The sequence below is a fragment of the Dendrobates tinctorius genome, unplaced genomic scaffold, assembly GCF_039654945.1.
Source record: "Dendrobates tinctorius isolate UK_male_01 unplaced genomic scaffold, ASM3965494v1 ptg000149l, whole genome shotgun sequence".
In the NCBI taxonomy this organism is placed as follows: Eukaryota; Metazoa; Chordata; class Amphibia; order Anura; family Dendrobatidae; genus Dendrobates; species Dendrobates tinctorius.
The window spans coordinates 2090477-2162565 of NW_027361816.1; the positions used below are offsets into that span (position 1 = coordinate 2090477).

At 44.1% G+C, this 72089-nt stretch overlaps 1 protein-coding gene across 2 annotated transcripts; it reads right to left on the reverse strand.

Annotated features, from left to right (window-relative positions):
* Positions 1–3296: 3296 nt before the first annotated feature.
* HTRA1 (HtrA serine peptidase 1) lies at positions 3297–45617 on the reverse strand. Of its 2 annotated transcripts, XM_073546586.1 has the most exons (10): positions 45453–45617; positions 40135–40594; positions 35301–35400; positions 29910–30117; positions 17191–17385; positions 12871–12903; positions 8088–8202; positions 5358–5415; positions 5106–5201; positions 3297–3737 (listed from the first exon to the last, which is right to left on the reverse strand). In XM_073546586.1, the coding sequence occupies exons 2-10, from the start codon at positions 40535–40537 to the stop codon at positions 3569–3571; spliced, it is 1377 nt and encodes a 458-aa protein (XP_073402687.1). In that variant the 5' UTR covers positions 40538–40594; positions 45453–45617; the 3' UTR covers positions 3297–3568. The 2 variants fall into 2 exon arrangements, with proteins under 2 accessions (XP_073402687.1, XP_073402688.1); XM_073546587.1 differs by lacking the exons at positions 40135–40594; positions 45453–45617 and adding an exon at positions 39846–39859.
* Positions 45618–72089: the final 26472 nt, after the last annotated feature.

Below are 72089 nucleotides of genomic sequence, written 5' to 3' on the forward strand. Positions count from 1 at the left end.
GGAATAGGGGTTCTCAGGGGCACCATGGGGAAACCACAACGCTTGGCAACGTCAAGATCCATCAGATTCAAAGCTGCTCCTGAATCAACAAAGGCCTTAGCAGAAAAAGTAGACAAGGAGCAGATCAAGGTAACTGCCAACAGGAACTTATGCTGTACACTGCCCACCGCAAATGCGTGAGCAAAACGTTTTTCTCATTTAGGGCAGACAGAAATAACATGAGAGGCGTCCCCACAAAAGAAGCATAACTTATTACGCCTTCTGAACTTCTGACGTTGCGCCCTAGACAATACCCTATCACATTGCATGGGTTCAGAAGTTTGTTCAAAAGGCAGCACCGCCTCTCGCGTACTTTTACGTTCACGTAAACGTCGATCAATTTGAATGGCTAATGACATGGAGTCGTTAAGACCAGAGGGGACAGGAAATCCCACCATAACATCTTTTACGGATTCTGCCAGACCTTTCCGAAAGAGAGCTGCTAGGGCATCATCATTCTATTTAGTAAGGACCGCCCACTTTCGGAACTTCTGGCAGTATAACTCCGCAGCATCCTGACCCTGGTTCAATGCAAATAAGGTTTTCTCAGCTTGATCAATAGCATTAGGTTCATCATACAACAACCCCAGAGCCTGAAAAAACGCATCTACATTAGCCAGAATAGGATCTCCAGGTGTCAGAGAAAAAGCCCAATCCTGGGGATCACCGCACAGCAGGGAGATGACATATTTAACCTGCTGCACTGAGCTCCCCGATGAATTAGGATCAAAGCAAGAAATAGTTCACAGTTATTCTTGAAATTCAAAAATTTTGACCGATCCCCCGAAAACACATCAGGAGTAGGGATCTTTGGTTCTACAGCAGTTGATTGAGCGAGATAGGCAGAAATTCCCCGCAATTCAGCAGCGAGCTGCTCAACACGATTGGACAATTGCTTAGTCTCCATTAAAGAAAAAATCCTCCTACGGCCCCAGAGAAAAAGAGGAAAAAATATATAAAAAAATTCTGACACCCTTTTTTTTTTAATTTACAATTCTTTTCTTCTTTTGAGTACCCTAGAGTCTGCAGTTAGGCTGGTGATTCTGTTATGAATGGGTCACCGAGGAGGATGGCAGGAACAGGCTAAGCCACCAGAAGACCAGGGAGGTTGGTAACTAAGCGGATCGCAGACCGATAATCCTATCAACACAACTAGCAGTAGCCGTGGAGAGTTCCCACGATGCCCTAGATGCTTCGTCACAGCTGGAGAACAAACTAAGCCTAAAGATAGAAAGTTGAAATCTAAACTGCCCCAAAGGAATAGAAAGCCCCCAAACATATATTGTCGGTGAGACAAGATGAGACACAAACACAGGCAGAGAACAGACTGAGCAAACGGTGGGACCCAAGCTGTCTAGACAGGACAGGACAGAAAACATACTGTCTGCAATCACACACATAAAAAAGTCCAACACTTCTGATATACAAAAAACCTGAGGTCACACGACCTCACCCCCACTAGATCAGCACTCTGGTATAAACTGGCAGCAAAGCAAAAAGATACTAACATAACAGGGGACTGAACAAGCTGCAACATATGAAGCAGGTCCCAGCGCTGCCCCCAGCAGGGAGCATGCTGATCCCTAGCAGCAAAACAGAAAGCAAAAAAAGACATAACCAGATTAGATGCAAAGGATTAGCAAAAGAATCACTTAGCTAAACCATGCAGATCAGGCAGGGGACAAAAGAACTCCAAATGCACAAGGAGGAAATCAGGTTCCCAATTATCGTCATCAGGTGGGGAACCTCCATCAACCTGGCCAGCACCACTACTCTCAGTAACCACCAAAAGGAGCAGAGGGAGCTTCGGCTCAGAACTCTGAGCAAGGGAATTCACAACAGTTTCCTCTATGTAAGAACTGCTGCCAGACTTTTCTGAAGGTAGTTTATCTCCATTAAAACAAAATAATCAACCTCAGGAATTCCAACATGCCGTTACTTCTGTTCCCAAACATCACCTGTCAAGGGAGAGTTGGGAGGGCCCCATACACATTAACCTGGTAAACTTGAAAAAAGGAAGAACGCAACTGCATGCTGTAGAGACCAATATACAGTATATGCGAACACAAAATCTATCATAATTGCTGAGTAAACTGTAATAAAAAGTAAAATTTTTCTAAAAAATTACTTACAAAAGTGAAGGTTCTTAGCGCATAAATTGGCCAATTCATGTGAGCCCGTCAACCGCGACAAGGTGACACTTCTCTGATGGGTCCTATCATCTAAAACATGCTCCCTATAATCTGTCTCGGCTTCACTGCTGCTACAGACGGATTACTCTGGACAACAGGCAAGGGACAACACATTGGGCAGAAAGGCTGACACCTGGGAGAGATTTTTCAGGGTTAAGGCAATATAATTTTTTAACTAAGTGATTTGCTGATTGTCTATATATCACAGTATCCTATGAGATCATGTTTTCTGAAAGTACAGTAACTACTTAAAGGGAATCTGTCAGCAGGTTTTTGCTATATAATCTGAGGACAACATGAAGTAGGGGGTAAAAATACTGCATTCAGCAATGTGTCACTCATCAGGCTGCGTGCTGTTGTTTAGATACAATGAAGGATTTATCACTAGGACATTATCATTGCTGTGAGTAGCTGTTTCATGTCAAGTTGTCTGACCACGCCCCTCCTGTGATTAGCAGCTCAATGTCAATAGACTAGGTACACAGAAAACTATGGTGGGGACGGGGTTAGCTTTCTCAGCTCTGCTTCATGCTGCATCTAAGAACTTGGATTGTGTCACAACTGCTGCACCCAGTAATCTATGTGATACATCGTTAGAATCAGGGTCTCTTTTTATATATTATGTTGCTCTCAGATGAGGTAGCAAAAACCTGATGACGGATTTCCTTTAAGAAATTAAAGCTGTAATGATGTACAAGTTATGGACAGTTCTTTTTCATTATCTTTAAATAGGTGGAACTTTGTAGCAGTTTATAATAAATATTTTACTGTACTTGTCAGATCACTTTCCCTTCTGGAAAGAAATCAATGCCCGACCCCATTTTTCCTATGACAAGTGCTATGTGTCAGTGGCCAAAAGCAATATTGATGCTTCACTATCAAGACCCAAATATTGCTGTCTTCCATGTCATGTTTGCCAGGTGAAGGTGTGACTTTTCAACACCGGCCGCTAAAAACTTGATTCATTTTCCAGTTTTATAACAAATCAAAAAACTTACAGAACAAAAGGAATTCAGACAGAAAACACTGTATAAAAAACACGTCAGAAAATACATGCAAAACATATTTGTTGGACTGATTGGGTCTTTATTATTGTACCACTCCTCCAGTTATGACACATAAACCAGCATGTTATTTCAGAAGGGCGCACACCAGTGGCGGGATTGTGAAGAGGCACAGGCTGAGGGTTCTGTAATCGGAAGCTAAAGGGGTCTCCTGGGTGGGTGGGGTGGGGGGGTCATTTATATTCAGTGCTTATACACAGTGTCCTCACAAGTGCATTGTCTTTGTTTGGATCTATGTCTTGGAAGACCTAAGATACCAGATCATTTCTTCCGTTATAAATCAATCTCTTTTGGTGTCACTGTGATGGCAATATCTTCATTTCCGCGGCGTACCACCAAACGTAGAGGTCCTTCCTGCTTAATGGCTTCACTGACGTCATTGCTGGAAGTCACGGTCTGACTGCCAATACTGATTATCACGTCGCTTTCCTTCAGTCCAGCCCTGGGATAAAAAGACACAAAGGTCATGATGAAATCGTATCGGTGCTGACAACGTAAGGGGCTAAAAAACGAACTATGCTTCATAGAAAATTGACACTTTCCCTAAATACTGCAAACTACGGCACAGACAAACAATCACAAGTTCAAGTCCCAAAGGGGGACTAAAAAAAATGTAAAAAGTGGTAAACAAAAACACATAACACTTTAGATCACTCCTCTTTTCCCAAACCAAAAATAAATTTAAAAAAAGCATATTTGGTATCAGCGCATCCATAAAAGTCCTTTAACTATAAAATTAATCAACCCATAAACGCTGCAAATAAAAAAAAACAAAACACCACAACTGGTTTTTTTTTCAGTCCCCACGTTCCCAAAAAATGTATTAAAAGGTGATTAAAACATTGTATACATACCAAAATGGTGTTAATAAAAGATACATTTCACCATGCAAAAAACAAGCTCCATCAACGATAAAAGAAAAGATTATGAGTTAATAAAAAGTCAACATTTAAAAAAAAAAAAGAAGTTTTTAAAAAGTTCTGAAATTTTTTAAAGAAGTGAAATAATAAAATTAAAATAATAATAATATATTAATATTATTTTTTAAAAAAGGGATTGCTGTAATCCTACTGACCTGCAGATTCGTGCCAGGTCATATTTACCGGCCAGTGAACCCCATAAAAAAGAAACCAAATGAACAATGGCAGAATTGCATTTTTTTTCACCATGGAACTTTCTTATTACTGATTTTCAGCAAATTAATTGGTAAAGTGAATGGAACCAGTCAAAACTACAACTCGCCCTGCAAAAATACATAAAAAATACATGCCTTCATAAGACTATGTAGATAAGGCGTTAGGAATCTTTTTTCTGCCAAGGGCCATTTGAATATTTATACCATCCTTCGGGGGCCGTACAAACTCCGCCCACAAAGTACATCCTGACTCCGGCACTGGTGTCAGGTCGTAATCTTTCATTGCATGCCTTTCAGTGTTCAGTAGTGTGCCAACAGAACAAGAAGAAATTAATGAGCTGGTGGCAGTCAAAATACAACTTCCTGCCAAAGCACTGCAGTCCCTGAGAATCTACCCGGGGGCCGGATAAAAGGTCAATAAGGGCCGTAAATGGCCCTGGGGCCTGAGGTTCCCAACCCCTGATGTAGATAAAAAAATTTAAAAAAATGATGGCACTTGGAAGAAGAAGAGGAAAAAACTAAAGGGCAAGAATGAAAAATCGCACAGCAGTGAAGGGGTTAGGAAAGCCATATTTATTGGACTGAACTGTATCTCATCTACAAATTAGCGCTCATAAAGGAAAAAGCTAAGGTGAGATAAGTATAGGATTGACAGCAGATTTCAGCACCACTTACTCTTCTGCTGGGGTATCGGGAAGCACCTCTACAATATAAGCTCCAGACGTCACATCAGGGAAATCCTTTAATTGCTCCCTCAGTTCCTTCACTTTGCTGCAATCACACAAGACACCATTATTTGCACTAGTCGGTGCCTTGATAAGATTTTACATTACATATACAGTATACGGATTGCAGAGTAGAATCGGAAAACATTATCCTAAATATCAAAGCATTAAAATCATCCATGGAATAAAAGGAGGTTCTCACCTTGCAGTGAGTGACAGCATCCTTATTCCTAAGTATCTTTTCTTCTTCATTCCCTGGCCTATAAGAAATATAAGATAAACTTGTAATGCAAAACTGAGCAGTCATAATGCCGTACGCTAGTCTGTTTTCCCCAGCTTAATGGAAAGCTTCTGACATAACACAGAGATATATCACAAGTTTGATTGAACGTTAAAAGGTTAATCCTGAAATGCAATGTTATCGCCTGTGTATAAGATGGGTGATAACTGTGAGATCGCTGAGACCACCGCCAATCAAAAGAACAGAGCTGAGATTCCCTGAAGGAATGATGCACCGCCACTCCATTTCATTCTCTACTGGACTGCAGTAAAAAGACAAGTGGTCCCATAGTCAATGAATGCAGTGGTGGGGTGCATACGCGGCAATACCTAAAGGGCATTCCATTCTCGGAATCAATGGGCTCCAGGCATCTGGACTCCCACCAATCATCCCTGTAAATAGGTGCTAAATTTAATGTGAGGAATAACCATTTAAGACACCCACCAAAGGGACAGTGACAGTGACATTTTACAGACCTCTATGGACCTTTGGCTCTAATCAGCCCTTAGACTGTAATGAAAGTCAAATGAACTGGCCTGTATTTCAATTTGTCATTGTAACCTTCTAAAAAGTCATTCAGTGTCCGTGCCGATCTATAGCTCGCAGTCAGCGAACATAAACGTCAACTGGAGCCGCTGGTGACAAAGCTACAAAAGTCAATACAACCTAAAACGAATCCATGTTTCAGAGTAATGAATGTGCACGACCTCCAGCAGCGTTCAATTCCAATTTTCCAACAAATATAACAGAAGTGAATGCAGACATTACTCTGGCCACTTCTGTTTGCTTTGGAATAATATGTTGGTTTACTATGAACCTTTGAAAGCCACCACTATGATAGGTGCAGTCTGGAGGAACGGGCTGAACGCAGTCCTAATCTCTGCCCCATCAAACATCTTTGGGAAGAATTGGCCAATTGAGAGTAGTGATGAGCGAGCATGCTCGTTACTCAAGAATTCCGAGCATGCGCGGGTGTTCTCCGACTAGTTTGGGCCTGCTCGGAGATTTATTTTTAAGTGTTGCCACAGCTGCATGATTTGCGGCTGCTAAACAGCCTGAACACATGTGGGGATTGCCTGTTTGTTCAGGCTGCGGAGACACACAAATAAATCTCCAAGCACGCCCAAACTGCTCGAAGAACATCTGAGCATGCTCGGAATTCTCGAGAAACGAGCATACTCGCTCATCACTAATTGGGATCTCATCCAACGTCAATGTCTGAATTCACTAATGCTCTTTTGGATGAATGGGTAAAATTCTCAAATACCTCCAAAGTCTTGTAGAAAGTCTTCCCAGAAGATTGCAGGTTATTGCAGCTGCAAACAGGGGCCAAATTGCATATTAACTTCCATGGTTCTAAAATGTGATGTCCAAAAAGCTCACATAGATGTGTTGGTCAGGTGTCTACATACATTTGGAATATTCTCTGATCTCAGCTGGAGGACAGGATGAGTGAGATCTGCGAAACCGCTGAATGAGTGTAAAGCCTCATTCAGACATCTATTTTCGGATGTTCGTCCTATCTGTGTTTTTTCGCAAACAGAACAGGTAAATGCAACAAAAAGAACAATCAGCTCGCCTGTCCAGAGCTCGGCAGAATTACCACAAGTGATAAAACCTAGTGAAAAAGCCGGGACTTGCGTCTTAATAAAAAACGTCTTTATTTAGTCCAGATTTAAAAGTAGCAAAGGTAGAGGCACAGAAAAAACGAAATGGCTGGAGGGTAACGCATACATGCCTCCATTGCGGCTTTTAAATCTGGGCCAAATAAAGAAGTTTTTTATGAAGGTAATCAATATAGTCTACAGACCTTTTTACATGTCTGTTTTTTTCTGGGAGGATCAAATATAAATAATGCAGACCGGTCCATTTATATCCATTTGAAGTGACGGAATCTATGAAAAAAATGGATACGACTCGCTCTGATTTTTACTATTCAATGTCTGGGAAAGGCTTGAAAAATGTATTTATTTATTTTGCATATGAGAAAAATGCATGCCAATGATGGTAAAGATGGACACATGGATAAAAAAGGCCGAAAATTAGATCCAGGTCATGGATAAAAAGGGTCCATTTTATTTTTTCCATATGCCCAAAAAACATGGTAGTTTTTATAAGTCCGACCATTGTTCTGCTATAACGGTTCTGTAGTTTAAAGGGAGTTCTAATTGTTCCATCACCATTTCAGAAGAATTGGGAACCTACCTAAAATTCCCATACCCGGCACGCACTGAAACAGAGAAAGGAAATTACAAGTGCTTTGGGTTGGTGAAATGATCCACCATTAGTGAGGGGCCCATTTTTTCATTTTTGCTATAGACCTCTTTTACACTAAAGAATCCGCAATTTTTTTGGTACTGGGGTCAAAGAACTATATCCATACCCCGGACCACACACTTCTATCCAAGTTGGTTAGACCCTAATAAGCAGCTGGTTTCGAACGTGTTCATGTGTGGGCCTTCACAACTTCGCCATATGTCATTACCTCCTCTTTCATCTGAAATACCATTTTATTTTCTATTTATTTGCCCTCAAACTTCAGCCTGTGACTGCGTAGGTTGGCCTCGACTGCAAGTAGTTGTTATCAGTGGTAATAAATGGTGACTATTCATTGCATGTTTGCCCACGAAAGGACAGAGGTTGCAAAATCACCTGCGGACTGTCTGCTGTGTGACTCGGCAAGAAACTTGCGGATTTTATCTGATGGAATAGCAAAGGAGATGCCAGCAGTAACCTTTAGAGTGTTTATCCCGATCACTTCTCCGTCCTGTGGTTCGAAAAAGAAAACACTGGTTAAAAGAGCGTGGTCCAACAGAAATACTATACTGCATGGCGGAAACAACATTTAGGTTTTGTAAGTGAAAATTGCAAGCCTTCGAGTTCTGGGAAACAAGCTATAAAGGGTTTGAGTGTTGAGTGTGGTTTTTCTTATGATGGTCACTTTTGGTTTATGAAGCGTTTTACTTATTTGTTACGCTTTCTATATTAATAGGTTTCTAAGAAGAGTTATAATTTGTATATATTTACTACCAAGTTATTGAACACAGCTACAATCAAATTGTTACCCAAAAAGTTAACCAGTGCTCTTACACAAGGCCAGATTGCAATATAAATGGAGAATATTTTGGGAGAAGAGAAAGCAAGAGGTGGTAGGTGATAAATGTATGATCGCTAGGGATCAACCCATGATCATGAGTACGGGGCTTCCAAAGTCCTCTGTGTATGGAGCAGTAGTGAGCGACCATCATCCAGTCACTGTCTATACGAGCGGTGGTCGCGCATGCACAGGACATTGAATTCAGGATTGCTGAAGGTCTCAGTAGCTGGATCCCAATTATACATGTCTAGTCTAACAGGTGACAAAAAGACTCGTTCTACCTGACATCAGCATGGTCCTATAACATGATGTCACCGGTGTAACAAGTCGGTTCAGAAATATCTTTCTAACAAAATATTCTACAATAAACTGTGAGTGATATTATTGAAAAGTTAAAATGTTAGGAACCGCACCATCTCATCCATGAAGTGGAGACCACGTAAAGTTACAGAGCTGGGTCACTGAATGCTGAGGAGCAGAGGGAAGAAAAGTCAGCAACGCTCTACTGACTCCATAACTGCAGAGTCCAAACTTGGTATTAACATCAGCACAAAAACTGTGCCCTCCTAGGGTATTTGTGGCAAAGGACTTCCATGGCCAAGAAGCTGCAAGTAAGTCCTACATCACCACAATGGCGTCAGCTGGCGTGGTGTAAAGCCACCACTACTAGACTCCGGAGAGCAGTGGAAACATGTTCTGTGGAGTGACGGATCACACTTATCTGGCAAAATTATGGACAAGTCAATGTTTGGCGAATGCCACGAAAACCTTATCTCCCTGACTGCACTGTGCCAACAATATTGTTTTTCTCGGTCCAGTGAAGAGAAATCTTTATACTTCAAGATACATGACATTTTGGAAAATTGTAGCTTCCTACTTTGTGGGGACAGTTTTGAGAAGGCCCTTTTCTTTTCCAGCATGTCTGTGCCTCAGTGCACAAAGCAAGGTCCATAAAGACTTGGTTGGGCATGGAAATACTTGACCGGCCACAGTGTATGAACCTTAACCCCATCCAACACCTTTGGGATGAACTATAAGGCTAAGTGCACACGTACCGGAACTCTCGCGGAAATTACCGCGAGAATTCCGGAATTCCAGTCCGCGGGAAAATCGCATTTTAAATTCCCGCGGAAAAACTAGCATTTTGCAAGCGTATTTAGCTTGCAAAGTGCTAGCGTTTTCCAAGCGATCTGTAGCATCGCTTGGAGAACTGATTGACAGGTTGGTCACACTCGTCAAACATAGTGTTTGACGAGTGTGACCAACTTTTTACTACTGAGGCTGCCTATGCAGCATCAGTAGTAAAAGATAGAATGTAAAAAAAAATAAAAAATGGTGTTATTCTCACCCTCCGACGTCCCGCGCATCCGTTCCCAGTAATCCTTTGCGAAAATGCCCGCGATGACGTCAGTTCTCGCGGGATCGCGACGTCTCGCGGTAATTCGCGATGACGTCGCGCGAATGACCGCGAGACTTCGCGATCCCGCGAGAAGGGACGTCATCGCGAGCATTTTCGCAAAGGACTACTGGGAACGAGAGCGTGAAGAGAAGCGGGAAGGCTGCGCGGGACGCCGGAGGGTGAGAATAACAATATTTTTTATTTTTAAATTCTATTTTTTACAGGGATATGGTACCCAAAGCCCAGAGGACAGTCTCCTCTCCTCCGGACCATGGGTACCATCCGCAATTGTTCTGCTTACTTTCCGCATGGTGTGCACAGCCACATGCGGGAAATAAGCGGAACAATGCATTCCTATGGGTGCGGGATCGCCGCGATTCCGCAAATTAATGAGCATGCTGCGGTTTTTACCGCGAAGCGATTCCGCCGCGGTAAAAACCACAGCATTAGCACAGCATTGCGGAATCCCATAGGAATGCATGGGATGCTTATTTTTCGCGGCAAAATCGCGCGGTTAAAACCGCCGCGGAAACGCGAAAAAAACGCCACGTGTGAACTCAGCCTAACAGACATTATGAGCCAAGGCCTCTAATTCAATATAAATGTCTGATGTCACAAATTCTCTTCTGGATGAACAGGTAAAATTCCTACAGACACCTCCAACATCTTGAAGAAATCCTTCTCAGGAGAATGAAAGTTCCTAAGTTGCATAGCAGGGACTAACTCCATATTAACGCCTATGGATTTAGAACGGGAAGCCATAAAACCTTCTGTAAGTGTAATGTGGAGAGGGCACAACATTTTTGTTCATAGAGTACGAGAAAATTGTGGGATTTTCAACAGAAACTCCTGCTACACAAAAGTACAGTTGTGCTCAAAAGGTTACATACCCCGGCAGAATCTTTGCTTTCTTGGCCTTTTTTCAGAGAATATGAATGATAACACCAAACCTTTTTCTCCACCCAAGGTTAGTGGTTGGGTGAAGCCATTTAATGTCAAACTACTGGGTTCCAAATGACCCTGATCAAAAGTTTACATACCCTGGTGATTTTGGCCTGACAACATGAACAGAAGTTGACACAAATGGGTTTGAACGGCTACTAAAGGTAACATCCTCACCTGTGACCTGTTTGCTTGTAATCATTTGTGTGTGCATAAAAGCTGAGTGAGTTTTTGGGATCCAGAGAGACGCTTGCATCTTTCATCCAGCCACTGACGTTTCTGGATTGTGAGTCATGGGGAAAGCAAAAGAATTGTCAACAGATCTACGGGAAAAGGTAGTTGAACTGTATAAAACAGGTAAGGGATGCAAAGAGATATCCAAGGAATTGATAATAGCAGTCAGCAGCATTCAAACTGTGATTAACAAATGGAAAATCAGGGACTCTGTAAAAACAAAACCACGGTCACGTAGACCAACAAATATTTCATCCATGACTGCCAGGAAAATTCTTCGGGATGCAAAGAAAAAACCCAGAAATAACATCATCTGAAATGCTGTACTCTCTGAAAACTAGCAGTGTGGCTGTTTCAAGATGCACAATAAGGAGGCACTTGAAGAAAAATGGGCTGCATAGTTGAGTCGCCAGAAGAAATCCATTACTACACAAATACCACAAAGTATCTTGCGTACAATACATAAAACAGCACAGAGACAAGCCTCACAACTTCTGGAACAAGGTAATTTAGAGTGATGAGACCAAAATTGAACTTTTTGGCCATATCCATAAACTTTACATTTGGAGAGAGGTCAACAAGGCCTGTGATGAAAGGAACACCATTCCTACTGTAAAGCACGGAGGTGGATCGCTGATGATTTGGGGATGTGTGCGCTACAAAGGCACAGGAAACTTGGTCAAAGTTGAAGGAAAGATGAATGCAGCACGTTATCAGAAAATACTGGAGGCAAATTTGCAATCATCAGCCGGAAGCTGCATATGGGACGTACTTGAACATACCAATATGACAACAATCCAAACACAAGGCCAAGGCGACCTGTCATTGGCTATAGTAGAACAAAGTGAAGGTTCTGGAGTGGCCATCTCAGTCTCCTGACCTCAATATCATTGAGCCACTCTGGGGAGATCTCAAGCGCGCATTTCATGCTAGACAGCCCAGGAATTTACAGGAACTGGAGGTTTTTTGCCAAGAAGAGTGGGCAGCTTTACTATCTGAGAAAAGAAAGAACCTAATCCACAGCTACAACAAAAGACTTCAAGTTGTCATTGATGTTAGAGGGGGCAATACATGGTATTAAGAAATAGGGCATGGGAACTTTTGATTATTTGGATGGCTTGGGTTGTCATTATGATTTAAAAAGAGAAAACACAGCAGTGTGACAATAAATGTCTTCACCCAATCACTAACTATGAATAGAGAAAAATTTTTGGTGTTCTTATTCATATTCTCTGAAAAAAGGCCAAGAAAGCAAAGATTCTGCCGGGGTATGTAAACTTTGGAGCACAGCTGTATCTGTAGTCCACCACAAAGAAACACGGGGAACATAAGCACAATATGAATGAAAACAGGACATTGACAGTAACAAGTGAAACTTCAGGAAGTTAGTAGTAATTTTCTATTTTGAAAGTTATTTGTTTTTTTGTGGCTTTTCCTTTTATAATGTTTTTATTTTTTTTACACTCTAGCTTACCTAATATATTACTGTTTTCAATCACGTCTACAAAACTTTTTCTTTCTTTCAGATGCTAGAAACGTAAAGTTTTTGTAGATCGTAAGCAAAGTCTGTAGAGGGTTAGTCAGCCACTAACAGCAACCACCTTGTGTTTGTCTTGCCAACCATACATATTTGAGACATGTAGTAATGCGATGCCAATCCACAAAGCTCTTGCCAGGATGTATTAGGTAAAAAGTTCTGACAACACCTTATGATCTCACATACATAACCAACAACTGAGGGCATAAAGGGCAGGGTCTCTTACCAAATTCACAAGAGGTCCTCCAGAGTTCCCGTACTGAAAAGAAAGCAAATGCATCATTACTAATTTCTTATTCTAAGCTTGTATTTCAAAGGTTTCTTTTCATGCTATGGCCCATTTGGTCAATAAAATATCTGTCATCAAAAACTACACTGGGCATAATAAAGTATTTTTTAATCAACCAATCATCTAAGTTATCTCAAGATTCTTTAGGATTAGCAGTGCAGAACCCACCATAGAATTGTCTGGTGACTTCATATTTGGGTGGTTCCTGGGAGCCATCATCAGGTGTTAGGTCACCTACGATGGCAAGAATAGTGCTGCATGCAGTGGTGTTCACGCTGAAAAAATAATGTCAAACATAACAAAACCCTGATTCTATTGGGGTTGAAGTTCGTATCCATCAACAAATTATGCATAATGTCATGGCTTTCTTATAAATAAGAGCCATGATAAAAGTGTGTACACAGTCTTAAAGGTGATACGTATTCTTTCATAGCCCCCAAACATCGGAGCGGGCATGTGTTCTCATTAGGGAGTGGGGGGTGAACTGCAGACAGACTGTACTGGTTGTCTACTGTATCTCCAAAAGGATCTGGAAAATTGAAATTCGACATGCAGAATCCTTTTTGCACCTGGTCAAGAAGAGTTGGTACATCTCCATGCACATTAGAAGATTCTCGTGCTTCAATTTGGAGTGTCCAGTGTTAGTTATCTAAAGAGTATGGCCACAATGTGGTCTGGGAGAACTTAAAAAAAAAAAAAACTTTACAAATACTTGATCAGCAAGTGGAGACCCCACAACTCTGGCAATGCCAGACCATTTGAAATACTCAAGAAAAACTACACGAAAGGAACAAACGACTGAAATATTTCATCTACATCATGTCACGTCTGGATTTTATCCTCACAACTCACATCTGCCCAATTCATAATTGACAAACTCAACATACTCGTGTCTGTCTTGATCCAACCCAACACTAAATAAATATCTGTATTCTGACTTAGAATTCACGCACATCTGCGTATAAAATCGGTAAGTGCAATGTGAGAAAAAAAATCGAATTTCACTGGCACCAATGTTATTCAATTAGGCAGTGTTCATCTGCTAGTTTTTCCTTGCCTGGAATTGGGGTGAGGAGAAAAAAATTGCAGCATTTCTTTTACTCATTTATATAGCGCCATTAATTCCACAGCACTTTACAGACATTATTGGCACTGTCCCTGATGGGGCTCACAATCTAAATTCCCTAACAGTATGTCTGTAGAAGGAAACCCATGCAAACACAGGGAGAACATACCAGCTCCTTGCAGATGTTGTCCTTAATGGGATTTGAACCCAGGACTACAAGGTTGCAGTGCTAACCACTGAGCCACAGTGCCGCTCTAGCATTCTGTGTATGACCGTGTAAAATGACCAAGACTCACTAAAGAAAATCAATGGGTGAGAGAAAAAACTCACATGGCAAAGGACCATGTGTGTGTCATGCGACTTTTACACACAACATTTCATCAGCCGAGTACAGTAAATTCACTGTTAGAATAAAGTAGATATATAGATAGAATAGGAAAATAAAAATATGTCATTGAGATATATAATTAGTGCAGTGCATGTGTAGATTTCTGTACATGTATTTAGCAAATAAATAAATAAAAGAAAAAAATGAGGTCTTCCTTATTTTTATTAACCAGCTGAGGGAAAGTAGACAGCTGAGAGCTGCTCTTAATAGTCTGGGAATAGGGCAATAAACATGGAGCTTAACAGGCTATTACTATCAGCTCACAGCTTTTTACTTAGCCTTTACTGGTTATTAAAAAGGGGGACCCCCAAAATAATGATGTAGGGCCCCTCTATTTTTAATAACCAGCATGAGCTAAACAGACAGCTGCAGGCTGATAATAATAGCCTGGGAAGGGGCCATGGATACTGGCCCCCTTCCACACTAATAACACCAGCCCTCAACGTCCCCAGAAATGGCTCAGCCATTACATGCACCAGTTCTGAAGCTTAGCCTTGGATCATTCCGCTTACCCTGGTGCGTTGGCAACCGGGGTAATGGTTTTGGGATTGATGTCAGCTTTGTAATGTCAGCTGACACCAAGCCTAGAGGTTAGTGATGAAGAGGCATCTTTAAGACACCTACCATTACTAGCCCGTAAGTTTAAAGCAAAAAACACACAAAAAAAGTCCTTTATTTGTACAATTCACTCTATGACCCTCTTTTACTTATTTATTACCTTAAAAAACAAATATTCCAAAGTGGTCTGCCGTAAATCCATCCCACGACGATCCTCAACTCTGCTACATACTGATAGTAGAATGAAAAGGCACCTGCAGTAATGAGCGATGACATAAGTATGATAATAGGAGTTCATCCGGTCACCTGGGAGTGGTGATATCAGCAAGGTTACCATTGATCATAGTTGATGAACTCCAGTTACTGATGTCACCGCTCAGCACTGCAGGTGCGTTCTCATGCTCCTGTCAGTCTGTTTCAGCTGGCGCGCTGAGTAGTCGCATTACTCATGTCACCACTTAACGCACCATGCGGATGTAGCAGAGTTGGGGATCATCATGGGACGAGGGATGGATTTAAAGCGGATCACTTTAGGATATTTGGTTTTTTAAAGGTAATAAATGGGTAAAAGAGGCTTGGGGAATGTTTTGTACACATAAAAGACTTTGCTCTGTGTGTTTTTTGCCTTAAAACTACGAGGTTAGTAGTGGGGGTGTCGTATAAACGCCTCTCCATTACTAACCCCTGGGCTTGCTGTCAGTTGACATTACAAAGCTTACATCAACCCCAAAATCATTACCCCATTGGCCAGCACACCAGGGGAATCGGGAAGAGTCAAACCTAAGAGCCAGATTTTGTGAATTTAATGGATGCGCCATTTATGGGGCGACTGAGGGCTGATGTTATTAGTCTGGGAGGGGGTCAATATCCATGGCCCCTTCCCAGGCTATCAAACTGTCTGCCTAGCATTTGCTGGTTATTAAAAATAGAGGGGACCCTACGTCATTTTTAAATAACCAGTAAAGGATAAGTAGACAGCTGGGAGAAGATATTAACTGGCCCCTTCCAAAGCTAATAAGACCAGCTCTCAGCTGTCTGCTTTCCCTCAGCTGGTTAATAAAAATAAGGGGGAACCCACGCCATTTTTTTCTTTTACTTTTTTATTTACTAGCTAAAAACAAATACAGAAAACTACACATGCAAAACACTGATTACATATCTCACTGACATTTCTTTCTATATCTGTATATAAGATTGTTTTATTAGTTAGAAAACTAGCTTGAAATGACATATGGATGCTAGGTGAGAAAAAAAAGCATAATACTTGCTTGACACTCTCCAACTTTTCTGGCTGAGAATCTGAGATATTTTATATACCCTGATGTGCGTGTACCCTAAAAGGGAGTCTGTCAGCCTCAAAACGCAATTTAAGCCATTTATACAAAGCCACTAAGACTAAGTGGACTAAGCCACTATGAGAATCATATATGCAGTACAGAGATGGCTTCTTTAATATTTCAGAAAAAAAAAGTTTCAATTCATATGTAAATGAGGGCTCCTTGGTGCACCCTTTGGCATAGCTTAGCTTGATTGACAGCGCTCACTAAAGGTAAGCTGCATCCCTGATCCCTGCTGATCCACACTGACATTGAAGGAACAAAGGGAATACTTTCACACACAGTGTCAGTGCAGTCACTCTCTCATACTTCTCTCCTGTCTGCAGCACTTGCACGCTGCTCACAGGATCACAGAGCTGCAAGTGACCACTGTACACAGGAAAGAGGGAAGAGAGCGTGCCTGTACTGACACTGTGTGTTCACTCGCTGTGTCTCTGCATTGTCTGAATGGATATGCAGAGCCCAAGGATTGAATTCAGGCAGTTTTTGCTTTGGGCAAGCAAGTGCTGTCAATCAAGCTAAGGGTGCGTAGTGTCCTGATTGAGAGTTCGAAATGGTGACCAAGCCATTGGCCAAGCCAAGAGTACTCTAAGGAGCCTCACTTACATATGAAATTTTTTTTTTTTATATACTGAAAACATGAGTTATAGTAGCCAAGTCCTCCATAGACTGTATAATTGGTTTAAATCGAGTTTTGGGGGTGCCCATGTCCCTTTAATATTGTCTTGTTATTTTTAGGCAATTGTAAGGGGCGAAAGCAACTCAAATTAACAAAACTTTTAGAAAAGGGGTCACTTTCTTCACCCTGTGGAATCTGATCAAATCTTGTCACAAGACAGTCTCCTACATAGAACTACATTACAGCCATTTGTAAACCAGAGCTGGCAGATGATTAATTAGTGACTTACATTAATGATGGCATCAGTCTGAATGTATTCCATATCAGAGTTTTTCAGGCCCAGCTCCTTCCCACCACGTTGTGCGGTGCTCACGATACCGGTGGTGACCGTATTTTGAAGAGAGAACGGACTCCCAATGGCAACGACGAACTCTCCTGGACGCAGGTCTTCAGACCGGCCCAAGAGCAGAACAGGCAACTTCCCCTGCAAAAACATACAAAGATGGAGTTTTATATATTAAGCCATTATGTAGTAGCGTTTTATTATTTAATTCATTACTTGTCCTTAAAATGCATTAAAGGAACCCTCTAGGCAAAACATATACAGGGTCAGATTGTAGGCAGGGCAAAAAGGAGAAAATATCCTAGCCCTAAGGTCCCAAGTTGCCAATTTGATGAGGGACTGTCGTCAATCCTGTTCGTATCATCTATCGGCTTCCACCGCAAGACACAGAGTGATCCCCAGCAGAATTGGGCTTAAGCAGAGTAATCTGAGTGTTTTGTAGGACTGTTACTTATGCATTGTATGGTGGTTTTATTAGCGCTCCATTTTTAGTTATATGTTGGCGCTATATTAGGAATATGTTGGCGCTATATAAATAAAGATTATTATTATTATTATTATTAGTTATGCACAAAACAGTTCTATTGTTTGGGCATTACAGTAGAGGTGTAATTTTCATATACAGTTATTGGCACCCTTGAAAATGTTTCAGAAGATTAAGTATTTCTCCCAGAAAATTATTGCATGCTTTGCTGTACACATGTTTTGTTATAGACATCTTTATTTCCTTTGTGTGTATTGGAACGTCACAAAAAAAAATGAGGAAAAAAGACATTGGAAATAATTTCACACAAAACCCCCCAAAATGAGCAGGACAAAATTGTTGGCACCCTCAACTTAATATTTGGTTGCAAACCTTTTGGAATAAATAACTGCAATCAATTGCTTCTGTTGAGACACAGGGGTCAGTGAGTGCTCTCATTCGCTTGCCCCGGCTGTCTTTAGAAAGACTGCATGCAGCAGGGCTCATATCACTGAACGCCCACGGTCTCTCCCCGTGGGCAGATCACTACTCAGACAACACAGTGTGAGGGTAAAACAGTGTGGCAATGCTTTATTAAACCACAAAACAGGCGAATCACACATAGAACAGACCCAGCAAAATACCCCAAGATCGTGCACATCACAGAGTCTCACCCTTCCGCTGACTTGCCAGGATAATGGCAGATGTTACATCAGAGTTTCCAGGGTCGCTACCTAACCTGTGGCACGCACACAGAAAGGAGTTAATGACAAGCGTAGAAAGATGACAGTCCATCAAGGTACAAGGCCAGATGATCCAAGGATCACAACCTGGCTTCTCCAAACATCTCCAAGGAGCCAAGTGACCGGCGGGTCCCAATCCTGGCTTTCTCCAAACGTATCCATGGTTCAGCGATGGTCAATGGAGCAGATCTGTATTCTTCCAACCAGGACCGAAAACCCCTAGGTTGTTTCCTGTACAATGAAAGATCCATGTTCCTCCTGATGGAGCCATGATATAAAATGGCTACTGTCCTGTTTATGGTCCTTTGGATGTATGCTTGTCTTGGCAGAATCTCTGTCTGTCGCTCTCTCTCTGTCTATGAGTCTCTCTATACAGAGGCATGTTGCCTATTTTTAGATTTAAGTGTCCTTCAGTCCAGCATCACAGATAAGGAGAAGAATGCTGATGAGATCAAGTACCTTTACTTGATTATTTAAACTATTTGCAGTCAAGGAAAATGCATCTAAGTAACATATCAACAAACATCCTTTTTCAGTGACCATCCATTACTGTTTTGCAAAGATAACAGAAGATAAACTATAGGAGATAATATAAATATTCATTCTACAAGAATACAAGTCAATACTTTAGACAACAGTTTATGATTCTGGGCAATTTACGTCTGTCTAATTAAGATACAAGGCTGTGTCTTCATAGGTTCATATAACCATCAACAAGCTTCTTATACCTCTCAACTGGAATTTTGGACCACTCTTCTTTTGCAAACTGCTCCAGGTCTCTCGTATTTGACAGGTGCCATGACTGTATGTAGTTTTTTTTAGCTAGTTTCCTTTCCCTTCCTTCCAAAAGCAGGAAGGTAACTCCATATAAAGTTCTGCACAGAGTCCTCAATAAATCTTGAATCAACCCTGGTGCTATGGCTTTAGGTCCTGCCTGGTGGGAGCACACAAGGCACAGAAACTTAAGACCCCCATCACATTAGACAGCAGTCAGAACAGTTATTCAGCTGACAGCTCTCCGACTCCCAAATACAGAGGAACACTCAACTGAGTGCCACTGTGTCCTCTACGAGAGAGCCGCTATCAGAGGAGTCTGGCAGTGACTTATCTGTTCACCAAAGGGTTCAGTTGTTGAAATTCCAAAATCCAGATCCTTCTCTCCCTTAATATGATTGTTTGGGGAAGAAATTATTTCAGCTGCGGATCTTCATCCTCCCTGAAGATGAGCCGCCATTAGAGTAGTCTCATAGACTCAAGCACTCCTTGAATATGGAGATCTTGGGAGAGATAGCTACAGTCCAAACCTCGATTTACCGACATTTATCTAATGTCTAGGAGACCCAAATTCCTTGCACTAGGCGTAACATTGGAGGGTTCCTTTAAATTAGCGTGGCACTACCGTGAGGTGCTCAAGTGGGTTACCAAAACCAATGTGCAATAAAATAAAGTACTTGGCATTCAACTTAGTATGTCAGTTAGGTGACCAAATACTTATTTTCCACCATAATTTGCAAAATAAATCTTGCCAAATCAGACAAGGTGATTTTCTGGATTTGTTTTCTCATTTTGACTCTCATAGTTGTGTTCTATGATGTCAATTACAGGCCTCTCTCATCTTTTTAAGTGGGAGAACTTGCACAATTGGTGGCTGACTAAATACTTTTTTTCCCCACTGTATATCTGACATAACGGTAGACATGTTTCAGCCATCGCCTGTGTATGATGTCTTCTATGATGTGCAGTTAGATCCGGGAACCTTCAGCTGTTTTTACGTTAGGTTTATGTCTGTATTTCTTAATTGCCGCAGAAAACAGTGATCAGTTTCCTTCCACCGTCACCATCATTTTATGTCTGACTAAATCCTTTTTTTCCCCACTGTATGAGGGGGGCTGCATTATGTTAGGAGTCGGATTTCTGAGTTTACTCCGCAGGGATCCAGATCCTCACATTCTGAAGTCTCCTGCTGTTTATCTACTGCAGAGGAGATTGCAGAGGAGATTGCCTTGCAGCAAATCTCTCCTGAGGCTGTCCTTCTGTCCTCCTACTGAGCATGCTCATGGGACGATCTCCCATTGGAGATCGGGAGTCATGTGCTCAGGTCCCGCTCCAGATCTCATTGGTCCATCTCTGAGATCTGGAGGCTTGCAGAAGGGCCCGGCTGCTATAAAAGGCGCGCATACATACATATCTTTGTCGTTCAGCGGCAGTGTCCACGCCGTGCTGCAGTAGCAGCTCTCCTTAGCGTCCGCAGCTGCGACGCCGAGCACACGGTAGATCTAGACGGACGTAGTGCTGCCGTCTTGGGCTACTCCTGTGACAGGATACAGTGTGTGTATTTAAACTGAGTACTGTGTCCTCAACAGGCTCAGTCTTTGTATTTGTGTTTATTTTGCATCTCTGTGACTTAACTGAGATTGCTCTGCGCACCTGGGTGAAGTTTAACCCTGTGCGCATTATACCGCCATATTGCTCCTGCCACACACTTTATTATTATTTTTATTTAGTGCGTTCCGCCGTTCCTAACAGCATTATACCCTATGAGGGGGCTGCATTATACTGTATGAGAGGGGCTGCATTATGCCCTATGAGGGGGCTACATTATATTCTGTGAGGGAGCTGCATTATATTCTGTGGGGGGCTGCATTATACTCTATGAAGGTCTACATTATATTTTGTGAGGGAGCTGCATTATATTCTGTGGGGGCTGCATTATACTCTATGAAGGTCTACATTATATTCTGTGGGGGGCTGCATTGTACCCTATGAGGGGGCTGCATTATACTCTGAGGGGGCTACATTATATTCTGTGGGGTGCTGCATTATATTCTATGGGTGGGTTGCATTATACTCTGAGGGCGCTACACTATATTTTATGGGGCCTGCATCATACTGTATGAGGGGGGTTGCATTGTATTCTATGAAGGGCTACATTATATTTTACGAGGGGATACATTATACCCCATGAGGGGGCTGCATTATACTCTGAGGGGGCTCCATTATATTCTGTGGGAGGGGCTGCAATATACTGTATGAGAGGGGCTGCATTATACTCCATGAGGGGGCTACATTATACCCTATGAGTGGGCTGCATTATACTTTGAGGGGGGCTGCATTATATTCTATGGGTGGGCTGCATTATACTCTGAGGGCAGGGATGGACCTACTGCCCGTGCTGCCCGTTCATTGCATGGGGGCCCTTCCAGCACCGCATGGCTAATTCATGGCTCCCGCAGGACAGTCCAGTTTTTGACACGCCCGGGACGCTATTTTTCCTGTATTGCACTGAGCCACCACACCCCCCCATCCGACACCATCCTCGCTCTCCCAGTTAGAACCATTGCAGCCTGCCCTGCAATGATGCGGCTGGGCTGTGTGTTTTGTGCGCACAGGACCTGTTAGAGGGGAGGAGTCAGGGGTCACATGATCAGGGGCCTCAGGCTCCATGTCTGTCTGCTCTCTGCAGGACTCTGCTGCGCTGGTTGTCATGGGGCTGGATGAGGTAACGTTTCTGTGTGGGGTCAGGAAGGTTTTACAGTGTGGATGTAGCAGAGCCGTGTGTGTTCGAGGTGTACGGAGCAGAGCCGCATGTGTACAAGGTGTATGGAGCGGAGCCGCATGTGTACGAGGTGTATGGAGCGGAGCCGTGTGTGTATGAGGTGTACGGAGCACAGCCGCGTGTGTATGAGTTGTACGGAGCGCAGCCGCGTTTGTATGAGGTGTACGGAGCGCAGCCGCGTGAGTATGAGGTGTACGGAGAGCAGCCGCGTGTGTATGAGGTGTACGGAGCGGAGCCGCGTGTGTATGAGGTGTATGGAGCGGAGCCGCGTGTATGAGGTGTACGGAGAGGAGCCGCGTGTGTACGAAGTGTACAGAGCGGAATTGCATGTGTACGAGGTGTGGGGTGCGGAGCTGCGTGTGTACGAGGTCTACGGAGCGGAGCCGCATGTGTACGAAGTGGAGCCGCGTGTGTACGAGGTGTACGGAGCGGAGCCACGTGTGTACGAGGTGTACGGAGCGGAGCCGCACGTGTACGGAGCGGAGCCGCGTGTGTACGAGGTGTACGGAGCGGAGCCACGTGTGTACGAGGTGTACGGAGTGGAGCCGCGTGTGTACGAGGTGTACGGAGCGGAGCCGCGTGTGTACGAGGTGTGGGGAGCGGAGTTGTGTGTGTACTTGGTGTACGGAGCGGAGCCGCGTGTGTATGGGGTATGCGGAGCCGTGTGTGTACGGAGTGGAGGAATATGTGTACTGGATGTATGGAGCCGGAGCCAAGTGTGTACGAGGCATACAAAGTGGGCTTTTCCCACGGACACAGGAGTACATGGCGGAGCCCCGAGGAGCACTTTAAAATTCGCACATGATGTTCCACCAGAAGTGATGTGCTGGAAGCTGACCAGAAAAGAGGTAATTTCATGAGGCGATTGTGACGGAACCAGGAATGCTTCAGATCCATCACCATGTCCTCCTCCGACAGCGCGGACAGCAGGATCGCCTTGGAATCAGGGATGTCGGCCATGTGTGCGGATCATGATATGTCCTGCACCGGAAGGCTCAGGTGGGCATTACAATGGGAGCCGGGCTGCTATAATATCTTTATAGAATCTTTCTTTCTTTCTCTGTTCTTTCTTTCTGTTCTTTCTTTCTCTCTGTTTCTTTCTCAGTCTCTGTTCTGTCTTTCCCTCTCTTTTTCTTTCTCTCTCTCTCTGTTCTTTCTCTCTCTCTAATCTTTCTTTTTTTTCTCTCTCTCTCTCTGTTCTTTCTTTCCCCTCTATTTCTTTCTTTCCTATTTTTCTTTCTCTCTGTTCTTTCTTTACTTATTTCTTTCTTTCTCTGTCTCTCTCTGTTCTTTATTTCCCCTCTTTCTTTCTCTCTGTTCTTTCTTTCATTTTTTTCTCTCTTTCTTTCTTTTTCTTTCTTTCCCCTTTCTTTCTCTCTCTGTTCTTTCTTCCTCTGTTCTTTCTCTCTCTCTCGCTCTCCTTTCTTTCTTTCTTTCTCTCTCTATTTTCTTTTTTCTTTTTGTTTTTTTTCTTTTCCTTAGTACCAGTCAGTGTGTCCACAGTACCAGCCACTATGCCCCCAGTACCAGTCAGTGTGGTTGGGCGTGGAAATGGGTGTGGTCGCGCACCACAGCCTTTCTCCTCTTTCCCTGCTTCAAAAGTTGGGAGGTATGGCTAATTAATTACCTATTCAAATTTACCATGTGGAGCCCGGCAGAGCCGAGGCCCAAGGAGGAGAGCAGCGCTGCGGGAAGGGGTCCTGAGAGAGTGAGCGCCGGTGCAGAGGAGCCAGCAGCGAGGTGAGATAAGCGTCATTGCTGTGCTGCGCTGCCGCTGTGGGGGAGGAGAGGAGGAGACAGACTGACTGTCACTCACTGTGCATGTGGCGCCGGCCGGACGGTGGCTGCAGCCGCAGCGCCAGCGTCAGTGTGTGTCTGTGAAGTCACTGTGTGCTGTGCCCCATACCTAAATGCTGCAGCTCAGGAATATGCGGACAGTGGATGGATCCTCTTGGTCTGGCCTACCCTGCCTGCTCCAGGTAAGAGTACCAGAGCTGAACAGAACTGAGGGACTGGGACCATGGCAGGCATGATTTTGGGGAGCTCCTGGGGGAGAACTGAAGCATGGCAGGCATGATTTTTGGGGGGCTCTGTCCTGGGGGAGAACTGAAGCATGGCCTGGATGCTCATGAATGGGGAGCCCCTGGCCTGGGGAGAAGGGAAGCATGACCTAGCTGCTCATGAATGTGGGGGCCCCTGGCCTGGGGAGAACTTGAAGCATGGCCTGTCTGCTCATGAATGGGGGGGGCTCTGGCCTGGGGAGAAGCATGGCCTGTCTGCTAATGAATGGTGGGGGCCCTGGCCTGGGGAGAAGCATGGCCTGGCTGCTCATGAATGTGGGGGGCCCTGGCCTGGGGAGAAGCATGGCCTGGCTGCTCATGAATGGGGGGGCCCCTGGCCTGGGGAGAAGCATGGCCTTGGCTACTCATGAATGGGGGGCCCCTGGGGAGAAGCATGGCTGCTCATGAATGGGGGGCCCTGGGGGAGATGCCTGCTCATGAATGGGGCGGCTCATGGGGGGAGAAGAAACATGAATCGGGCGGCCCGCATAGGGGGAGAAGCAGAATAAACTGGGGGGAGGGCACATGGGGAGAAGCAGCATAAACTGGGGGGGGGGGTCACATAGGCCGAGAAGCACTATGCCAAAAGTAGACCGCATATGGGGGAGAGCATTATGAAACAAAGGGAAACGGGGGTGCCTATATATATTACCTGGAGGCTGTTTTGGGCTATATATGTTATTTAGAGGCTATGCTGGGCTGTGTATATTACCTGGAGTCTGCGCTGGGCGCTGTATACATTACCTGAAGGCTGCTGCTGGACTGTATATATTAACTGGAGGCTGTGCTGGGCTGTATATGTTATTTGGATGCTGTGCTGGGCTGTATATATTAACTGAAGGCTATGCTGGGATGTATACCATATTTTATTTGGAGGCTGTGCTGGGCTGCATATATTCACAACTAGAGGCAATGTAATTTGGAGGCTGCAACTGGCAAATAATAAATACAGCCCAGAAGCACCCTACAGATATTATATCCAGCCCTGCATAGCCTCAATATTAGATAATAACAAATAACTTTGTTGCCCTATGAAGGGCAGGGGCCCAAAAAATTTCTTGCATAGGGGCCCACTACAGTCTGTGTCTGTCCCTGTCTGAGGGGGCTACATTATATTCTGTGGGGGGCTGCATTATACTAAATGAGGGGGGCTGCATTATACTCTATGAGGGGGCTACATTATATTCTATGAGGGCGCTGCATTATACCCTATAAGTGGGCTGCATTATACTACATGAGGGGTGCTGCATTATATCCTATGAGGGGCCTGCATTATATTCTATGGGTGGGCTGCACTATATTCTGAGTGCGCTACATTATATTTTATGGGGGTTGCATTATACTACATGAGGGGGGCTAACCGAACCCCTGCTATATAATTAAGACATGTACTACCACATATTATACCCTGATATTAGCGTGTTTTACCGTACAATTGGTGGTCTTGTATTTATTTCTATGTAGCTAAATAGTGGACCCCAAGAATGATTTTCTCTGGTGGGTCCAAGGTGCTCCAATCGGACACTGGTTGGGGATATAGATCTTAGTTTTTGTAGGCTGCATTTGATTACACAGAGGGAATTCTGGTTTTGAGGGCCAAAAAATAAATGTGCCTCTTATATAAAAAAAAAACCCCTATTCATAAGAACTGAAAAAAATAAGCTCTGAGTAATAAGAAAAAGGTGGTGTTATACATCATAGTGCCAGGCAGGAAATCTACAAAACCATAGACATATTGTTCTCATAAGTCAAAACTTGCCACATCACTTTTTCTAACTTTCCCAAGAATAAGAGCAGAGCACCGCTGCCTCCTCCGAGCACTGCCATTGTCCTTAGCCAAAAGCAGCTGCCTGTGAGTCACACAGCGAGCAGACGTCTAACGAAGGGAAGATTTACTGAAGGCGACATCTCATCTTAATGGGCCGACACCTGGCTAGGACTAAGTCACTTCGTACATCAATAAGCGGCGTGCTTTTATATCTGCTGACTTATTCTGCCGCCTACGGGGAAAGGATTCCTCCTTGATTGTGTGGGTGACTCTTCCACGATATCTTCCCGTGACAGGTTCTGACAAGCACGAATTGTAAGCGAGTGCATACCTAGATTACGTATATTTCCTGACAGCGAGCCTCGCTGATGGACACAGTCACAGGTTTTGGAACTCGCCCATTGAAAACATGTGGATTAAGACTGATGAGTCCAACTTCATAGTCTGCCTCCCAGATGGCACCGTACACTGACATGACTAATTAGGTATATGTATACAGCACTGTACATGTCACGGTGTACAGTGTAACCTCAACTATTTATGCAGTGGAATTGCCAGATGCTGTGATGTTTATTGCAGAAGTTTACAGCCACACAAAAAAGTTTAGAAAGAAGGGATGAACAGATGTGTCCTACTTTATAATGTTTTGGAGATTGCAAAAAAAAATGCATAAAAATGAAATCACTATTATCCTTTAGCAAGCGTGCACCTACTTGCAATGAAACTGTATATACACCAAAGAGGCCTGAAAACCATACGGCCAAATTCACACATCTGTGTGAAAAAATAGGAGCGTTTTTCATTAGTGCACTGGTTCGTTTTTCCTCCATTTTTCTGTTTTCATAATCCAAGTGTCGTCTGTTTTTTCTTTTATGCAAACATAAAAGACACTAATGAAGGTTTGTTAAGCTTCTCACAATTAGGGCTTCTTCAGACGGCCATGATCATCAGTCCGGTCTCGGAATGCAGGTTCTAACCGCGTGTCCTCCAAACCAAGGCGAGCATGACAGCTGCATATATTACTATGAGGCTGTCACCCTAAGCTCGGGAGATGCGTGGACAGTCCGAGCCTTGTGATCAAGATACTATTATAATGGACATCTCTGGGGTGCTAAGAAAGAACTGGTCAAGTCCTTCAAAATTTTTTCCTGCTGAGCGGCACTCCCGGCCACCAGATGAAGCCAACCCATTTACTTGCGAAACGTCATCATTTTAAAATATCATAACAATTCTTTAAGGTGGATGTTTGGTTTATAATATGTATTCATCTATTAGCAAAACTGACTACGAAGGGTGTCTTACTCCATGGAGCGTTTGTATGTCAAGTACCCTTTCAGACAGTTTAACTCAACTGACCGCAATGTCTGTGCCATCTGTGGGTTTCCTGTCCTAAATCTAAAGAGTAACCATTGTTTTTTTTTTTTATTTCATAAATCTATAGTACGCTTCTATCATTTCCAGGATTTATCTTTTCAGTCACAGGTTAAGGGCGCAGTCAGACGGCCGTATATCCTGCGCAAGGATCGCATCGCAATCCTCGGACTGGCTGGTGTCTCTCCTGACCTGAGTGTGACAGCTTCATAGACGTACATGCTGTCACGCACAGGTCAGGAGAGCAGTCAGTCCGAGGATTGCGACGTGTTCCTGGAGCAAGAAATATGGCCGTCTGACTGCACCCTAAGGCCAAGATCACACATGCGAGAAACTCGGACGAGTCTCACATCTTAATACCCGGCACTGCCGCCGGCACTCGGGAGCGACTGCATAGAAATACATGCAGCTGCACGCTCCGGTCCAAGTACCGGGTATTAAGATGTGAGACCCGTCCGAGTTTCTCGCATGTGTGATCCCAGCCTAAATCTGTATTCAGTGAAGACAGATTTTCCCATTACTGAGATAGATGACAGTTGGTGTTTTTAAAATTCTATGGCGGAGAGAGGAGCTAGAGGCCGACACAGACATAATGTCATGCAAGCCCCAGGAGAGCAGGTGCACCAAAGGGGGTGTATAGCATTGGAGGGAAGCAGTGGACAACCCCTTTCATTTAAACTATGTAAAGTTATATTTCCCCTGTGGTGGCACTGCAAGGGGACTAAACACTTAAATGAGTTGTTCAGGCTATGTGATTGCAGACTTGTGAATCCTCAAAGTGCGCAGAGTGCATGCTGTTAGGATTCTATGGAGCGGGCGGTCATGAGAATGCAAGTATATGATTTGCACACATTCCGACTAGACGTGCCCAGCCTCGCTCAATTCACCGTCATTGAGCGAAGCCACCCACATCTAGTCGGCATGTGACCAAAAATGAAGCAAAAACCTGATACCTGCGTTTTTTCAGCGTTTTTTCACCACCCATTCAATTCAAAGGGTGAAAAGCGATGAAAAAACGTTGAAAGACGTAACATGCTCCATTGTGCAAAAAAAACACACAAAGCACAAAATACTGATGATAAAAAAAAAACAAGGTGTGTGCATGAGATTTATGAAATCTCATAGACTTTGCTGATACTGAAAATTTGCATTAAATAAAACGGCATTAAAAAATGCTGCAAAAACGCCCAGTGTGAACTTAGCCTTATAAGGAACGAAAAATCACACAACCCATAGCAGGAGTTTGGGAAGGATTTAGTAGACCTACAGACAGTGCTACATTTTCAATATTAACTTTGGCAGATTTAGCCAACTAGGTTGTCAAACTACAACTCCCAGCATGCCCTTCACTTTATATGATGTCATCTTTAATCAGAACAACAATCCGATACCCGCAGTCTGGCTCGTGTAGGAGCGTTACTGGACACATAGTAGTCAGCTCTGTGTCCGGCCACGGGATTGTGCTGTCACACATTTCCAGAGAGGTCTCACGAGTTCTGCTCTCTGGCAGGAGTCCAGCGCACCCAGCGACTCACATGTGTCAGGTACACGATCCCATAATCTCCCAGCTGGTGTTACACACCCTGTGTAGTACTGCACTCAGTCCTCCCCGTGTGTATGGCAGGCTGATCCGGACTTGCCCCCACTTTCATCTTTCTTTATATGAATGTGTACAAGTGTGACGTGCATGCAGAGACATTAACCTGAAGGGATTCACTGCAGAAACCCAAGAAACACTGCAGCCACATTCCAAATAAAGAAAATATTTAAAGTCCGGACTGGAAAACTGAGTTTTTAACGTCTCATGATCAGATATTGGACTTGTGAGCATTTCTATATCCAGACTGAATGTAACTCAGAGGTGCTCTGATAAGGCTGTGTCTACACGTAGTTTTTTTTCTGCACGTTTTCTGATCAAAATATGCAATAACAAATGAAAATTGAATTTTTGCTGCGCTTCCCCTCTTATTAGATGAGTGTTTGCGCAGATTTGAAGCAGCGTTTTTAACGTCCGTTCTAGTACAGAAAAGTTTTGCTTCCACACTTAAAAGTGCAACTTTTTTTTCACTTGTGATTTTTTAAGGCTCCTTAGAGAAAAGATGCACCAACAGCTGTACAGTTCAGCAGCGCCTTTAAACTCACGGTGGGCAGGAGATGTCATGGAATCGCACCCACTTTGCTTATACAGTTATATAAAGCAGACTTTCCATACCAAAAAAAAAACCCCACAACATTTAAGCTACGTGGGAACATGGGTTTAGAGTCGATCAAAAAGATTTGCAGCTCCCTGATCCAGCAGCCATGTCAGTAACCTGCGGCCACCAAACTATAGCCCCGTGAACCTCCTCCTACGTGCCGGCATCCCTTTCGCCTCTGCTAATTATTAGGGCAGCTGCAACGTCATTGTTTGCAGAGTGATGCATGCGCGTTAAGATCTATGGGCCGGACCAAGATTCCCCCGAGAATTGGCCTACAAAAATTATTTTAAATGAAAGGTGTAAGACATGTAGACTGTCAGTCATTACATGTCTCACCTTGGTAATTTACAATAAGCTCTGGAAGTAGATCCTCAGCAAGATCTATAACCAGACCATGGTACAGATCTATAACGGCCGGCACGTCCCATTAGACCAAGACTGTAATGGTCTGCTGGAAGTCGTAGTAGCCGCAGGTTGGAGTGTAATAAGCATAAATATCTCAGTACCTTTGCTTTGATTTTGATTAAGGCAATGTCGGCCTTTTCATCCACGTCTATGATCTTGGCGTCATAGGTAGTCCCGTCACTGCGCTCCACTTTTAACCTTTGCTTGTTTGTGACCACGTGGGCATTAGTAAGAATCAAGCCATCTTCCGAGACAATGAAACCGGAGCCGCTGGCTGCTGGAATTTCCCGTTTTCCGAAGAAAGAAAACCTAAGAACAAGAGATGGCGGTGATATGATTGCATCAAGATAAGAAAAGTGTATGTAAATTTATAGAAAAGGAACAACACATGATATAAACTTTTTTTTAAAATCTTTTTGATCTATTAACTAACATCTGATACTTCTGATATTGTGTTATTATAAGGCTATGTTCCCACAATGAGTTTTTGATATCACCATTTTTGCACTTATTAATTAAAATAAATTACTTGCGGGGTTTTTTAAATTACACAGCAAAAAAAAAAACCAAAACCTCACCAAAAACTCATTGTGGGAACGTAACCTTAGAGTAAGGCCCAAGAAGAACCATCTTCCTGTAGACCTAGTGGTAATATGTTTCTTATTGCTGCATTTTCCATATGTTGATGTTTGACGCAAAATCGGGCCATTTACCCCCATTCCTGACCAGGAACATTTTTGGGGTTTATTCGTATATGCAGTTGACATAAGTATAAAAAAAAAATTCTCATTCGGATATTTATATAATTTTAGCTTCCTTTTTTCATGATGCATAGGTGTTTATTTTTCCGTCATATTTTATTGTTACTGTTATATTTTTTCTTTTTTTTTGCTGATATATGGTGATACGTGTGGAAAAATAAGAGAAATCATTTTCTTAATGACCATACAGGACAAAAAAATACATACAGTAAATAAATCTGCTCCCCATTCTGTAGCAAATATTTTTTATATAAGACATGTTTTGTTTTTTACATGAGCGAGGCTAGTAGCAATGATTTGGATTAACAGTGACTTTTTTTTAATCAATCTATTTTTTAACATTTTTTTTTAATTTTTCATTTATTTTACACATTGATCATAAAAGACCTTTGGGGGCAAAAAAATCTTTAATTTTATTTCCCTTGTAATTGGGGCCGGTATATATTAGGTCCAGTTGAAGGGAAAATGCAGTCTGCTGGATATTTAGTAGCGCTATCTACCCACATAAATGTAGGTTTCAGCCTAGGAGAGGATTTTCATTAGATAGGTTCCCAGCAACGAGAATCGTCCTATCGTGGCTGCTGGGCTGTGTACACATGAATTGGCCAATTTATGCACTACGTATTCTCAATTTTTCTTATTTTTTAGAGCAGTAATGCAATTCATATTTCATGTTTTCATGCTACAGAGTGCAACTTTATTTGTTGGTTATGTTTTGCAGAGCTGTCCAGGTCTCCTATGAGCCAGCAGCTCCTGCTTCCTCTCTATACACAGTGATCACTTGACCATCAGCGGATCCTTATACTGTGTACACAGTGATTACTTAGCACTTTGTATACAATGACTGAGAAGGCGCAGACCTTAATAAACTGTGCCTTCTCTTTTGGGACTCAAGCTGACTCTGATAGCCGCATCCCCACTTCCGCAGCAAAGGCAATGTGTAGGCCGAACCTGGGGGTGTTAGTGAAGACATGCTGAGCTTGCCAGATTTGGGCATGGCTACTGCTGAAGAGGGCTATATGGTCACTGGAGAACGGTTAGTAAAGATAAGATATGACTGTCAAATACGTATGATGAAATGTTGTTGCTAACAAGTGATGTGCTGCGACGTGTGACTACTAAGTTTATACCTCCTGTGCAATTCAGAAGATGTGAACTCCAAGCTTTGCACCTGCTAAATACTGTATATGTCTTACATCAGTAATTTTCTGTTTTTATAAAATGGACTGAATTTTTCCTTGTTAATGCTCTACATCCAGGGTTCCTGTGTCATTGAGGGTATGCGGCCTGAATGGGAAAAATCTGAAGGGAACACCACCACACACACCCAGAGGAACCCATGTCACTAGTGTTTAGGATCACGCAGAACACTTTGGCCCATGCTACCCTTATATTATATTATCAACGCCCTATCATTTTGTCTAACTTTTCTAGAAACTTGTTTTAGGTGTCAGTTGTAGGTAATTACACTTTTTGGACTGCCTGCAACTAGGAGGCCTTTCAATAATTCAGAAAAATTGGTGTAAGAGCAGAAAATATATTACGTTGCTAAAAAAAAACCCTAAATAATACTCATCCATTGGATTCCCTGTTGCTCCAGCGCCACCACTATAGTGATCCATGCTGGTCCTGCAGTGTTGATGTCACATACAAAACCAACATATCTCACCTATCCATGGATAATTGGGGGCTTCCAAATGTTGGGTCACGACCATTCACGAGAACAAAGTCCCAATGTCTTCTGTGTGAATGGAGTGATCGTGAGAATGTGCGACCATTGCTCCAACGACTGTCTGCGGCAGTGATGGTGACACACGCTCACCACAGCACCATTCACTTTGGGCTCCCTGTCCTCAGAATCAGCAGCCAGACTCCCAGCAATCATACATTTATCATCTTATGGCAAAACATCCTTTAAGGTGACCGCTGCAACCAATCATTGATCTCGGTACAGATGAGAGTGATTGGCTGCACTGTACAAGTCAATAATGTACGTGACCTCATTGCTGCCGAGTCGGTGAAGACCACTAATGCAACGGCACTGGAGCAACGAAGAATTGAATAGGTGAGTGGTATTTTCTTATTAATTAACTTAACTCCTTTTTTTTTACTCTTAGCCCAGTTAAAAAAAATAAAAACAGATAACCCCATTACACATTTAAATTGCTATTTAAAGGGAACCACAGGATTCAGATCTCTAGCTTGATATATAAAGTGCATTAAAGGGGTTGTCCGGGCTTTTCTCATAATCTCAGTACATATCTGGGCTGCAGAATTATGACAGTAAGTAATTTACTTTCTGTCACTAGTTTGCAGGATTTTCTAGATATTCTGAACAGAACGTCCAAGGGGGGGGGGTGTTATGGCATTGAAATGAGAACTAGTCGTAACCTCCTACTCTACTCCAAACATGCCCTCTATAGCAACAACCCCACCCTCCATAGCTACAGTCCCTCCCCGTCCACATAAAAAAGCCCTCATCACACAGTAACAAATCCTCCCCCTCTAACAGCCTCAGTGCAGAGAGCAGCTGCTCCTCCCCCAGACACACACTGAACAGTGATCTATGGAAAGTGAAAGTAGTGAGGAGGAGGGAAAATCGTCCTGTATTCTAATCTGCACAGGGGATGGCAGTCACTGATGTAATCTGTTGTGTGACAAAGCCTCTGCTGTGTGAATGAGACAGCTCTGTGTCACTGATGTCTTCACACAGCAGCAGATTTGGTGCAGTGTATGTGTGAGCACTGTGTCTCTAATGACACAAATACTGATGGGAGCAGCCTGTCCAATCAGCAGCTGTAACAGTGTGAAGTGTTGGGGGGTGTATGTATGTATGTATTGTGCTGCTTTCACAAATACTGGATCACTGCTGTGTTCTTTCCAGTGCTGGAATGATGATAAAGATGAGTGCTGGTGCAGTTTACTGCCAGCCAATGAGTGGGCAGTGGGTGGTGCTGGTCAGTGGAGCTTGCTGGGAGTTTGGTGGAGCTTCACACATACACTGCACCAAATCTGCTGCTGTGTGAAGACATCAGTGACACAGAGCTGTCTCATTCACACAGCAGAGGCTTTGTCACAGAACAGATTACATCAGTGACTGCCATCCCCTGTGCAGATTAGAATACAGGACGATTTTCCCTCCCCCTCACTGGTTTCACTTTCCATTGATAACTGTGTGCTGGGTGGTCTGCTCTCTGCACTGAGGCTGCTGGAGGGGAAGTATCTGTTACTGTGTGATGAGGGCTGCTTCATGTGGACGGGGAGGACCTGTAGCTATGGACGGTGGGGTTGTTGCTATAGAGGGCATGTTTGGAGTAGAGTAGGAGGTTACGACCAGTTCTCATTTCAATGCCATAACACGCCCCCCCTTGGACGTTCTGTTCAGAATATCTAGAAAACCGTGCAAACTAGTGACAGAAAGTAAATTACTTATTGTCATAATTCTGCAGTCCAGATATGTACTGAGATTATGTGAAAAGCCCGGACAACCCCTTTAAATACATAAATTCTGAAAAAAATCAGGGCACAAATTTGGACATAAAATGATGGTGATGGTGGAAGTAAATTGATCACTGTTTTCTGCGGCAATTAAGAAATACAGGATAGACAAATACATTTTTTTTTTTTTTTACAAATTTCACCCAAAAAGAACCAAAGACATAAACCTAACGTAAAAACAGCTGAAGGTTCCCGGATCTAACTGCAGATCACAGAAGACATCATACACAGGCGATGGCTGAAACATGTCTACTGTTATGTCAGATATACAGTGGGGGAAAAAAAGTATTTAGTCAGCCACCAAGAGTATTGTGAGAATGTCCTATGGTCTGATGAAACCAAAGTAGAACTGTTTGGTAGAAATAAAACTCGTTGTGTTTGGAGGAGACAGAATGCTCAGTTGCATCCAAAGAACACCATACTTACTGTGAAGCATGGGGGTGGCAACATCATGCCTTGGGGCTGTTTCTCTGCAAAGAGACAAGGACGACCGATCCATGTACATGAAAGAATGAATGGGGCCATGTATCGTGAGATTTTGAGTCCAAACCTCCTTCCATCAGCAAGGGCATTGAAGATGAAACGTGGATGGGTCTTTCAGCAGGATAATGATCCCAAGCACACTGCCAGGGCAATGAAGGAGTGGCTTCGTAAGAAGCATATGAAGGTGCTGGAGTGGCCTAGCCAGTCTTCAGATCTCAACCCCATAGAAAACCTTTGGAGGGAGTTGAAAGTCTGTGTTGCCCAGTGACAGGCCCAACACATCACTGCTGTAGAGGAGATCTCCATGGAAGAATGGGCCAACATACCACCAACAGTGTGTGCCAACCTTGTGAAGACTTATAGAAAACGTTTGACCTCTGTCATTGCCAACAAAGGATATATAACAAAACATTTAGATGAACTTTTGTTAATGACCAAATACTTATTTTCTACCATAATTTGCAAAATAAATCTTGCCAAATTAGACAAGGTGATTTTCTGGATTTGTTTCCTCATTTTGACTCTCACAGTTGTGGTCTACCTATGATGTCAGTTACAGGCCTCTCTCATCTTTTTAAGTGGGAGAACTTGCACAATTGGTGGCTGACCAAATACTTTTTTCTCCCACTGTACATTACTTTATGCCATGTCAGGCGCAAGGTCAAGTTATTCCATCTGGAGACTAACATTAATGTCTGCAGCCTGTCACCGGTAAACTATATTTGTACTTATGGCACTGGAGGAACTTACATGCGATAGATCTCAATGTGCACAACAGCCGGTGCGATCTTCTCCACCACATCAGCTATAAAGTTGTATTTATAGCGGGGGCTGTCGGGGTCCTTCTGTCCTGTAATATAGAATTATGGGATGTGACATATGTTGGGTTCGGTTTGGTGGTTGAACTTGAATTTTTTTTTTCTTAGCTACAGTAAACACGACCTTTACTGAACCTCAGGACCGTCTATGGCCGTCCATCAGTTCTCACACATTCCTTAACCCCCGTAAATTCCATCTGCGCTATCAACACGTTCTTCTCCTAAGAAAAGGCTCCAGACTCCTAAAGGGGCAGAAAAACTTTACACTATGTCAATGGCACAATTCGTAGCTAAACTTTTCTTTCTTCTTTAATCATTTTGTCTGTCATGGAAAGTTAGGAAACTTTGCAAATCACTTTATTAGATGATTTGTATTCCTTCCTAAATGGCATGGCGCTGGCTTCCAAAACTCTGCTTTTCCCAGTCTATTTGGCTGTATTCATCTAATTCTATATTAGAACGTATTTCTTTGGAGTACAGATGATGGCAGAGAAAGGGTCATTAAGCAGTGTCCCACTGAGGCTGAATTCAGATGTCCAGGTATCAGGGTCAGCAATGGCCGCGAGTCACATACATACAGCTTCATATACAGTATAAGCCTATGAGACTGTCATCTTTAGGTGGCCTGTAACCGGTCCGGACCGTGATAAGCAGAACACTCACGACTAGAAAAGAACGGATCCATTCAAGGATCTCCGATCCATCATCCTGGCGGTTTGACGGGGATCTCTTATCTTCCAGCATCCCCGGCACGGCTTTTCATTAGCCTGGGCTGGGGCGCCATCATTTGTGTCTCATGTCACAGAGATTACCGTACGTTGCACCAGCTCTGACACATGAAATGCCGTCCCGGTATCGCTGGAAGGGAGAGATTCGTGAGATTCCCATCTAGCCGCTGAGCACTACGGACCTGGATGTCGGCCTAGAATCTTACAAATCAATCCGCTCATCTCTAGTGCTGACCCGATCACTGCCATCATCTGCACTCCAAATGAGTATGTGCTGATATCAATACACCTGAAGGAAGGCTGAGGAAAAGCAGGAGCTTGGAAGCCACATAAATGCATTTTTTTTGTTTGCAGAAATGAAGACAAATTCCCTAATAAAGTGATTTTCAGAGCTTTCCATGGCGGACAAAATTGTAAAAAATAAAATAAAAATTTGGTTACTCTTTACAACAATAGTGAAAATAGAATTCACTGCCCTTAGTCCAGACTACGATCTGGCATAGTGACTTTATGCACCGCCACATGTGCCCCTCATCTTCAATGTCGTGTGCCTATGGCGGCGGTGCCAGGGGTGAACCTTGGCAGGAATCCCACTCCATCCGAAGTAATACAGGAATGTCTACCAGCCAGACATAGGCTACATGGACACTTGTGGCCTAAGTCAGAATAATGGGCCCCTTTGGACACGTTTTTCATGTATTTCAGGGGCTTAGCACCCAAACAGATCAAAACCGGATGTAAACGAGACCTGTCAGGCCGCCCTTCAGATATTTTTTAGTACATGAGCGAGCGGCTGGCTTTTTTTTTTTTTTTACCTTTTTCCACATGTATTTATAGGTGTGTAGATAATTCTGACAATACAGCACTGACTTATTCAGTTCTTCCCTTGTTCTTCACTTAGTATAGTTTATAGGGCTTTTCACATGTTCAATTCTTTTTTTGCACACCGAACGGTCTGCGCAAAATCGCAGATACATGTCCGGTATTGATCCAAGTGCCGGATCAAAATAGTCACCGCAGATCTATGGGTCCTTAAAAAAAATCGGAAACCATGCTAGATAGGAGAAGGTAGAGAAATTGATGACACTCGGACCAAACTCTGATGAAGCTGAACAAACATGTAGGAGTTCCGATAACAGCATCTATCTGGGTGTGTTTAACAGCCGACCATAGCGGCGAATGTTCGCAGGCTGTCAGTCACACCGAGGGGGGCATGATAGAGGATATTATAGTCTACACATACACCCAAATCTACACATACACCCTGTTTTGCAGGGAAGGTTCCGACGTAACCCCCGTTGGGACCGCTGTGCGTGGGGTTGAGCGCAGAGTGAACCGGGCTTTTACCCCATTATTAGAGATGAGTGAACCTGAACTGACAAAGATCGGAGTTCGTGCCGGACACTTCTCCTGGGAGTCTGGTGCAATGTTCGGAGTTCCGGTAGGAGGCCATTGTTGAGAGAGAGAATTTTTCCAGATCAAAGGTTCGGGTCCCCATTGTTTTCAGTGGGGTTTGGGTTTTGGTTGAAATTTGGGTACCCGAATAGAACTTTGGAATAAAGTTTGGGTCGGGTACCAGAACCCGAACTTCTACGGGTCCGCTCATCCATCCCTACCCATTATGTGTCAATCAGGCCTAATCCTTGTGACAGATCAAACAGCAGATCCGCAGCAGAAATCCAAAAGTCAGCTCTGCAATTCAGCTGGCAGGCATATTCATCAGCATTGTATGCCAGTGTGTGAGCCCGGTGTCAGCTATTTACAGAGGATTTTTGGAATCTGCTCCAAATTCTGCATAAAAATGATTTAAAGCTAAAAGAGGTAACATTCATTCTTCGAGCGACTTCATAAGGAAGCCATTCACTCTTTAGGGTGTGTGCACACGTTGCGGATTAGCCTGCGGAATTTTCAATCAGCATCTCTTGGCAGAAAACGCAGGGTAAAACGCGTGCGGATTTCATGTGGATTTTAATGCGGTTTTGCTGTGCAGATTTGTTACTAGAAATTAATCCGGTCTGTGCACGTTTCTCCCTTGTGTTTCTGGAGGAGAAAGAGAGAGAAGAGAAGAGAGAAAAGAGGAGAGAGAGAAGAGGAGAGCGAGAGAGGAGAGAGAGAAGAGGAGAGCGAGAGAGAAGAGGAGAGAAGAGACAGAGAGGAGAGAGAGAAGAGGAGAGAAGATGAGAGAGAGAGAAGGGGAGAGAGAGAAGAGAGCGAGAGAGGAGAGAGAGAGAAGAGGAGAGAGAGAGAGAAAGAGGGGAGAGGAGAGAGAGAAGATGAGAGCGAGAGAAGGGGAGAGAGAGGAGAGGAGAGAGAGAAGAGGAGAGAGAAGAGAGCGAGAGAGGAGAGAGAGAAGAGGAGAGAGAGGGGGAGAGAGAGAAGAGGAGAGGAGAGAGAGAAGATGAGAGAGAAGGGGAGAGAGAGAGAAGAGGAGAGCGAGAGAGAAGAGGAGAGAAGAGACAGAGAGGAGAGAGAGAAGAGGAGAGAAGATGAGAGAGAGAGAAGGGGAGAGAGAGAAGAGAGCGAGAGAGGAGAGAGAGAGAAGAGGAGAGAGAGAAAGAGGGGAGAGGAGAGAGAGAAGATGAGAGCGAGAGAAGGGGAGAGAGAGGAGAGGAGAGAGAGAAGATGAGAGAGAAGGGGAGAGAGAGAGAAGAGGAGAGGAGAGAGAGAAAGAGGAGAGGAGAGAGAAGATGAAAGAGAAGGGGGGAGAGAGAAGGGGAGAGAGAGAGGAGAGAGGGAAAGAGGAGAGAAGAGGAGAGGAGAGAGAGAAGGGGAGAGAGAAAAAGAGGAGAGAGAGAAGAGGAGAGAAAAGAGAGGAGAGGAGAGAGAGAAGATGAGAGAGAGAGAAGGGGAGAGAGGAGAGAGAGTGAGAGAGAGAGAGAAGATGAGAGAGAGAAGGGGGAGAGAGAGAGAAGAGGAGAGAGAGAAGATGAGAGAGAGAGAAGGGGAGAGAGGAGAGGAGAGAGAGATGAGAGAGAGAGAAGGGGAGAGAGAGAGAAGAGGAGAGAAGAGAGGAGAGAGAGAAGAGGAGAGAAGTGAGAGAGAAGAGGAGAGAGGAGAGAGAGAAGAGGAGAGAAGTGAGAGAGGAGAGAAGAAGAGAGGAGAGAGACAGAGAGAGGAGGAGAGGTGAGGAGAGAAAGATTTTTTTTCATGCTGAAAGCCAAAAAAACACAGTGTGAACCCTCACTCTATGCCAACTGCCCTTACTTCTTACTAAGGCTTCATTCAAAAGTCATTTTTGAGTTTTTTGTGTTGTTCCCCAGTGTGCTGCATCCGATGTTCATCCCTTTATGGTCCATGTGTTCGTTTTTAGTATCAGCGTGGCGCCCATTTTTCTATACGCTAACCCCCCCCCCAATTCTAAGCTTCTTCTACCCATTAAACAGTAGATACAGGACGGTATTTGTAGGACACACGGATGGCATCTGAGTGCGACTGTTTTTCCCATATTCACTTGAGATAGTGAGTTTGTTAATTGGATCATAAACGCACGTCTGTCGTCTCTATCTTTTTTTTCTGCGGAAATAGGTCTTTAAATGATGTAGGACATGTGAACAACGCCATAAACTGTAGCTAATGGGTACGAGCGCTGGGAAAAGCACCTGTAGGTAATACTGCACAGCTGTCTGAACAGGGCCTCACATTCAGGAGAGCAGAATCCGGGCTACGATCCCACGATGAGTTTTTTTGTGATTTTTTTAAGCTGAGTATTTATGGAAAAAAAATGCGAATCGGCCACATCAAAAACTTACTAAACGCTGACTGTGGGAACGCAGCGTAAGGGATCCGCGCCCGTCACCATGGAGACGCATCGCGCAGCGCAGATGCTGTGTGCGGAATGCGGAGCAGGTTTTGCAGACTTGCTGCATTTCTCAGGTGTGACAGAAAACACTGCTGCAAAGAGAAAACATCATGTGACATTTCCTAACCAGGAACATGAAGGGCGAGCTGAGTGACAACCCCGGCGCACAGCAGCAGCCGCACTGGCCGTCGCCCAGCTGTCCTAGAGGCAGTGCAGCAATGAATGAGCGCAGCGCTTACCCTGCTGACAGTCTCCCCTCTGGATGGGGATGATGGCGGCGGAGCCCTGGCTCTGCACCGCTTTGCTCTCCGCCTGCAGCTTGCACAGGCTGCTGTACGTCTTGCCATCACTCCCGCACACCGGCCGGGGAGACGGGCACTGACAGCTGCGGGCGCCCCCGGACGCGCTCTTCACACAGCTCAGGCCGGAGGCGCAGGTGGGATCCGCCGCTCCTTCCCCGCATCTCTCCCCTTCTCCCGCGGCGCACACGGTGCAGCAGCCGCAGCGCACAGCAGTCTCTCCAGAGGGGCAGTCAGTGGGCGCCGGCGGGCAGGAGGACGGGTCACAGCGCGCCGGGCATCGGGGGGACGGGAGCAGAGCAGCGGGGACCCCACAAGACAGGAGCAGCACGATCCACAGCATTGTAATACTGGCACACACCACGGGAGGGCGCCCCACTGACGACGGCCGCGATCACTCCTGGGAAAGACAAAGGTGGCATCGGTGACAGAGCTACTTTTGGCCGCAATCACATTAGGGCTATCCCCAGTGTATGAGCCTGTGTACCAGTGTATGAGCCTGTGTACCAGCAGTGTATGGAGCCTGTGTACCAGTGTATGAGCCTGTGTACCAGTGTATGAGCCTGAGTACCAGCAGTGTGTGAGCCTGTGTACCAGTGTATGAGCCTGAGTACCAGCAGTGTATGAGCCTGTGTACCAGCAGTGTATGAGCCTGTGTACCACCAGCGTATGAGCCTGAGTACCAGCAGTGTGTGAGCCTGAGTACCACCAGTGTATGAGCCTGAGTACCACCAGCGTATGAGCCTGTGTACCAGTGTATGAGCCAGTGTACCAGTGTATGAGCCTGAGTACCAGCAGTGTATGAGCCTGTGTACCAGCAGTGTATGAGCCTGTGTACCAGCAGTGTATGAGCCTGTGTACCAGCAGTGTATGAGCCTGTGTACCAGCAGTGTAAGAGCCTGTGTACCAGCAGTGTATGAGCCTGTGTACCACCAGCGTATGAGCCTGAGTACCAGCAGTGTTTGAGCCTGTGTACCAGTGTATGAGCCTGAGTACCACCAGCATATGAGCCTGTGTATCAGTGTATGAGCCTGTGTACCAGCGTATGAGCCTGTGTATCAGTGTGTGAGCCTGTGTACCAGCGTATGAGCCTGTGTACCAGCGTATGAGCCTGTGTACCAGCAGTGTATGGAGCCTGTGTACCAGTGTATGAGCCTGTGTACCAGCAGTGTATGAGCCTGTGTATCAGTGTATGGAGTCTGTGTACCAGCAGTGTATGGAGCCTGTGTACCAGCAGTGTATGGAGCCTGTGTACCAGTGTATGGAGCCTGTGTACCAGTGTATGAGCCTGTGTACCAGCGTATGAGCCTGTGTACCAGCGTATGAGCCTGTGTACCAGTGTATGGAGCCTGTATACCAGTGTATGAGCCTGTGTACTAGCGTATGAGCCTGTGTATCAGTGTATGAGCCTGTGTACCAGCAGTGTATGAGCCTGTGTACCACCAGCGTATGAGCCTGAGTACCAGCAGTGTGTGAGCCTGTGTATCAGTGTATGAGCCTGTGTACCAGCGTATGAGCCTGTGTATCAGTGTATGAGCCTGTGTACCAGCAGTGTATGGAGCCTGTGTACCAGTGTATGAGCCTGTGTATCAGTGTGTGGAGCCTGTGTACCAGCAGTGTATGAGCCTGTGTATCAGTGTATGGAGCCTGTGTACCAGCAGTGTATGAGCCTGTGTATCAGTGTATGAGCCTGTGTACCAGCAGTGTATGGAGCCTGTGTACCAGTGTATGGAGCCTGTGTACCAGTGTATGAGCCTGTGTACCAGCAGTGTATGGAGCCTGTGTACCAGTGTATGGAGCCTGTGTGCCAGTGTATGAGCCTGTGTACCACCAGTGTATGAGCCTGTGTACCAGCGTATGAGCCTGTGTACCAGCAGTGTATGGAGCCTGTGTACCAGTGTATGGAGCCTGTGTACCAGTGTATGAGCCTGTGTACCAGCAGTGTGAGTCTGTGTACCACCAGCATATGAGCCTGTGTGCCAGTGTATGAGCCTGTGTGCCAGTGTAGGAGCCTGTGTACCACCAGTGTATGAGCCTGTGTACCAGCGTATGAGCCTGCGTACCAGCGTATGAGCCTACGTGCCAGTATATGAGCCTGAGTACCACCAGTGTATGAGCTTGCGTACCAGCGTATGAGCCTACGTGCCAGCATATGAGCCTGTGTGCCAGTATATGAGCCTGTGTTCCAATGTATGAGCCTGTGTACCAGTGTATGAGCCTGCGTACCAGCGTATGAGCCTACGTGCCAGTATATGAGCCTGAGTACCACCAGTGTATGAGCCTGTGTACCAGTGTATGAGCTTGTGTACCAGTGTATGAGTCTGAGTACCAGTGTATGAGCCCGTGTACCAGTCTATGAGCCTGTGTACCAGTCTATGGGCCTGTGGGCCGGTGTATGAACCCATGTTCCAGTGTATGAGCACGTGAAACAGTGTATGAGCCTGTGTACCACTAGTGTTTGAGCCCGTGTGCCAGTGTATGAACCTGTGTGCCAGTGTATGAGCCCGTGTGCCAGTGTATGAACCTGTGTGCCAGTGTATGAGCCCGTGTGCCAGTGTATGAACCCGTGTGCCAGTGTATGATCCTGTGTACCACCTTTGTTTGAGCCCGCGTGCCAGTGTATGAGCCCGTGTGCCAGTATATGAGCCTGTGTGCCAGTGTATGAGCCTTGGTGCCAGTGTATGAGCCTGGGTGCCAGAGTATGAGTCCGTGTGTCAGTGTATGAGCACGTGTACCAGTGTATGAGCCTGTGTACCAGTATAGGAGCCTGTGTACCAGTATAGGAGCCTGTGTACTAATGTATGACCAATGTCTATACTCACTTTATGCACACTTCACTTTACTAGTACTGTCACTTTATACACTTACTAGTACTCTCACTTTACACACATGCTAGTACTCTCACTTTACGTACTTACTAGTATTCTTATTTTACACACTTACTAATATTCTCACTTTACACACTTACTAGTATTCTCACTTTGCACACTTGCTAGTACTCTCACTTTACCCACTTGCTAGTTCTCTCTCACTTTATACACTTAATAGTACTTTCACTTTATGCACTTACTAGTATTCTCACGTTACACACTTACTAGTATTCTCACGTTACACACTTGCTAGTACTCTCACTTTACGCACTTGCTAGTACTCTCACTTTACGCACTTGCTAGTATTCTCACTTTATACACTTGCTAGTACTCTCACTTTGCGCACTTGCTAGTATTCTCACTTTACACTCTTGCTAGTACTCTCACTTTATACACTTGCTAGTACTCTCACTTTACACTCTTGCTAGTACTCTCACTTTATACTCTTGCTAGTACTCTCACTTTATACTCTTGCTAGTACTCTCACTTTATGCACTTACTAGTACTCTCACTTTATGCACTTAATAGTATTCTCACTTTATACACTTGCTAGTACTCTCACTTTATGCACTTACTAGTACTCTCACTTTATGCACTTACTAGTATTTTCACTTTATACTCTTACTAGTACTCTCACTTTACACACTTGCTAGTACTCTCACTTTATGCACTTACTAGTATTTTCACTTTATACTCTTACTAGTACTCTCACTTTACACACTTGCTAGTACTCTCACTTTGTACACTTGCTAGTACTCTCACTTTATGCACTTACCAGTACTCTCACTTTATGCACTTACTAGTATTCTCACTTTATACTCTTACTAGTACTCTCAATTTATACTCTTACTAGTACTCTCACTTTATACACTTACTAGTACTCTCACTTTATACACTTAATAGTACACTCACTTTATGCACTTACTAGTATTCTCACTTTATACTCTTACTAGTACTCTCACTTTATACACTTACTAGTATTCTCACTTTATACTCTTACTAGTACTCTCAATTTATACTCTTACTAGTACTCTCACTTTATACACTTACTAGTACTCTCACTTTATACACTTAATAGTACACTCACTTTATGCACTTACTAGTATTCTCACTTTATACTCTTACTAGTACTCTCAATTTATACTCTTACTAGTACTCTCACTTTATACACTTACTAGTACTCTCACTTTATACACTTAATAGTACACTCACTTTATGCACTTACTAGTATTCTCACTTTATACACTTACTAGTACTCTAACTTTATACTCTTACTAGTATTCTCACTTTATAGACTTGCTAGTACTGTCACTTTATACTCTTACTAGTATTCTCACTTTATAGACTTGCTAGTACTGTCACTTTATACACTTAATAGTACTCTCACTTTACACACTTAATAGTACTCTCACTTTATGCACTTACTAGTATTCTCATTTTATGCACTTACTAGTACTCTCAATTTATACTCGTACTAGTACTCTCACTTTATACACTTGCTAGTACTCTCACTTTACACACTAATATTCTCACTTTATACTCTTACTAGTACTCTCACTTTATACACGTAATAGTACGCTCACTTTATGCACTTACTAGTACTCTCACTTTACTCACTAATATTCTCACTTTATGCACTTACTAGTACTCTCACTTTACTCACTAATATTCTCACTTTATGCACTTACTAGTACTCTCACTTTACACACTTAATAGTACTCTCACTTTACACACTTAATAGTACTCTCACTTTATGCACTTACTAGTACTCTCAATTTATACTCGTACTAGTACTCTCACTTTATACACTTGCTAGTACTCTCACTTTACACACTAATATTCTCACTTTATACTCTTACTAGTACTCTCACTTTATACACGTAATAGTACGCTCACTTTATGCACTTACTAGTACTCTCACTTTACTCACTAATATTCTCACTTTATGCACTTACTAGTACTCTCACTTTACACACTAATATTCTCACTTTATGCACTTACTAGTACTTTCACTTTATACACTTGCTAGTACTCTCACTTTATGCACGCTTCAGTACTTGTACTATCTCTTTAATTTCACCTATACATTATGACCCGACCATACAATTATGTAACTTCACCCCTTTTGTACATTTTCCCTCCCTGCTGGACTGCGTTAAGTACCAGTATGATTATATGCAGTGAAATCCCTCCAGATCACCTCTCTGAGAAGATCATCTCACATCTAGTCCAGATTCTCCTGGGACTGACTTTCAATTGTCCCTGTCTTGTGTGAATATGAAGGTCCATCCCATAGAAAGTGATTTCTCAGTGTGATTTTGGGTGGTTTATCCCTAGAGGTTTCCCTGTATCTCTCACCGCCCCAGTATATTGATGATATATACACACCTTGTGACTGCGGTGTATCCGGCAGCGCCCCAGGAGATGCAGCGCCCTGCACAGCCCGTTATCCCTTGCAGCAGATGTGATCGCCTCCCAGGTCCCAGGAGCTTAGATGTCTGCTGTCTGTAGAACCGGCCCAGCTCTCTGTCCTCACAGCCCTGCACTGATTCAGCTTCTTTTATTTGGAAAAGCCCCAAAACAGAGAATTACTCCACCCCCGCATCTCATGTGAGGGAGCAGGGCAGCCTGCCAAAGCACAGCGCAGAGTATAGCACTCAATACATGCTGCAAAGCATACCTACAGCACTGGGTACAACACCGTACAGCAGGGAGTACTCAGTATATACTGCAAGAGCACATGCTACAGTGTTGTACAGCACAGAGCACTCAATACATACAGCAAAGTATATGTGTGACATCTGTATATGGATGCGCTTTAATGCCTGTTTGTTGCTAGTCAGAACCAAAACAATGGGTGATGGCAGCGTGTTTCTGTTAAACTTTAGGCTAGTCGTTGCCCCCATCCTTTTCTGTGTTTTTCAGCAAAGACATATCAGTAGTAATCAAGGCAGGACTGGCCATCTGGAAATTCTGGCAAATTCCAGAAGGGCCTGTTTGGTTATGGGATGCCTTGTCTGCTATGTTGTTAACAGAATCAGTGTTCTCAAGAGACCCATTCTGTTAAGAGTTGTGATGGAGCACAAAGTCGCTGACCCCGTCACTTACCCCAGCAGGCCACAGGTATCATTAGAAATATTGGTCGTGTAGAAAATCTTCATTTCCTCCATCCAGGGTAATATTAGTAATATATCTCATCTGATATATTGGGATGGGGACAACATGGGCCTGTGTGATTGAAAATGTCAGGGCTGAATTTCAACCCCAGTCCACACCTGGTAGTAATTCATTTTCTGCTGGGAGCCATGACTCCTCTCTATTAGCAGTCAGTCTTTAGCTGCCGGTTATAAATTATACTTACCCTGGTTTACACTCCTGTACCTCCTCTGATTTGGCCTAATTGATTCCTGCTTCCCACTGACCATTTCCCTGACTTTTGATTTTGTCCCTGACTTTGTCCTCCTTGATATGACCCTGCTTGATGACCCTTTTCTTTGTCCGGTTGGCTCCACCACAGCTCCAATACACCATGGACGTAACCCAAGGGGCGCTTCCTGTGTAAAGTCCGTCTATGGGGTTTTAAGCTTGAAGCACTTCTCTAAAAAAAAAATATGCAAAAAAATGATCAAAGCATCCTATGTACCCCGTAATAATATCAATACTCCCAAGACATAAGAAATTTAGATTGTGAGCTCCAGTAGTGACACCGATGATTATGTCTGTAAAGCTCTGCTGAATATGGTGCTGCTATATAAGTAAAATAAATAGCAAGAAATATATAAATACTTCAATTTGCCATGCAAAAAACAAATCCTCACTTATCTCCATCGTTGGGTCTCAGAAAATGGTGACACAAATTACTTTTTACAAATTTACATAGTTTGAAAAAAAACACTATACAAGTTTGGTATCACTTTAATCATACTAACCTGAAAAACCAATGTTTCCACATCATTTTGTGCTGCATAATTAATGCCGTAAAAGAACGCTCCCCCAAAAACACAAAGTTTATTTCATTATTTCACTGCACTTGGAATTGTTTCCCCATTTTTCTATACATTATATAATAAAGTGAATGGTGTCATTCCATAAAACACAACCCTTCGCATGACATTTTTTTCTTAATACACTTCCGAGTAGGAGGAAATAGTGGAATAGGGCCACATTGTACATTTTGCCATGGGACCCTATGATCACTTTGTGACGCTTCTGTGCTTCTTAGGGCAAATTACCCGGCGGTTGTCCGAACAATAACCATAGAAATGTGTGATCGATAGCAATGATCTAATATTGTGATATTATTAAAACATTTTTTGCACAGAAGTATTCTGTTGATAACTTGTTAAAATAATCCAATGGGGAAAGGAACACTGAAAATGCAGCATCTTCTGGGAAGGAAGGCATCCACTACAACATCCACAGGTTATACTTTGCTAGTCCTTGTGAATTCTGATTACACATTAATTATTACTGCTTTTTATGCACCTGAAATGTGGCATTTCAAGTTCTTCCATGGTGGAATACTTTAAGCAGCCTGAATAACAGCAGTGTAGACAGGAGCACAAAGTCCACTGTCCACAGTTCCACTGCGCTCTCTTGGAAAAACTCCACTTCTCACCAGTCACACATTAACAGTTCCCATCACCAGATCACACATATAGCCGGTAGCTTTTGTTTTGGCCAAAAGATTTTTTAAGCCGCCACCATAACAGGGTAGAAACTTTTGGCCGAGCTCTACTCTACTGTAACCTATTAAATATTTGTTAAAATATGCAAAACAATTTAGGCATATTTTTATTTATTTTTCAATTTCTAAAATGACCAATAATATCACATACAAGGAACATATACCGCCACACCATGACCAGACCACATATTACCACCACAGTGACCGAATAATATCACATACAAGGGATAAATACCACCGCACCATGTCCAGACCACAAATTACCACTATAGTGACTGAATAATATCACGTACAATGAACAAATACCACCACACCATGTCCAGACCAGATATTACCACTACAGTGACCAAATAATATCGCATACAAGGAACAAATACCACCGCACCATGACCAGACCACATATTACCACCACATAGTGACCTATAACACCACATGCAAGGAACAAATACCGCCACACCATGACCAGACCACATATTACCACCACAGTGACCGAATAATATCACATACAAGGGATAAATACCACCGCACCATTTCCAGACAACAAATTACCACTACAGTGACTGAATAATATCACATACAAGGAACAAATACCGCCACACCATGTCCAGACCACATATTACCACCACAGTGACCGAATAATATCACGTACAATGAACAAATACCACCACACCATGTCCAGACCACATATTACCACTACAGTGACCGAATAATATCACATACAAGGAACAAATACCACCGCACCATGACTAGACCGCATATTACCACCACATAGTGAATGAATACTACAATACTGATCAGTAATAAAAAAACCCACAATAATATCACCATACGTGCCATTATACACAGGAGATCTGTACTTAGTATGCAGTGTCTGTGTACAGGTAATACAGTGATCAATGACATTATACACAGGAGCTCTATATATATAATGTATAGGTAATACAGTGATCACTGGTGACATTATACACAGGAGCTCTATATATATAATGTATAGGTAATACAGTGATCACTGGTGACATTATACACAGGACCTCTGTATATAGTATACAGTGTATAGTGTCAGTGTATAGTTAGCACACTAACTCACCAGTGATGTCTCTAGGTGAAGTCCTTCATCTTTGCTTTTCATCTTTCATCCAGCACAGCCCGCCATCACTTCTTCCTGCCAGGGCTCGTCTCTGCAGGAAATAACACAGTTATCTAGAGCTCTGCTTGCAGAACACATTACTTATTTTTTCCCAACTTCTACATTGCATCACATAAAGAAAAAAGGCAACATAGCATCACTCTACACAGTAACAGGACCGCCCCCCCATTTAAAACAGTATACTCAAAAAATAAAATAAATACATCACTGCAGTAATAATATCCCTTAATTAACTGTGGTAATAATATCCCCCATCCTGGCCGCCAAGTGTCTCATCCCTGGCTTCAGCCATTTGTTCTCCCATCCCGCCTCATGAGTATCCATTCTGCCCCATATGATCTCCCCATCCTGCCCCATCTGTCCCCATCGTATCCATCCTGCCCCATGATCCTGCACAATCTGTCTCCAACCCTGCCCTATTTGTCTCCAATCCTGCCACCAGTGTCTGCAATCCTGCCCCCAGTGTCTGCAATCCTGCCCCCAGTGTCCCCAATCCTGCCCCCAGTGTCTCCAATCCTGCCACGTGTCTCCAATCATGCCCCCTGTGTCTCCATTCTGCCCCCTGTGTCTCCAACCCTGCCCCATCTGTCTCCAATCCTGCCACCAGTGTCTGCAATCCTGCCCCCAGTGTCTCCAATCATGACCCCAGTGTCTCCAATCCTGCCCCCAGTGTCTGCAATCCTGCCCTGTGTCTCCAATCATGCCCCCTGTGTCTCCAACCCTGCACCATCTGTCTCCAATCCTGCCCCCAGTGTTTCCAATCCTGGCCCCAGTGTCTCCAATCATGACCCCAGTGTTTCCAATCATGCCCCCTGTGTCTCCAATAATGCCCCCTGTATCTACAATCCTGCCCCATGTCTCCAATGATGCCCCGTCGCCACCCTGCCCCCAGTGTCTCCAATCCTGTCCCCAGTGTCTCCAATCCTGCCCCGTGTCTGCAATTCTGCCCCCAGTGTCTGCAATCCTGCCACCAGTGTCTCCAATCATTCCCCCTGTGTCTCCAATCATGCCCCCTGTATCTCCAATCCTGCCCCGTGTCTCCAATCATGCCCGTCTCCATCCTGCCCCCAGTGTCTCCAATACTGCCCATCTTCATCCTGCCCCCTGTGTCTCCAATCCTGCCCCATCTCCATTCTGCCCCCAGTGTCTCCAATCCTGCCCCGTCTCCATCCTGCCCCATCTCCATCCTGCCGGGCCCGGCTTGCCGCTTTACTAATTAAACAAAACATAGAATCGTAGAGTTGGAAGGGACCTCCTGGGCCATCTGGTCCAACCCCCTGCTCAAAGCAGGATTCGCTAAATCATCCCAGTCAGATGTCTGTCCAGCCTCTGTTTGAAGACTTCCATTGAAGGAGAACTCACCACTTCTCGTGGCAGCCTGTTCCACTCGTTGATCACTCTGTCAAAAAGATTTTTCTAATATCTAATCTGTGTTTCCTCCCATTCAATTTCATCCCATTGCTTCTAGTCTTTCCTTGTGCAAATGAGAATAAAGTTGATCCTTCTACAATGTGGCAGCCCTTTAGATATTTGTAGACCGCTATTAAGTCTCCTCTCAGTCTTCTTTTGCAAACTAAACATTCCCAAATCCTGCAACCTTTCCTCATAAGACAGGGTTTGCAGACCGGTCACCAGTCTGGTCACTCTTTTCTGAACTTGCTCCAGTTTGTTGATGTCTTTTTTAAAATGTGGTGCCAAAACTGGACACAATATTCCAGATGAGGTCTGACCAAAGAGGAGTAGAGGGAAATAATGACTTCACGTGATCTAGACTGTATGCTTCTGTTAATACATCCTAGAATTGCATTTGCCTTTTTTGCTGCTGCATCACACTGTTGACTCATATTCAGTCTGTGATCTATTAGTATACCCAAGTCTTTTTCACATGTGCTGTTTCTTAGCCCTATTCCTTCCATTCTGTATATGCTTTTTTCATTTTTATTGCCCAGATGTAGTACTTTGCATTTTTCCCTGTTAAAAACCATTCTGTTAGTTGCTGCCCACTGCTCCAGTTTATTTATATCTTTTTGAATCCTCTCTCTTCTCTAGTATTAGCTATCCCTCCTAGCTTTGTGTCATCAGCAAATTTAATCAGTTTACCCTCAATTCCTGCATCTAAATCATTGATAAAGATGTTGAACAATACAGGGCCCAGGACAGAGCCCTGTGGTACCCCACTTGAGACATTCTTCCAACTGGATGTGCAGCCATTTACGACCACTCTTTGGGTCCGATCACTAAGCCAGTTATGAATCCACCTAACAGTTGCCTTGTCCATTCCATACTTAGTCATTTTTTCAATAAGGATTGTATGAGATACTTTGTCAAATGCTTTGCTGAAGTCAAGATATACTATATCTACAGCATTTCCTTGATCCACCCAATCAGTGATACCGTCATAGAAGGAAATTAAGTTAGTCTGACTTGACTTATTAATTACAAACCCATGCTGACTCTGTTTAATCACTTCATTCTTATCCAGGTACTGACATACATGTTGTTTAATAATTTGTTCAAAGATCTTTCCTGGTATAGAAGTCAGACTCACCGGCCTATAGTTGCCTGGGTCCACCTTCTTCCCCTTTTTGAAGCTAGGAACAACATTTTCTCTTCTCCAGTCTTCTGGGACTTCTCCTGTTCTCCAAGAATTTTCAAAGATTATGGAGAGGGGTTCAAAAATTTCTTCTGCTATCTCCTTCAGTACTCTGGGGTGTAATTCATCTGAACCTGGAGACTTGAATTCATTTAGGTTAGCTAAGTGTTTCCTCACTATCTTTCTGTTTATAGATATCCTGGATTCTTCTATTCCCTTAATAGGACAGTGAAGAACAGTTGATGTTACATTTACTTTCTGAGAGAAAACAGATGCAAAATAGGAATTTAAAAGTTCGGCCTTCTCAACATCCTGTCTTACCATTTCATCATTTTCATCCTGTAAAAATCCTATAGCATCTTTGACTTTTCTTTTACTTTTGACATATCCCCAAAATCCTTTATTATTGCTTTTGACATCTCTTGCAAGCCTCAATTCATTGTCCCCTTTAGATAATCTGATTTGTGCCCTGCAGGTCCTGCAGACAGCATTATATTCTTCTTTAGATATGCCTCCCTCTTTCCATTTTTTTCTTCCTTTTTAGCATGTGCTTAAGTTCTGTGTTCATCCATCCTGGTTTCCTTAAATGCTTCCTATTCTTCCCTCTTTTCGGAATTGTTAACAATTGTGCTTTGAGAATTTCATTTTTCAAGATTTCCCATCCTTCCTGGACATTTTTGTCTTTAAGGATATCCAGCCATTGGATCCCTCCAATTCTCTTTCTGAATCCCTTAAAATCTGCCTTTCTGAAATCTAACCTTGACGTCTGAGTCTTCACAGGTCTTCCTCCTCTAGTTATCCAAAATTCTAAAATAGCATGGTCGCTACCTCCTAGGGTCCCAGCCACTTTTACTTCCTCAACCATTTCCTCCCTGTTTATAAAGATTAGATCCAAGGTAGCAGTTCCCCTTGTTTTCTCCCCTACCCTTTGGAAGATAAAGTTGTCAGCAAGAGAGGATAAGAATTTCCTTGACCTGTTAGTTTTGCCTGAGAGAGATTCCCAACAAATGTCTGGATAGTTGAAATCTCCCATGACAACTATGTCATATTTTTTGGAGAACTTGGCCATTTGATGCATAAAGAGTTCATCCATATCTTCAGCTTCCACAGAACTCCCAGTCTCTGAAGCTTCAATCTCTGTGCAGATATATGCGTTTCTAACATACAATGCGACACCTCCTCCTCGTTTATCAAGTCTGTTTCTTGCAAATAAGTTGTATCCTTCTAGTCTTGTATTCCAATCATGTTTATTGTCCCACCAAGTTTCAGTGATTCCAATGACATCATATTTCTTTCTTTCCTCTTACCTCACTCCAGCGGCGAGCGATCTGTACCCCAACAAGAAAGCGCGCACTCGCCGGCAATTGACAATGACTTGAGACGCCGGTGAGGTGCATGCTGACATCAGCTGCCAGCCTCCAAGTGGCTGGCAGCTTTATTGCCGTGCGGGCCCGCATGGCAATAGAGTAACTGAACCTGTGTCCTGGACGCAGGTTCAGTTACTTGATCGGCAGAATCCTGCTGCTGGAGATGGGGCAGTGGGGCCCGATGGGTAGAGGTGACCGGGCCCAATGCGAGCCCCCTCTGCTGGTAGAGCCCCATACGCCAGTCAGGGCAGTAATGCCCTGATGGCGGCCCTGAAGAAGAATACACAGCTGTTACAGTCCTGCTCATTGTTATTGGCACCCCTTCATGTTTTCATAGACTGTACAATATCTTCAGAAATAAGTGGTAATGTACCAAAGTTATATCCTCAGGATTTTGTAATTAGTGGTTCATAGTAATGCCACAAAAAACATTGTTTTTAAACTTACATGTTGCATTTTCAAAGAAGAAACAGAATAAACAGCATGTGCAGCAATAAAGACCCCCCTAATTAATACCTTGTATCATGCCTTTTGTCATTGAAAGCCTCCCAAAGTTTTCTTGTAGCCATCTGTAAGCTTTTTGCACTTCTCAGCTTGTATTTTCTCCCACTCTTCCTTTGCAGTTTGTTCAAGCTCTTAATGTTTGCAGGGTTATTTTTCCTAATGGCAGATTTCAGCTCACCCCAAAGATTTTCAGTGGGTTTGAGGTCAGGAATTATTCCTGGTCATTTTAAAACAGTCCAATCTTCAACTCAAACCAAGTTTTCTTACACTGGGTAGGACATTCTGCTCTAAATTGTCTTGATAATTCTCTGATTTCATGATTCCTGTGATACAGTCAAGGCCTTCATTACCAAAAGCACCAAAGCAACCCCACAGCATTATGAATCCTCCACTATGTTTAACTGTTGGTAGGATGTTCTTTTCCTTACAAGCTTCATTGTGCTGTCTGTAAGCAAACTGTTGCGTTGCATTGCCAAAAAGCTCTAATTTTGTTTCATTTGTCCGCAAAACATTTTCTCAGAAGTATTGTAGTTTGTCAAGGTACTCTTTTGCAAAGATCAGTCATTCCTTTCTATGTCTTTTCTTCAGCAATAGTTTCTTCCTTGGCCTTCACCCATGAAACTTTGCTTGGCATAGTGTGTGGAGTATGGTACTTGTTGAAGCCATGACCCCAGACTTTTCCAGGTTGGCCTTCAGGTCTTTGGATGTTTGACGTTGTGTTTTTTTTCCACCAATCGAACCAACCTTCAAATACATCAAATACCTTCAATTTTCCTCTTTCCCCCACGTCCAGGGAGGTTCTTGAAGGCTCCATGCTTGGCAAACGTCTTAATAACATTGCGCACTGTTGAAACTGGGAATCCAAAGTCTTTGGAGATGGCCTTATGCCCTGTGGAAGTCTTGTGTTTGCTAATAATGGCAGTTCTGATGTCCTCAGACAGCTCCTTTGTCTTCATCATTGTGACAAAGGAACAGGGCACTGATAATCACTGGTGATTCTCATTTGTGATTTACCACAGGCGAGTCAAAATGTGTTCCCACACTAATTTAATGTAAATGGTGCCGATACCAGTGTCACAGCAAGTTTTAGGTTTTTCTATCATCTCCTCCCATTGTTTATTATTTGCTCTTCTGTATTTAAAGCGAGTGCTCTAAACAGAAAACTGTTTCACTTGATTCATTTTTTTCAGGAGATATTCCACATTATGTACTAAAACTTCATGTGTGCCAATAACGATGAGCAGGACTGTACATCTCATAGCGACATAAGAGCAGACAGGAGGCTACGCACAATGCTGTGTATTATAGAGCACACGAGAATACAGTATAAAGAGCCATTGACATCAGAGCACAAAGAGCATGGCTCACAAAGAAGAGCGCAGTGCCGGGAATAATCAGCAGCATCACAAAATATGCAGGACAGTCCAGGAAGCCGAGCACAACCAAGAGATGAACCAGGGAGCACAGAACACACTACACAGCGCCACATACAGTGCCAACCATATACCGTAATAAGAGCAGCACTGGGACAACAGACAACTGTGGAAGTGTAGAGATCAGGAAGGGTCAGCCGACTCATGAATGTGCATCTGTCCCCGGACGCAACATATTCATCTGAAATATGTCATTCTCTGGTTCAAACACTTGGTGCTAAGATCACCCAATAATCATCATCACAAAACCACAGCAGGTGGTGCACATTTCCTACACTTCCGACAATTTTCTACAATAAGGGATGCAAAGTTGGGAAATTCCTGCCTATCTCCTCCCGGAGACAGAGACAGTCCCACCAGAAGAAAGGCTGGTATCACAGGTCCAACATTTACAGTCCATGTTTGGACCACAATATGGGGACTGGACGTAAGTCTCCTTACCCAAATACATGCAGCCGCACACTCCGGTCCCGAGTGCCGGCGGCAGTGCCGGGTATTGAGGCGAGAGAATCGTGCGAGTTTCTCGCAAGTGTGACCCCGGCCTTAAACAGGTTTCTGCAGTGTTTTTTTCTGAGTTTTTGGTGAATAAAACTAACTTTAATAAACATGTACTGTAGACAAATTACACATGTAATCTGCACAAAAAAAACAGCAGAAAATTAATAAAAAAGCAGCAAAGCCTGTTTTTCAAGCACAGCGTTTTTACTTCCAAAAGAGCAGGTTTTGGCTGCAGAAATAAACTCTGCCAAACCGCTGTATGCGAGTATAGCCAAAGTGTCTTGGATAAAGTAGTTTGCATTTTAGGTGTCATATCCAAAGCCAGGTGTATATCCTTTGTTCTTCCCAACACCAAGTACCAAAAGAGACTCTAGAAATTTCTAAGTGTTTTTTTATTTTTTATTTCAGCCTTTGCATTCTTAATTGCTTGACTTCTTTTATCTCATTTTATGTGTCTTTTATATTTTGGAATACACTGCACTTATTCATTTATTTTATTAAGAGGTCCTGGTCATTTTTTTTTTGCAGAGTGCATTTGGGGGTAAGTGACTGCCTCCAGATTGGCTGCACATGCCTCCCAACTTTCCTTGGTTATTTTTAATAGTTGGAGCTGGAACTGAGCTGCCCTTTAAATTTTCAGATCTGGGCTGAGAAGAGATAAGTCAGATAGTCAGGGCATAACAATAGGGGTTGCAGTCGGACCCTGGCTTTATAACCTATAGGGGCCCAAAAGGTCCATTTGACCCATCTGAGAAGACATCATACTCGCCTCCTCCAGCGGTGCCTGCAGCTCCAATGGTCTCGGGCACCGGTATCTTTTACCTGTGTGAGCACGCGGTCACATGGTACCGCTCATTAAGGTCATGAATATGGACGCCAATCCACACCCATATTCATGACCTTAATGAGCGGTACCATGTGACTGCGTGCTCGCACAGGAAAAAGATACCGGCACCTGGCTGGACATACATGCAGGGAGCGCGCCAGGACTCAGGTGAGCGGCGTGCCCAGCCAGCACGCAGCAGTGTATACAAGGGGGGGGTGAAGATGAGAATGAGCCCTGGGGGAGAATGAGCCAGGGGTGGGGGAGAATGAGCCGAGTTGAGAATGAGCAGCGGGGCCGGGGGGGGAATCAGCTGGGGGGAGAATGCGCAGCGGCGGGCCTGGGGGGAATGAGTGTGGGGGGCAGAATGAGCCAAGCCCCCGGGGAAGATGAGAATGAGCCTGGGGGGATGAGCCCAGCAGGGGAGATGAGAATTAGCAGGGGGGGAGTGCCCAGCAGGGGAGATGAGAATTACATTTGGATGGCGAGACGGACATCTCCTTCAGTATTTGGCATAGGTTGGCTCACTGAGCATCTTTCCTAGGGGCATTTTCTCTTCTGGCTGCAGTGGGGAAGGCGAGTGGCATCATACACAGGAGCATCATATATGGGACCATCATACACAGAGCATCATATATGGGGCCCATCATAAACTGGAGCATCATATATGGGGCCCATCATACACTGGAGCATCATATATGTGGCCCACTGTACACTGGAGCATCATATATGGGGCTCATTATACACTGGAGCATCATATATGGGGCTCATTATACACTGGAGCATGATATATGGGGCCCATCATACACTGGGGCATCATATATGGGGCCCATCATACACTGGAGCATCATATATGAGGCCCATTATACATTGTATGGAGAAATATATGGGATACTATATGGAGCATTTTACGGTGTCCATTATACTCTGTGGGGCCCATCCTATACTGTATGGCATATTATATGGGGCCTATTATGTATGGGGCAATATATGGGGCTCATTATTCTTTATAGAGCATTATATAGGGCCCATTATACAGTTTGGAGCAATATATGGGGCTCGTTATACTGTATGGAGCATTATATAGAGTCCATTATTCTGTATGTAGCAATATATGTGGTCATTATTCTTTATGTAGCATTATATTAAGCCCATTATTCTGTATGGAGCAATGTATGTGGTTCACGATACTGTAAGGAGCATTATATTGGGCTCATTATACTGTATGGATCATTATATGGGGTCAAGTTTTCAGTATGGAGCAATATATGGGGCCCATTATACTGTATGGAGCAATACATGGGGCTCATTATTCTGTATGGAGCAATATATGGGGCCCATTATACTGCATGGAGCAATACATGGGGCTCATTATTCTGTATGGAGCAATATATGGGGCTCATTATTCTGTATGAAGCAATATTTAGAGCTCCTTATTCTGTATGGAGCAATATATAGGGCTCATTATTTTGTATGGAGCAATATATAGGGCTCATTATTCTGTATGGAGCAATATATAGGGCTCATTATTCTGTATGGAGCAATATATAGGGCTCATTATTCTGTATGGAGCTCAGTGTGGAGCCCATAATACTGTATGGAGGACTATACTGTCCGGCCTAAAATAAGTCTGCAGTCACTCTATGTCCTGTGTGCTGTTCGGATTCGCCGGTTTCTGACTTATTGTAGATTTTACAATAGCTGTAACTCATGTAATGTAAGAAGTAAGTGAATTCATTGTTATTGTACCATACATATACACTCACTGGCCACTTTATTAGGTACACCTGTCCAACTGTGTGTTAAGACTTAATTTCTAATCTGCCAATCACATGGCGGCAACTCAGTGCATTTAGGCATGTAGACATGGTCAAGACAATCTCCTGCAGTTCAAACCGAGCATCAGTATGGGGAAGAAAGGTGATTTGAGTGCCTTTGAACGTGGCATGATTGTTGGTGCCAGAAGGGCTGGTCTGAGTATTTCAGAAACTGCTGATCTACTGGGATTTTCACGCACAACCATCTCTAGGGTTTACAGAGAATGGTCCGAAAAAGAAAAAAAATCCAGTGAGCGGCAGTTCTGTGGCCGGAAATGCCTTGTTGATGCCAGAGGTCAGAGGAGAATGGGCAGACTGGTTCGAGCTGATAGAAAGGCAACAGTGACTCAAATTGCCACCCGTTACAACCAAGGTAGGCAGAAGAGCATCTCTGAACGCACAGTGCGTCGAACTTTGAGGCAGATGGGCTACAGCAGCAGAAGACCACACCGGGTACCACTCCTCTCAGCTAAGAACAGGAAACTGAGGCTACAATTTGCACAAGCTCATCGAAATTGGACAGTAGAAGATTGGAAAAACGTTGCCTGGTCTGATGAGTCTCGATTTCTGCTGCGACATTCGGATGGTAGGGTCAGAATTTGGCGTAAACAACATGAAAGCATGGATCCATCCTGCCTTGTATCAACGGTTCAGGCTGGTGGTGGTGGTGTCATGGTGTGGGGAATTTTTTCTTGGCACTCTTTGGGCCCCTTGGTACCAATTGAGCATCGTTGCAACGCCACAGCCTACCTGAGTATTGTTGCTGACCATGTCCATCCCTTTATGACCACAATGTACCCAACATCTGATGGCTACTTTCAGCAGGATAATGCGCCATGTCATAAAGCTCGAATCATCTCAGATTGGTTTCTTGAACATGACAATGAGTTCACTGTAATCAAATGGCCTCCTCAGTCACCAGATCTCAATCCAATAGAGCATCTTTGGGATGTGGTGGAACGGGAGATTCGCATCAGGGATGTGCAGCCGACAAATCTGCGCCAACTGTGTGATGCCATCATGTCAATATGGTCCAACATCTCTGAGGAATGCTTCCAGCACCTTGTTGAATCTCTGCCACGAAGAATTGAGGCAGTTCTGAAGGCAAAAGGGGGTCCAACCCGTTACTAGCATGGTGTACCTAATAAAGTGGCCAGTGAGTGTATTTCTCTGCTGTATCTGGGCATCATGAATAGTGGTATGTATTAAAGGGGCCCACTGAGACTCTTTCACCCGGAGCCCAGGAAAGCGTGGAGCAGGCCCTGACCTATACTTTAGTGCTCAGCGTGCGGCTGCATTTGTTCGTACATTGTACTGGTCGCTGTGTGCGTTGATTACTTCATAAGTGCTGGCAGAAAGCTATGTACTTGGTTTGCATGGATAGTTTGAAGTGAGATTTATGCCTAATTTCCAACCTGAATGGAAGGTGAACACAAGATTTATAAATAGATTAAACCCTTATAGTTGTCCCTATGTCATATCATTAGAAGGCGTGTATGTGACCATTGATAACGCTAGCAGAAAAATAATTTAGAGGGTAGGCTGCTTAAAAAAATGGCATTAAGACCCCGATTCATCAGGGATGGCATTTTTCACCCCAGGTTTGATGGGGTGGTGTGGAGTGCCAGGAGCCTGATTCTTCACAAGTCGCAAGCACAGAAGGAGCAAAGTGACGAGTGCACCTTGCCACAAATCTTACTCCAGTCAATGACAGCTTAGTTTCTGCTTTGAAAACTCAGCAAAAAGTCTACGTGAGCACTTTCCCCAAAACTTTCTCCAAATCTCCTCCAGTTTCTGCTTAGTTTCTGTATTACGGGAGCTCCTCCGCTATATGTAATGTGCCCCATGATGTGTATTACGGGGGCTCCTCCGCTATATGTAATGTGCCATATGATGTGTATTACGGGGGCTCCTCCGCTATATGTAATGTGCCGTATGATGCGTATTACGGGAGCTCCTCCGCTATATGTAATGTGCCGTATGATGTGTATTACGGGAGCTCCTCCGCTATATGTAATGTGCCGTATGATGTGTATTACGGGAGCTCCTCCGCTATATGTAATGTGCCGTATGATGTGTATTACGGGGGCTCCTCCGCTATATGTAATGTGCCGTATGATGTGTATTACGGGAGCTTCTCCGCTATATGTAGTGTGCCGTATGATGTGTATTACGGGAGCTCCTCCGCTAATATGTAATGTGCCGTATGATGTGTATTACGGGGGCTCCTCCGCTATATGTAATGTGCCGTATGATGTGTATTACGGGAGCTCCTCCGCTATATGTAATGTGCCGTATGATGTGTATTACGGGAGCTTCTCCGCTATATGTAATGTGCCGTATGATGTGTATTACGGGAGCTCCTCCGCTAATATGTAATGTGCCGTATGATGTGTATTACGGGAGCTTCTCCGCTATATGTAATGTGCCGTATGATGTGTATTACGGGAGCTTCTCCGCTATATGTAATGTGCCGTATGATGTGTATTACGGGATCTTCTCCGCTATATGTAATGTGCCGTATGATGTGTATTACAGGAGCTCCTCCGCTATATGTAATGTGCCGTATGATGTGTATTACGGGGGCTCCTCCGCTATATGTAATGTGCCGTATGATGTGTATTACGGGAGCTCCTCCGCTATATGTAATGTGATGTTTATCGGAATAGCGCTGTCTTATGTAACCTTTAACAGTAAATTTCAGGGCAATATATGGAGCTGAAGATTTAAAACAGACATGAATGGGTTCATCCTGAAACATTACGCAAGATGGTTGTGTAAGTTTATTGTCCCAGAAAGCTCCTGAAAATAAGACTATTCCCGTATATTTTCTTACCAGCTTGGCACAAGCTGCCAACTAAAAGCAGGTTGCTGCATATTCCTGCCTGGAGGCCGTCACACAGGCAGGAACAAGCTGCACGGGCCGGAGGTGGCTGCTGGATGAGAGAAAGTTTCAATAACATTTTCTTTTATGGTGATTTTCATTTTAAAGGGAATCTGTCACCCTTTTTTTGGCCTTTCAGCTGCCGGCATAGACATCGGGGGCTTATCTACAGCATTCTGTAATGCTGTAGATAAGCCCCTGATGTAACCTGAAAGAGAAGAAAAACACGTTATATTATACTCACCGGTCCGGTGCGCAGGCGTTAGGAGAGGTCTGGCGCCTGCGCACTGCAGAATTCTGCTCTGCCCTCAACAGGGCAGAGCAGTGCGCTTGCGCCGGAGCCATTACAGGACGGGAGAAGAGGACGCCATCGCATGAAGAAGGGAGGCGTCGGACCGGACCACAACACCCATCGGACCGGACCGCCCACCTCGGTGAGTATAATATAACGTGTTTTTCTTCTCTTTCAGGTTACATCGGGGGCTTATCTACAGCATTACAGAATGCTGTATATAAGCCTCCGATGTCTATGCTGGCAGCTAATAGGGCAAAAAAAAGGGTGACAGATTTCCTTTAAGCATATATGGATAGTGATGAGGCAATATCTCCGTTTTTGATAATATCTCAGTTCCGAGCCCAGAAATGTACGTAGTTCATGTTTTCCACATTTTCTGCCTTTTTATTAGCAGGGATATCACTGAAGAAGACATGTCTAAATAAAAATGATCACAGCCCACAAATGGCAGTTTACAGCCAGGCTCTAATATACTGAGAAATTGACATTGACACTTAATCCCTATCGGTACCTACCCCTGATATTTGGCTTTTTAACGTGTCCATCTGGAGTCCAGAAGACTTGAGCATTTCCGTTTCTTATGATTTCGTAATATGCAGGGAGGCGAACCATATGGATCCTCTCGGAGTGCCGTGTGCCTGAGGGGGTTCACATGGGAGGGAATGTGCCGACCCACGCTCTTGAGGGGCTACAGATTTTTTTTTATTTAAGAAAAATGCTATAATTTTGTATACATTCATGTCCTGCTGCTGTATTACAGAGGCAGATAATACTAGTGATGAGCGAACGTGCTCCGATAAGGTATTATCTGAGCATGCTCAGGTGCTAACAGAGTGTCTTCGGTGTGCTCGAAATATATGTTTGCGTTCCCGCGGCTGCATGCCTCACGGCTGTTCGACAGTTGCAACACATGCAGGGATTGCCTAACAAACACCCAATCCATGCATGTGTTGTGGCTGTTTAACAGCCGGGAGACATGCAACCGCACGGACTCGAACATAGTATTTGAGCACACCTTACCCAAGCACGTTCGCTCATCACCGATAGCTACCCTTTGGGGACCATAATGATAGCTAGAGACCCTTTGGGAGCCTCAGTCATGAAACCATAGAAGTACATGCCAGAATTTGAATGGAAGGGTGTCACACAATCCCTACTTGTGTGTTTCCTTTTCCTGTCCTTTGAGTGCCTACACCGTATGATGCCCAAGGATTGTTTCCAAATGAGGTGTTCAGAGCAGCGAGGTGGCCACCCTGAAGTGCCCACACAATAGTGTTGGTGAGATAGCAGGGTTAGCACCGGGGACACGAAAAGATCATCAAAAGTAATAATCATACAGTGAAAATTTCCCTCCTACCTCATAGTCTAGAGTAGACCCTCTACCCAGTAACTCGCTGCATGAGTCTTTTCTTGACCCAGGGGCGTATTTCCCTCACAGACGCTAGCTATAATGTCATTACAAACACATCTCTTACGAGACCTAACGTCTGTGAGGCGCAAATCAGGTGATATCTTGGTGCATCAACCTCCATATTACCTTCATCTCTGTGTCAGATAGAACGGTTATGGAACAAGATCTCTTTAAATAGGAAAACATTTGGATGCGTGCATGGCAGAGAAGCCAGTACTAACCAGACCATAGTGATATATTGGATACCTTACACAGGAAAGGGCAGGGTCATACGGGAAATTTGGGACCATAAGTCATCTTACAGCAAAAAGAACTGTCAGAAAAATTCAGTCGTCAAAACACTTCATCCAAATATACTGACACGGTCCTTCATGTGAGGGGTGAAGTCACTAATATTGAGGTATCATTTCCATCATCTTAAGTGGACATTAATTCTCAATTGGAACAAATATGACAAATGAAGGCATAAAGCATATGTCTGAATGATTTCTTTACAGGGCACAGTACATTGGTTGTGATGGAGAGTCTACATAAAAAGCCTATAAATACATCAAGGTTCTTGGCTTTTATATAGAGTTTGAAAATACTCCTTTAAAGGGGTTGTCCCACGAAAAAAGTGCAAAAATACATTCCGCAATTGGATGTGGGAAAAAAATGTTCCTGTGCTGAGATAATCTTGTAAATGTGCCCCTGCTGTGTACTGTGTAATGGCGGTGTCTGACCGTACAGCTATTGCAGTCTCAAATGTGAGACTCAGACATGATGCCACGGGAGGCTGGGGCTGCACTCACTTCCCGCAGCATCCCTCGCCCTACCTCAAACAGAATGTCAAAGCAGTGGACCCTTGTCCGATGGTTACATGGCAGCATGGACCTGTTTTTATTTGGGTTGGGTAGTTTAAGGGTTAATGCTGTCTCTAAGTTTCTTCTTTCAGGTTCTGAGGAATTGTTTTATTAATTGGCTGGTTATTAACCAATAAGAAATCGAGTTGTGTGAATTGACCCGGTAACGGGCTTTGATTGGTCTGCCTTTTCGGCGGGAGTAAAGGACTATATATACTGGAACCTGAGGTGATTTCATCACTTTTCAACTTTGAAGTTAAGAAGATGCCCGCCCGCCCTCCCCAATTTTATGTATTTCTCTCTTTTTCCGTCATGAAAACTTTATTAGAGTTGGGTACGATTGCTCTTTTCAATGAGCGAATTTTGGTTATCGGATTAATAAAGGAATTATTTATGGAATTATTTATTAAAGAATTAATTATTTGGTGGATTTTGGTTTTTCCCATGGATTTCAGTAACCCTTAATAAAGTTTACATGGCCACTTTTCTCCACATATGTCTGGATGTCTCAATTATTTATTATAGAGTATTTAAGTTTGTTGGGTCCTATGTTGCCATGTCACAGAGTGCAGCACTGCAGTTACTAACTAGTTTCTTGCATGGCTGACCCCTCTGAAGATGTTCTGGATCATGGGTGACCGACACTATGGGAAATGTGAGTACAGCGCCAGCACTTTGCTTCTATCTCCCCCGCCGTAACTTCTGTGAAAGAAGATGTTCAGGGGGCAGAGATATGGACAGCACTGGTGTCCCTCACTGCTTCTAACTCCAGCCACCCCCTGACAATGTCTTTTACAGAAGCTATGGTGGAGGTGGAGATAAAAGCAGAATGTCAGAGCTGCACTCAGAGCTGCACTCAGATCTGCAACATCATCTATCACCCAGGATCTGGGACGTCTTTACAGAGGGCGGCGATGGAAGAAACTAGTGAGCAATTGCAGTGCTGCCCCTTGGTGACATCTTGCTTTAGGAGGGGCAATGGACGCTGCAGGGAGTGAGTGCAGCCCCAGCCTCCTGTGACATCGCATCAAAGCAATTGCAGTAAAAAAAAACAACACATTTAGAGATCAGGTAAATAGGGAGAAGTGTAGGGTGTTGTGTAAAAATATATAGAAGATACATTGTACGTGCCGGACCACCCCTATAAGCCTAATCCTGCATTGCTTAAAAGAAAGTCTTCTCAGCACAAATTGACTGTTCTAACCCTTTGCATGGCCAAGTAGTTTACTACGCCTTCCCACCTACTTCTTTTCAATCTAAAGGGGGTTTTACATATAGCGATATCGCTAAAGCATCACCGATTTGGTGACGCAGCAGCGATATCGCTATGTGTGATACCTCCAACCGGCTCCCCCGCTGTCTGTCGCTGATCACGTGAGATCGCGCAGCTCCATTTCTCGTCGGGCGCTTCCTGCTGGGCTCCCTGTGGCGACACGTGGACGTGGACGGAGGACGTCAGGATCGCCGCGTCTGAAAGGTAAGTATCGTCCGCTGTATCGCTGCTGCATCGCTGTGAGATCTTCCTGTGTGGCAGCTCACTAGCGATCATTTAGCGATGCACCAGCGATCCTGACCGGGTCATATCGCTGGTCGGGATCGCTGGTGCATTGCTAAATGTAAAAGGGCCTTATCTCTGCCTCTTCCTTGATTGACAGCTCTGGAATTATAGGTTCAAGAAGAAGGTGAAGATAGAAAACAGGTGAAAGGGTGTATTAAACTGCTCGGCTGTGGCAAGGGAAGACCTTGTGCCTCTGCTTGGTTTGTACAGTCATTTTATGTGACAGACTCCCTTTAGTGAGAGAGCATAGTCTCTCTACTAAGAAATAAATGATGCAGCATGCTGTTTGGATTGATTGGTTACATGGTGGCTCACACTGCAGCATTGCGACCCTGCGGTCCTGGGTCCAAATCCAACCAAGGACAACATCTGCAAGGAGGTTGTATGTTCTCCCCGTATTTGCATGGGTTTCCTCTGGGTACTCCAGTTTCCTCCCATACTCCAAACACCTACTCATGGGGAATTTAATTAAAGATGGCAGATTTCCTTTTTGTTTCAGGAATTGTGTATATACAGTATATATTATATTCCATTTTAAAAATTACAAATAGAAATGCAAGTTTCCCAAGTTTATAAAAACCCAGTCTCCTCTAACCTTGTGTCAAAAACCAGCGGCCATGGGTTCTTCTAAGCAGCTGCCTAACACTCTGAAAATTAAAATGGTGGAGGCTCACAGAGCAGGAGAAGTCCATAAGAAGATAGCAAAACGTTTTCAAGTTGCCCTTTCCTCAGTTTGAAATGTACTTAAGAAATGGCAGTTAACAGGAACAGTGGAGATCAAGATAAAGTCTGGAAGACCAAGCAAAATTTCAGTGAGAGCTGCTCATAGGATTTCTAGAGAGGCAAATCAGAATCCCAACATGACTGGAAAAGACCTTCAGAAAGATTTAGCAGACTCTGGAGTTGTGGTACATTGTTCTACTGTTCAGAGACACCTGCACAAGTGTTGCCTTCATGGACGAGTCATCAAAAGAATACTTCTGCATACTCATCATAAAATTCAGCGTCAGAAGTTTTCAAAAGAATATCTAAACAAGCTGATGCATTTTAGAAACAAGCCTTGTGGCCGATGAGCTTAAAATAGAACTCTTTGGCCACAATGATCAAAGGTACAGTATATGTGGAGAAAAAAGGGAACAAAATTTTAGGAACAGAACATCTCGTCAACTATTAAGCATGGGGGTGGATCAATCATGGTTTGAGATTGTGTTGCAGCCAATGGCACGCGGAATATGTAACGGGTAGACGGAAGAATGGATTCAATGAAATCTCAACAAATTCTTGATGCAAACATAACATCTGTAAAAAAGCTGAAGTTGAAAAGAGGATGGCTTCTACAAATGGATAGTGATCCTAAACACATCAGAATCCACAACAGACTACCTCAAAAGACACAAGCTGAAAGTTTTACAATGGCCCTCACAGTTCCCTGATCTGAATGTTCTGTCCCCACATGAGGCGAATGGAGGTGTAGTTGAGTGGGGCTGGGAGAGATTCCTACCTTCCGTTTCCTCGATGCAGAGCAGACAGGACCATTGTTGCTGTTCATGCGTCCGGAGAGATGATACACACCAGATATTGTGAAGTCCAGACTTGTTTATTGGAAATCTGGACATACAGCGTATGATTGGTAATGCAGTACTCCAGAAATGCAGGTGTAACAACCCAGGTGGTACAGCAAGAAGTGTGCAGCAAGGTATGCAGCTAGATGATTCAGCAAATTTAGCAAATTGTGTGTGTGTGTGGTCAAAAAACTTATGCCTTCCACAGCCTGGTAATCGTGTCTCTCCCGGGTGAAAAAGAAACTAGTAATGGCCACCGGCAGGACGAGAAGGAGTCACTGACCTGGAAGTGGGAGGCATGTACTAGAATTAATTAGCTGCCGTCTGCTATACAGAAAAGGACAGCAGGTGGCAGCAGACCAGATGCAAAACTGAATACAAAGAAAGGTAACATAACACAATCTATATAAGCATATAGTCATAACTTTAGATGGAACAGCACACTGAACATCCTTGAAAATCTGTGGCTAGACCAAAAAAGAGCAGTGTATGCAAGACAACCCAGGAATCTCACAGAACTGGAAGAATTTTCCAAGAAAGAATGGATGAAAATCCCGTCTGAAATTCCATGAGGGATTTCACTATATTAATGTTTTTTTTGATTAAGTAAAGTTCAATAACCTAGAAAGGAAACACAAATATGCATGCAATAATAACAACTTCAAAACGAGGTAGATGACAGTCAGTTCCTGAGACAATCCAATGGTACCCATCTTCGGATCGGAGAAGCCGCACTAGGCCAAACTGTCTTTGACCCAACGGTAATCCAATGGACGAAGTAGTAGGGCAGTGTTCTGTTCATGGTTCATCCTACCGGAATGTCCTCAAATGGTAGAGATTTATGGCAAACGTGCCAACCGTGACAGTCTTTGTCTCCACGTGAGCTGAGATAAGATCTCGCAATGTGGACTAACCTTGCTACAGTCTTAAGAAGTTGTATCCCATTGGAGAAGTATTTGAAGCGCTGGCAACCGAGGCTGGAGGTTGGTTTAGTGTTCGTCGCCAAAGCACTGACCTCAGAGCGGACTTCTGGATCGCCATCCGGATCCTGGATGCTGAAGACTTCCTGGACACGTTCACTTCCCTTCTGTTCCAACAGAAACTTAGGACCTGAAAGTCAAGAAGAGTTAGCAAAGGACCTTATAGACATAGGTCTAGTGGCATGGTCAGCTGGATTAAGTTCAGATGAGATATAGTGCCATTGTTCAGGCTTGGAAGACCTCCTTATTCTCTAGATGCGGTTACTGACGTACACGTAGAAGCGCCTTGATTGGTTGTAGATGTAACCTAAGACAACCTTACTGTCACTGTAGTATTGCACATCATCTATGTTGGTGTCCAGCTCGTGCTGTATAAAATCTGCGAGTTCTACTGCAAGCACGGTCGCACAGAGTTCAAGCCTGGGAATAGTGTGATCGGGCTTGGGAGCCAACTTAGCCTAGCTGAAAACGAACCCAACGTGATCTTGATTGTCGGGACCCGTCACCTTCAAGTAGGCGACAGCTGCAATGGCTTCTGTGGATGCATCTGAGAATACATGGAGTTCATTCCTAGTGCTAGCAGCAAGTGAGGTTCTGGCGTAGCATCTCCGTGTGTGGATCTCGTCCAAGGCACACAAAGACTGCTTCCAGGTTTCCCATTTTGGTTCCTTCTCAGGAGGGAGTGGGGTATCCCAGTCCTTGATGGTTTCGGAAAGCTGTCTCAGAAGGGATTTACCTTGTATGGTAATTGGTGCTACGAACCCCAGTGGGTCGTATAAGCTATTCACCACTGACAGGACACCACGTTTAGTGAATGGTTTGTCTGCACAGTTGATTTGGAAACTGAAGGTATCGACTGACAGGTTCCACCTCAAGCCTAGCTTCTCTGCACAGGCGGACAGTCTGGTCCCAGGTCTATGTCCTTGAATCCTGGTACGTAGTCACTTGAATCAAAGGCTCTCATGACAGCCAGGCTGTTTGAAGCAATTTTGTGCAATCTAAGCTTAGCTTGGTTCAGCATACCTTGGGTCCTCTTGAGTAGATCGATAGCCGCTTCTTCTGTGGGCAGAGATTTTAGTCCATCATCTACATAGAAGTCTTTCTCTACAAAGTCTCTGGCATCTGTTCCATATTTGGACTCTCCTTCTTGTGCGGTTCTCCGCAGTCCATAGGTTACCACTGCTGGGGAAGGACTGTTCCCGAATACGTGCACACTCATGCGATACTCCACCATCTCTTTACTGGGGTCATTGTCCTTGTACCACATGAACCTGAGGAAATTCCTATGGTCCTCTCTGACTATGAAACAGTGGAACATATGTTCAATGTCGGCGGTGATGGCAATGGGCTCTTTCCGGAACCTCATCAACACTCCTACTAGGTTGTTTGTAAGGTTAGGACCCATGAGGAGGACATCGTTGAGAGATACACCTTGATGTTTGGCGCTTGAATCAAAGACAACTCTAATTTGCTTAGGTTTCCGTGGGTGATATTCTCCGAATGAGGGTAGGTAACAGCACTCCCCATTTTCCTTAAAGGGAGGCGCTGGCTCCGCATGGTTATTCCGGAATATCTTGCTCATGAAGGTGACAATGTGTTCTTTCACCTCCGGTTTGTTGCTAAGTGTGCGCTGGAGAGAGTTGAATCTGGACAAGGCTTGTTCATGATTGTTCGGGAGTCTTACCCTGGTAGCTCAGAAGGGTAGGGGAAAAATCCAGTGGTTGGTATCGTCCTTAAAGAACTCATTGTCCATTATCCTGACAAATTCCATGTCTTCCATTGACGGGGCTACTTTGTTGTCATCCTTAATTGTATGAAACACCGATCTTCCCAAGTCATCTGCATAGGGAGAAGGAATTACATCAGGCAGCTGTACGGGATCTGGAGGCTTCTCTTTCACCTCATAGTGACGAGGGCATGGTTTGCAGAAAGTAGTTCGTCCGTCTTTGCGTACATAGGTCTTACAGGAATCGACTCTTGTTGAGTCCAAGCACACATTTCCTGTGATTACCCACCCCAAGTCGAGTCTCTGTGCGTAGGGGGCATAGTCGGGACCATTACACTGTTTGCGGACCTTATGTATCCTTAAATTGTCTCTGCCGAGGAGAAGTAGGATTTCAGCATCTGAGTCCATAGGTGGGATAACGCTGACTAGGTACCTGGGGTAGGAATCTCATTCCTTTGGCTGGGTATTTGATCGCATTCGATTAACATAGGTAAGGGTATTTCTACACCTCCGTTGACAGGAGAAGCAATGAAACCTTGTGCCCTCCTGCCGCTAGTCTCTATGTGGCCTGAGCATGTGTTCAGAGTATTTGGCGTTGCTGGTCCCTTGATTCCAAAGGCTTCAAAGAACTTAGGTCCAGCCAGGGATCAATTGCTCTGATCGTCAATGATGGCATACATTTGTACTGCCTTCTCTGACACTTCTCTTTAACACTCTTCACAATTAATGGCAAATTTACAGTCCTTGGCCATGTGTTCTAATGAGGCACAGCACTTGAAACATACCCCAAGTTCACTGAGGATTTTCTTGTGCTCTTGCATGGTTTTGGACCTGAAGCCTCTACATTTATTCAATGAGTGCGGTTTTTGTGAATGGGACACTAACGATTGAAAGACTTATCTCTCGACGGAATAGTGTACTGTTTATCGGCAGTTACTGCAGATGGTGGCAGGTTAGTCTTTCTGACACTTATACTGCTCCTCAAGTCCTTGCATCTATGTGAGATGCTTTTATACCTTGATGACAGTGTTGCTGGAACTGTAGTGTTAGACTCCAGGAAGTCTAGGCTAGGGTCGTTCCTCATTTGGGCCTGTTTGTCGACAAACTTGCAGAACTGATTGAACGGAGGAAAGGTGACATGTGACCTTTTGTACCTGGAAGCGCATACTGCCCACTTCTCTTGCAGACTATGTGGCAGCTTTGAGACAATTGGGTTCACCCCATGGGCGGTGTCCAGGTAGCATAATCCAGACAGACGAGGGTCTCTTTTTGCAAGTTCCAGCTCCATAAGCAGGTCGCTTAAGTCAGAAGCTTGTGGGCTTCCTTAAGGTTGATCCTTGGAACGTTCTGCAGCCTCTTGAATAGGGACTTTTCTATGGCTTCAGTGCTGCCATAGGTTCTTTCGAGTCTCAGCCAGGCAGCAGCGAGACCTGCTTCAGCTTGCCCCACGTAGACGGTCCGAAGACTCTTGATACGGTTTGTGGAGTCAGGACCCAACCATTTTACCATGAGGTCGAGCTCCCGTTCTGCAGATAGGTTGAGGTCAGCAATGGTGGCCTTGAAGATTGCTTTCCAGGCTCTGTAGTTCTCTGCACAGTTGTCAAACTTTGAGAGGCTGGTGCTGATTAGATCTTTGGTCACCAAAAACCTGGCTAACTCGGGCATATCCGATCCTTCACTCCTTGTTACCATGTTAGCTTGTGTTACCTCTCGGGCGTATAAGCTGTGTGGCGTGGAAGGGTGAATTGTTCTCGGGTAGAATGATGTTGCTGCAGGTTGAGCTGTGGTTTAACCTCTGGAGATTTCGATGACTGCGGCTTGAACTGTGGAGATGGACTGGAATGCATCTTGTGATCGTCTTGTGATGATTGCTGCTTCTGAGGGGACACATTATGATGTTGGTCTTGGGTCTCTGCAGATGCTGTGGGTAACACTGGCACCGTAAGTTTGGCTGACTTGGACGTTTCCACATTGTTGGGTTGAACGTCGCTGGAGAAGGTGTGTGCTGCAGATACAGTATCTGTTTCTGCACGTAATCACTGGTACGGACAGCTGAATCCTCTTCTTCCAGTGGTGGTAGGCAAATCGGGTCGAGGTTTTGGTTCAATGCTTGCTCGAGTATTTTTACTTCAGCTAATGCGATTTTTTCCTCCATTTTATTTGAAGAATCTTTGCACGAGCCTCTGCTTCTGTTTGAAGGATCTTTGCTTGGGCCTCTGCTTCTGCTTTCTTGGCTTCTGCCTCTGCCTCAGCTTTCAGTTTCTTGGCTCTGCCACTGCCTCAGCTTTCGCTTTCTTGACTTCTGCCTCTGCTTCTGCTTTCTTGGCTTCTGCCTCTGCTTCTGTTTTCTTTTCTGTGTAGGAGCGTCTTAGTTTGGATCGCTCTGCGTTTAAACGGGCCTCTAGGATTCTGTCGCTGAGGGCTGAAGTTCTTGAGCAGGATGATTTGTATGACCGGGCAGAGTGTCTGGATGAGCCTGACCTGTGAGATCCAGCTTTTTGCAGATAAGCGATACGGAGCTCCGCTTTATCTTTGGCGTTTTGCACAGCGACGTCCCTTTCTCTTTCTGTGGAATCCACTTTGCTTAATTCTGATGAGGCTTCATCAATATTAGAGTCTTTTAGGAAGGCAATGTACCTTGCGGATAGTCTCTTGTATCTTCCGTGGGCTGTGTCTAGCCGTTTTATAGTGTCCTGTAGACTCGCTGCATCATTTTTGTGGCGTTGGATGCTTGACATGAGGGAGGTGACTCGTTCCCATAGGTCGTCCAGGTTTTCATTGAACTCATCCTTTATACTGTGATAGTTTTCGACAGCCTTTATGGTTGGTTTGACAGAGCGTCTTGGTCATGAGTCTTGGTCTGTTTCTGATGCTGGCTGTTTCCCCCTCTTCATAATG

What these genes read in the sequence shown, in the direction of transcription:
- HTRA1 (XM_073546586.1), bottom strand. Translation starts at nt 40,537, where the DNA reads ATGCTGTGGATCGTGCTGCTCCTGTCTTGTGGGGTCCCCGCTGCTCTG. An exon ending in TAATCAAAATCAAAGCAAAG is followed by an intron (nt 17,386 to 29,909) that starts GTACTGAGATAT and finishes ATGTTTTTGCAG; the next exon opens with GGGAAGTTGCCTGTTCTGCT. An exon ending in ATGCTGTCACTCACTGCAAG is followed by an intron (nt 5,202 to 5,357) that starts GTGAGAACCTCC and finishes GTGTGATTGCAG; the next exon opens with CAAAGTGAAGGAACTGAGGG.